This window comes from Glycine soja, chromosome 17 (genome assembly GCF_004193775.1).
Source record: "Glycine soja cultivar W05 chromosome 17, ASM419377v2, whole genome shotgun sequence".
Classification (NCBI taxonomy): Eukaryota; Viridiplantae; Streptophyta; class Magnoliopsida; order Fabales; family Fabaceae; genus Glycine; species Glycine soja.
Genome location: NC_041018.1, coordinates 7090307 through 7151254, shown reverse-complemented (window position 1 = coordinate 7151254; position 60948 = coordinate 7090307). Strand labels below are relative to the sequence as shown.

At 32.9% G+C, this 60948-nt stretch overlaps 9 protein-coding genes and 1 pseudogene across 12 annotated transcripts in view; 5 read left to right on the top strand and 5 right to left on the bottom strand.

Annotated features, from left to right (window-relative positions):
* The first annotated feature begins 2513 nt into the window (after positions 1-2513).
* On the top strand, positions 2514-4482 carry LOC114392695 (RING-H2 finger protein ATL47-like). The gene has a single exon (XM_028353909.1). It carries the CDS (start codon positions 3009-3011, stop codon positions 3966-3968), a length of 960 nt encoding a protein of 319 aa, XP_028209710.1. The 5' UTR covers positions 2514-3008; the 3' UTR covers positions 3969-4482.
* Positions 4483-5298: 816 nt separating this feature from the next.
* LOC114392165 (RNA-dependent RNA polymerase 2-like) lies at positions 5299-10408 on the top strand. Its single transcript, XM_028353206.1, has 4 exons — positions 5299-5892; positions 6436-8342; positions 9223-9373; positions 9464-10408. The coding sequence occupies exons 1-4, from the start codon at positions 5356-5358 to the stop codon at positions 10229-10231; spliced, it is 3363 nt and encodes a 1120-aa protein (XP_028209007.1). The 5' UTR covers positions 5299-5355; the 3' UTR covers positions 10232-10408.
* On the bottom strand, positions 10383-12650 carry LOC114392166. Of its 3 annotated transcripts, XM_028353208.1 has the most exons (3): positions 11993-12650; positions 11078-11168; positions 10383-10490 (listed from the first exon to the last, which is right to left on the bottom strand). In XM_028353208.1, the coding sequence occupies exons 1-2, from the start codon at positions 12466-12468 to the stop codon at positions 11123-11125; spliced, it is 522 nt and encodes a 173-aa protein (XP_028209009.1). In that variant the 5' UTR covers positions 12469-12650; the 3' UTR covers positions 10383-10490; positions 11078-11122. The 3 variants fall into 3 exon arrangements, 2 of the variants coding, with proteins under 2 accessions (XP_028209009.1, XP_028209008.1); XR_003662254.1 differs by lacking the exon at positions 10383-10490 and having other exon boundaries at positions 10935-11168; positions 11457-12648; XM_028353207.1 differs by lacking the exon at positions 10383-10490 and having other exon boundaries at positions 10950-11168.
* Positions 12651-15494: 2844 nt separating this feature from the next.
* LOC114391894 (protein NUCLEAR FUSION DEFECTIVE 2) lies at positions 15495-16681 on the bottom strand. Its single transcript, XM_028352895.1, has 3 exons — positions 16520-16681; positions 16345-16436; positions 15495-16264 (listed from the first exon to the last, which is right to left on the bottom strand). Exons 1-3 carry the CDS (start codon positions 16583-16585, stop codon positions 15856-15858), a joined length of 567 nt encoding a protein of 188 aa, XP_028208696.1. The 5' UTR covers positions 16586-16681; the 3' UTR covers positions 15495-15855.
* Positions 16682-19242: 2561 nt separating this feature from the next.
* LOC114393523 lies at positions 19243-21881 on the bottom strand (annotated as a pseudogene).
* A 1194-nt stretch (positions 21882-23075) lies between these two features.
* LOC114391994 lies at positions 23076-25715 on the top strand. 2 transcript variants are annotated; one of them, XM_028353026.1, is made up of 6 exons: positions 23076-23572; positions 23652-23732; positions 24190-24308; positions 24429-24459; positions 24999-25138; positions 25231-25715. In XM_028353026.1, the coding sequence occupies exons 1-6, from the start codon at positions 23255-23257 to the stop codon at positions 25478-25480; spliced, it is 939 nt and encodes a 312-aa protein (XP_028208827.1). In that variant the 5' UTR covers positions 23076-23254; the 3' UTR covers positions 25481-25715. The 2 variants fall into 2 exon arrangements, with proteins under 2 accessions (XP_028208827.1, XP_028208828.1); XM_028353027.1 differs by lacking the exons at positions 24190-24308; positions 24429-24459 and having other exon boundaries at positions 23081-23572.
* A 428-nt stretch (positions 25716-26143) lies between these two features.
* LOC114391993 (spermidine synthase 2-like) lies at positions 26144-29516 on the bottom strand. The gene is made up of 9 exons (XM_028353024.1): positions 29133-29516; positions 28479-28555; positions 27812-27934; positions 27561-27665; positions 27340-27412; positions 27032-27103; positions 26744-26942; positions 26524-26650; positions 26144-26416 (listed from the first exon to the last, which is right to left on the bottom strand). Exons 1-9 carry the CDS (start codon positions 29311-29313, stop codon positions 26351-26353), a joined length of 1023 nt encoding a protein of 340 aa, XP_028208825.1. The 5' UTR covers positions 29314-29516; the 3' UTR covers positions 26144-26350.
* A 9112-nt stretch (positions 29517-38628) lies between these two features.
* LOC114393880 (aldehyde dehydrogenase family 2 member B4, mitochondrial-like) lies at positions 38629-43421 on the top strand. The gene is made up of 11 exons (XM_028355357.1): positions 38629-38820; positions 39157-39291; positions 39679-39821; positions 39903-40056; positions 40160-40389; positions 41076-41165; positions 41824-41997; positions 42086-42223; positions 42407-42544; positions 42635-42696; positions 42974-43421. The coding sequence occupies exons 1-11, from the start codon at positions 38730-38732 to the stop codon at positions 43245-43247; spliced, it is 1629 nt and encodes a 542-aa protein (XP_028211158.1). The 5' UTR covers positions 38629-38729; the 3' UTR covers positions 43248-43421.
* A 7968-nt stretch (positions 43422-51389) lies between these two features.
* Positions 51390-53804, top strand: LOC114394164 (U-box domain-containing protein 19-like). The gene has a single exon (XM_028355782.1). It carries the CDS (start codon positions 51450-51452, stop codon positions 53478-53480), a length of 2031 nt encoding a protein of 676 aa, XP_028211583.1. The 5' UTR covers positions 51390-51449; the 3' UTR covers positions 53481-53804.
* Positions 53805-60807: 7003 nt separating this feature from the next.
* Positions 60808-60948, bottom strand: part of LOC114393214 (serine/threonine-protein kinase STY13-like) — a 5082-nt gene continuing 4941 nt past the window's right edge. The window contains exon 6 of the mRNA XM_028354476.1: positions 60808-60948. This exon is cut by the window's right edge and continues 467 nt beyond it. The gene's annotated coding sequence lies outside the window, so the exon portion shown is untranslated.

Below are 60948 nucleotides of genomic sequence, written 5' to 3'. Positions count from 1 at the left end.
AAATCAGAAGAAAGAACCATAACTGCTGAGAACTGAAGGTGCCTCTTTGCACTATAAGCCATTTTAGTGACTGTTAGCAATTTAATCCCAATTACAAACTGATGGTTGTAGGCTAATACTACCCTGGCAAATATGGAATTTGCTGATGAATTTAAATAAATAAAAAATGGTTGTACCGTAAGCTTTTGACTTGATAGTAAGCACTAGATCCAACATAATTCACTTTTAACATCTGGAATAAGAACGAGAAGAAAATCCATTACAGAAACAAAAAAAAAAAGACACGTGCCAACCTTAAATTTACTACATTGTTAGACACGATGCATCTGAGATGATGTTGCTTTGATCATCGTATGGATCCTTACATATTTGTCCTTAAAAGGCACTTTAGTGAGTTAAGAAAAAAAGATGGTATTTATAAACTACTCTTAGCCTTAGAAGTAATGTGAGACTTTTTGATGGGATGAAACAAGACATACACTAAACAACACCGAAAGAAACCAAAGAAGTAATGCTTTTAAAATTCTACAAGCTGTATCTTTTCATAGGAAATATGTTATCTTCAACTTCTAACTTCTGTCCTGGTAGTCTTCAAAACAAGAGAGGCAAAGTCTTAAAAAAAAAAAAAAAAAGAGAAAATGCGCCAAAGATAAGGAGGCCAAACTAGTAGTCTAGCACTTTAGCATCTCTGTTGGTCAAAAATCTACAAATGAGCATTACCTTAATGTTTTTTTTCTAAAGGGTGCCAGAAATGAGAAAATTAAAATACTTATAAGCTAATACGTTCTCTTACCCTGACGAAGTGATGATGCATTTTTAATAAATAGATATATTTAAAGAATATAAGGTAGTTTTCGTTTTATTTTCTGTCTTTTATTTCTTTTTCTATATGATGCTTTGGTTTGTCATAGATGATTATTGCTTTAGAGAACGGGAAGCCACCCCACTTTTGTTGAGGTAATATAACAGCAGAATGCCTGAGACTGAGAGCAGATTCCATCTTTTTGACTTGTTGCTGGTTAGTACGGGGGCTGAACACCATTTTATTTGCATTTCACTCCTACTTTGGAACGACAAAATCATAGGTTAAATTAGTTGCCATGCGTGCAAGAATTCGAGACCCTACCCATTTACTTTTGTCTTTTTAGGATATCTATAGTGTCCATCACCTCTAAACATGTCAAAGTTGAATACAGGAAGGCTCGTGAATTTCTCAATCTTTAGCTATTATGATTTAATAGCAACATTAATCATTTCAACTTTTTAAAGGTGGCTCAAATGCTTGTATATATGATGCATCAAAACATGCCTATAATAGTATAATCTTGAAAAGAATCAATAGCAAAGCCTTTAAATGAAGGTGAGCTGAAGTCAATTTTTTTCCACCATGAAATAAGTGTGGAGTATTTACCTGTCTTGTTATCATTAATTTTTGAGGGAGAATTGACTCATCTTCTTTAATGAGATTTTTCCTTTTAGTTATATTTTTTTCATTCAGAATATTTAAATCTGAAATTTTATTTAAGTACTGTTTGGGCTAATGGTAAACTAAACTCAATTAACTATCAAACTTGAAAAGAAAATAAGAAAATAAAAAGACAGATTTATTTACACTTTAATTTCGGAGATTGCAACTTCAACCTTCGAGCCTAAAAGCTTAGTACACCAAAACTGCACAACATTTGCAAGAGAAAACTCACGGGTCCATTCAAACTATAAAATCATAGATAACATCCATGTATTCTTCTTTTACTATTTTTTCTTTGCTGCTATCATGCCAAGATTGGCGTGGAAGGGTCATTATTATCTGCAATGATTCTATACTCGAAAAAAGAAGCCACACTCTACAAATAGACAGCTTTGGAATTTAGACTTATCAATTTGTGTTGTAAATATAGGTCAACATCTTAATCATTTGGCTATTTTCTTCTTCTTTTTTTGCTTTTTTTTTTTCACCTTATAGCCATCTTGTATTCATGTCATTCATACAAGTCAAAATGATTTATTTTTTTGCAAGAAAAATATCAATACACTATGCGGACATTGGAAATAGGTCTCCTGCAGTTGTAAGAGAAAACTGTATTTGATGCAGTTGATAATCCAAGGGCCAAAAACTTGAAAACACGTCTATTAATTTCAATAATTCAAGAAAATATGGTTATTGTTTGAAGCCGCCATAAACTAATTGTAGGACCTAATTACAAAAATTATAGAAGATAAATGATCCAATTATAATTTTTTAAGGTTAGAAACCTAATTAAAAATTTTCAAAAAGTTCAAGACCACTTAATATATTAAACCTAAAAATTTTATTGTTAAGAAATGACAGTTTGTGGTTATTTTAAATTTTTTAGAGAGTCAATTAAAAAAATTGCAACATAAAAAATCCAATTACATTTATTTAAAGTTGAAGATCTAATAAAAAATACTCTTAATGAAAACCCCCCCTTAATTTAACCTCAAAACAAATTAGACATTCTTTTGGAAGGACTTCGATCTGGTGCAAAAGTAAAGTGCTACAACTTTCCATGGCCACCAACCACTGCACAGGCAATTTACGTTTGTTGACTTTATCAAAAGGTAACATAGACTCTTCCATCTATCACGTCTTCCTTAACCTTTATTTCCCTTATAATTCCCCCATATCCCCTTCATCAATCATCTTGAGCTATTAGTGAGTGACTCTTAGCAATTAGAAAGAAAAAAGGAAACAAGTTTTCCTTACTACAATTTCCACATAAACAACCACTACATTTTTTTATGCTTCTTTTCTCACAACAGTGTTCCATTGCACTGGAATGAATCTTCCTCACAGCACTTGATAATCACAATCTTTGTTCCCATCTCCAATCTCAATGCCACCTAGAAAATCCAATCAAGAGCATCACTTAATTTTCAGAATATCCATATGCTAAAATCCACTAGGATCAGCATGAGATCTTAGGTTCAAACTCGTTCTTCTACAACAACAACAACAAAAAAAAAAACAAGAATACCCATCTGCTAAAATGCGCAGCATTAATGGAAACTTGAAGTACTCATCATATTATCCTCAATCTCCCAACGACGTTAACATGAGCAGCAGCAACAATAAAGAAGCAACAACGGCATCATCTCTCAGCAGAATCAGTCCACTCATTCTACTAGTCATAATAGTTCTAGCAGTTATCTTCTTCGTCTACGGGCTCGTCCATTTGATTCTATGGTTTTTCATGAAAAGACCATTATCACCTTCATCTCTCTACAACTCCAACAGGTTCCACGAATACTCCACGCGCTCCCGTGTTCTTCTCCAAAGGCAGCTTCAGCAACTCTTCCGCTTGCACGATTCGGGTCTCGACCAAGCCGTCATAGACGCTTTACCCGTTTTCTGTTACCAGGACTTGTTGGGGTCGAAGGAACCGTTCGATTGTGCCGTGTGTTTGTGCGAGTTCTCCGAGGACGACAAGCTGAGGTTGCTTCCTATGTGCACGCACGCCTTCCACATGAACTGTCTTGACACGTGGCTTCTCTCCAATTCCACGTGTCCTCTTTGCAGGGCGTCTCTTTCCGAGTACATGGAGAATCAGAATCCAATGTTTAATGTTGGCAATTCCAGTTCTTTGGTTTTGCCAAATAGATTCAGGGTTGAAGAAGAGAATAATGGGTGTTCAGATAGTCAAAGGGTGTTTTCTGTGAGGCTTGGAAAATTCAGAAATGGAGAGGTGGGAGGGGACGGTGGTTGTAGTTTGAGTGAGAGGAGATGCTACTCTATGGGTTCGTATCGGTATGTGGTTCGTGATTTGAATTTGCAAGTCGTGTTATCTCATTCTCAATCTCAAGATGATGATGATGATGTTTTGGAAAATGGGAATGTGGAGGGGAAGAGGATAGGGGACTCAACCAAAGGTGAGAGCTTCTCTGTTTCCAAGATATGGCTTTGGTCCAAGAAGACCAGATTTCATGGTTCTAATGCACCTTTCCCTTGATTAATTCAATTCTTGCTGTAAGAATTGCTTAACAATCAAGTGTGTGTTTGGTTAAGCGGTGCGATTGTTTCTCATTGTTCAATTATTCACCGTGAATTTGAGAGCTAAAATTCACTGTGATTGGTATCCAAACATACTGAGAAGGTGGAAACATGTGAGGAAGCTAGATTTTCCATCAAGAATTGCATGGCAATAATAGTGTGCTTTTTTAAAAAAAATTCATATACCATTAATATATACAGGTTTATGTTAGATGTCTAGATGATACTAGGGCTCCTTTTTGTCTCTCACCACTTAGCACTCGAATTACATTGATCTAGGTTGAAAAGAATGGTTCCAGCGTTTTAAACTGGATCATTGATATGAGAAAGAAGTATTGTTACAAATTCCATGAGTAAAATTGTCCAATATTACATTTTGCCAATAAAAAAAGTCCTATAATGATGTTCTAAAATTTGCATGCTGGAGGTGTAGTGTTACTCTTCAACAAGTTGTGGCCAAATGCTAAAACATTAAGGCTGTGTTTGTATAACCGTTGAGTTGCGTTGAATGGAGAAGTAACAGTTTTTTACTCTCTGACGTTTACTTTCTAGAAAAGTGAGAAATTTCATTGGAATCACACAATGGAATTTTTAACGAGTTTCCGAACATACAGTAACTGTTAAATTTAGAACTAGTCTTAAAGTAAACTTGAATCAAGATCACATGCTACAATTATATTCTTTTCAACATATAGAGATATTAACACTAATAATGTTCCAGTACGCAAAATGAACAAATAAGAAGAGAGAGAATCTTCTTGACGAAACTCTATCTAAGACTTAAATTCTCATTCACCAAAACAAAAAATGTGTTCGTAGTTGCACGTTTCATTATCAAGAACTGAAGTGAATTTAATATTATTGAGTTTTCTTTTGGTTGAATAATATTATTGAGTTTGTAATACTAAAATTGAACCGAATTAAGGATTCCAACTAATCCAAATATTTTCTACTTAAAAAAATTAATCCCAATATTTTTTTATGCTTATCCCAATATTTTATTTTAGTAGTGTGTTTGGTTTAAAGAAGAAAAAATATGAGATAAAAATGGAAGAGAAATAATTTAAAGAGGATAAAATAAAATGATATATTATGTTATTTAATTTAAGAGAAATAAGTGAGAAATAGTATTTTGTGTGTGAAAGAAAATAAATTTTTACTTAAAAGTCAATTTTTTTTTTTGTAAATCCAAAGAAAATCAATTTTTTCCCTAAAAAATCAATTTTACTGCAATTGAGAGAAAAAATTGTAAGTTTACAGTTTACTCCTTCCAAAATTCAACAAAATTGAACACGAGAGTCTTTTCTACCAACGGAGACACAGTCACTCCAGTAGAGAGTAGCATCATGGGGACGACAACGACACCCCTTTCCCACACGGTTCGCGTGTCCAACATCCCCCAATCCGCGACCGCGAAGGACCTCCTCGACTTCCTCGAATCGACGTTGGGTTCCTCCACGGTGTTCGCCCTCGAAATCTTCTCCGACAACCCCAACTGGAAGTCCCGCGGCTTCGGGCGCGTCCAGTTTGAGACCCTCGACGCCAGGTCCCGCGCCCTCTCGCTCTCCCAACTCAACCAGCTCCTCTTCAACCGCCACTTCCTCCGCCTCTCCGAAACCGACTCCGACATCATCTTCCGCCCCCAACACCGCCTCCAAAACGGCGTCCTCTACGCCGGCTTCATGCTATCCGACCACCGCATGAGCGTCCTCGAATCGTGGGAGGGCATTGCGGGGTGGGTCCTGCCCCAAAGGAAGAGACTTGACTTCTGGGTGTGGCATAATGGTGACTGTTACAGACTCGAGTTTTTGTTTGAGGATATTTTGGAGTCTCATGGCTATTGTTTGGGAGAAGATGCCAGACTCAATGCCCTTCTCTTGAAGGTACTATCTATTATTGTTATGGACAAATACTTATTCTCTATCAGTATTGGAGTTTTACCTAAATAATCTGCTTAATAGTAGAAGTTTTACCTAGGTAATCACTAATTAAAGAACAATATAAAAGAAATTCTGTGTATAAATCATCTTGTTTAATGTCAAGAAGTAAGAACGTGGGGAAGGGAGGGGCAAGAGGCTTTTTTTTTTTTTATATATATATATATGTCGGTAAATGTTGGTTTGTTAGTTTTGTTAGAAATCTGAGTGGAGATTGCAACCCACAAACTTTCTCCTCTCCCTTCTTCCTTCACCTTTTCTCTACCACTCAGTCAACCTTATATCTCTAGGGACAAAGAGGCTTTTAAGTTTGACTAAGCTCTAAATTAAGGATTTGTTCCGTAGTGTAAAAAAAATCGAAGCTTGTGGGGGATATCTAGGGTCCCGTTAGTCTATCAACAGCCTTAAATACGGTGGTTAAAAAAAAAACAAGTACGAATGTGAATTAGGACTTTAGTTTATATGATTGATGGGTTTTTTTTTTGTCAGATGAAATTTGGGCCAAGGATTTATAAGAAAAAGACAGGGACAGATGTGGCAGCCAATTTTAGGGGTGATAGATACCGTTTTCTGAAGGAGGATTTTGAATTTCTTTGGGTGCGGACTACTGACTTCTCGCCTCTCAAGTCAATTGGGCACTCTACTTCGTTTTGTTGGGAAATTGTGGAGGAACATTTAGCTTCGGATGTTTTTACAAGTTTCCCACTCTACAAGGAAAATTTGAGAGATCTGGCTCTGGAAGACAGAGAAGAACTCTGTTCTTTGACAGAAGCAGTTCCGCTTGTAAAACATGCTACGCAATCCAAGTTACCTTATGAGGCTGTTTTCCAGCTGAATTCTCTTGTTCATACCCAGAAAATAAGTCTTGCTTCGGTGGATGATGAATTGATTGACTTGTTAGCAGACTTAGATGAAGAAACTAGAGCTGTGGTTTTTCAGAAATTGCACAAGATGAGCTTCACTTGTTATGAGCCTCTCAAATTTGTCAAGACTCAATTGCATGTGCTGAGTAACAAGAAAAAAGGTCTGCTGCAATCGCCGCAGAATAGGCTGACAGATAGTAATATTATGAGCTGTCATAGAGCCTTGATTACCCCGACAAAGATTTATTGCCTTGGTCCCGAGCTTGAAACCTCAAATCATGTGGTAAAGCACTTTGCTTCACTTGCATCAGACTTCATGAGGATTACCTTTGTTGAAGAGAATTGGAATAAGCTTCCAACTAATGCAGTATCAACTGGTGTGCAAAAGGGAATCTTTTCAAAGCCTTTGAAAACTGAAATATATAAGCGGATATTGACTATTCTTCGAGATGGGATCGTAATTGGCTCAAAGAGATTTGAGTTCCTGGCCTTCTCTGCTAGTCAGCTGCGATCAAATTCTGTTTGGTTATTTGCTTCTAATGACAATCTGAAAGCAGCAGATATCAGAGAATGGATGGGATGCTTCAACAATATTCGCAGTGTTTCTAAATGTGCAGCGAGGATGGGTCAGTTGTTCAGTTCTTCCATGCAAACTTTTGAAGTGGCCTCTGAAGATGTGGAGATGATTCCAGATATTGAAGTTACTTCTGATGGTGTAAGCTACTGTTTCTCAGATGGTATTGGAAAAATTTCCCAATGTTTTGCTAGGCAAGTTGCTCAAAAGCTAAACTTGGATCATACTCCATCAGCATTTCAAATTCGGTATGGAGGATTTAAAGGTGTCATTGCCATTGATCGCCATTCCTTTAGGAAGTTATCATTGCGTAGCAGCATGCTTAAGTTTGAATCCAATAATAGGATGCTTTGTGTCACTAAATGGAGTGAGTCAATGCCTTGCTTTCTCAATCGAGAGATTATATCCCTGTTGACTACGTTAGGAGTAAAAGATGAGGTACTTTTGGCAATGCAACAGGACCAATTGGATTTGTTAGGAAGGATGTTGACTGATAGTAAAGCAGCTTTGGATGTTTTGGAAAGTTTAAACGGAGCTGATTCAAAGAGCATTCTAGTGAAGATGTTGCATGAATTTAATGAGCCAAACAGTGAGCCTTACCTATCGATGATGCTTAAGGCTTATTATGCATACCAATTATCTGACTTGAAAAGTAGATGCCGAATATTTGTTCCCAAGGGTCGGGTCTTGGTAGGTTGCTTGGATGAAACTGGTCTTTTGAATTATGGCCAAGTATTTGTCCGCATAACCGTGGCAAAAACTAGGGAAAATTTTGGAGATGAAAACCTAAGGAAAGTGGATGGGGATGATAGCACACGTATAATAGTGGGAAAGGTGGTGGTCACAAAAAATCCTTGTCTTCACCCAGGAGACATCAGAGTCCTTGATGCTATCTACAGTAAAGAATTAGAGGAAAACGGTTTGAGGGATTGCCTTGTATTTCCACAAAAAGGACATAGGTATGTATATAATGAACTACATTTACAATCCCATTTCATTGCAAGTTGCAACCATTTTTCTTTTCAACGTAGAATTATTACATCTTTTACATTTATCTTTGGTCCTGTGTGGTATCATTGACTACCATGAGTCATTTAATCACATGCTAACAAAAGAAGGAGATGCAAACTGCAGGATGAGAGATGTTGTTGTTAGGTAGGCTATCGCAGTATCATTTGTCATGTAGATTCCAGAACTTGCAGCATCTACTTGTGTGATGTTTTTCATTTACTTTTCTTACTGTTTCAACTATTTGGTGTCCTTAATCATCATCAGTTTATTATTGTCTAACGGGGCCTATGGGTTCTAGTTCAATAGGTCTATTAGGTTACTTTAAGCTTCCTTAAATGTTTGGAAAAAAAATTACACTGAGATTCGTTTATTTATACACATATCTGAAGATTTAGATGCACATAGTTTCTAGTAGTACCTTTTGCAATTAGCTTGGTTGTTATTAATTTTATTATGAAGCCTGCAGTCCTAGTGTAGTTGGGTTATCTTTGACCTGACTAAGGAGGCCCGGATACTCATCATCTAACTCCAATATCATGGAAAGATAAAAAAGTTTATATGATTATGCATATTATATTTTATGTAATTTAAGAATATCCTTAATGTTTAGCCTCTTTTTTATTCTAAAAAGTTCAAGTCCAAGCCCTACCCAGATTTTAAACCAGCTCTGAATTTGTCCTTACTGGCCTGTGGGCTTAACTTTGAAGTTCTATATTTTCTAAGACTGGTTAAGCTCAGGCCCACCTGGGTTCTGCATCAAGAAGCCGCATTATTATCATTGATGTATATTGTTGCTAATACTTGTTGGTTGACCAACTTGGCCTGCAGGCCTCATCCAAATGAATGCTCTGGAGGTGATCTTGATGGAGATTTGTTTTTCTTAAGTTGGGACAAAGATCTAATCCCATGTCAAACTGAGGCTCCAATGGACTATACAGGAAGGAGGCCTCGTATAATGGACCATAAGGTGACCCTAGAGGTAATTTTAAACAAAGTTACGATTTTTTTTTTAAGGAAACATTGATAAATGAAAAACTTCTTCCTCATTTGTTCTTTCTTGAGTGTGCAGGAAATCCAACAATTCTTTGTTGATTACATGATCAATGATACTTTGGGTGCTATCTCTACTGCACATCTCGTTCATGCTGACCGTGAACAAGATAAGGCCAAGAGTAGAAAATGTCTGGAATTGGCAGAGCTTCATTCCATGGCTGTTGACTTTGCAAAGACTGGAGCACCTGCTGCAATGCCTAGAGTTCTGAAACCAAGAGAGTTTCCAGATTTCATGGAGAGAGTTGACAAGCCTATGTACATCTCCAAGGGGGTACTGGGAAAACTTTATCATGCCATAATTGAGTCACAAATGCAAATAAGATATAGCTTTGTGTGGTCAGAGAAGCATGCTGAAGAAGCATATGATCGTAGCCTTGAAGTGAATGGTTTTGAGGCCTTCCTTGAGACAGCATCAACTCACAAAGAAATGTATGCAGAGAAGATGAGCAGTTTAATGGACTTTTATGGTGCAGAGACCGAGGATGAAATGCTACTTGGTAACGTGCAAAACCGTGCTTCATATTTGCAGCGCGATAACAGGAGATATGGTGATATGAAGGATCGGATTCTGCTCTCAGTGAAGAATCTTCAGCGTGAAGCTAAAGAATGGTTTGAAACTAGTTGCCAACCGCGTGAATATAAGCCTATGGCATCTGCATGGTATCATGTGACCTATCACCGCAGCCATTATTGCCAGGAAAGCCCATGTTTTCTAAGCTTTCCATGGATAGTTGGCGACATTTTGCTGCAAATAAGGTCTGTGAACTCCTTTGTTAACAGATGAATTCTTTCTCTAATGATGTGCATTTATTTTTGAAAAATAAAATAAAATCTGAAGCCGTTTGTGGTGGATAAATGTCAATGTAGACGTTGATTGAAGGTACCACCATGTCTACCAGATTTTCCTTTTGCAAAATATTATTGTTATTATTATTGGCATTATAAATATTTACTAGCTGTACATGCGATGTTGATACTAGTGGGTTGAGTTACTCCAAAACCAACTCACCAAAATTCCGGGTTTGTGGGACCTGGCTTACACCCTGTCAATTACTAGTATTAGTTCGAGTTTAGTAAAGTCAAATGAAAACAAGTATTGAAAGAGTGTCTCACTTTCGTATCTCAAGTCATCATATAAATTTCAAATCCTACACATTATACCACCTATGAGGAGACAAAGTTTCTTGGGAAGTAAATTCAGATTATTCTGAGATTGTACAAATAGAACATATTTGTTTTTAAAAATATTTCTTCAGCTTTTGATTTTACAAAAAGTAATTCGCCTAGTTATTTTTTATTTATTTTTAACTGTCATTTTGTAAAAAAATAACTAAAATTATGTTTTGTAAAGTTAGACTGACGGAAGACTGTTATAATTAATGCTTTTTTTATTAGTTTTCTTCATTAATATTCATATAATACTACAACATTCATGTTTTATTAATTTATTGAACAGATAGGTAATGCGAGATTGTATTCACCATATATAGATGCATTATGTAGATAAGTGATCCAAGTATAAACAAAAATAACTTGTAAGTGTTAAAGTTGTCATCCACATGAATATGGATTTAAATACATGATTTTTATGCGAAAATGGGAACAACCATTTTAAATTTTAATATCTTACCTCATCTCTACTAGTATCATTCCAACCACCAAATAGTGACAAAGTCTAACTCTTTTGGCAGGGAGGCTCCTCGTTTTCATTTCTTATCAATCTGAAAGTAGAACATAAAAATATCACAATTTTAGAAACTAAAAAAAAGATATTTAAATTTAAAAATAACTATACTAAATATTTTATGTTCAATAATAACATAAATAATGATAAAACTTTATACGAAAAATATATAGAAATTAAATAATCAAACCTTGGGGAAAAAATGCAATTAACTGGTGATATGATAATAGGTATAGGAGAATCATTTAAAAGATATCGGTAGAAACATTCAACAGAAATGTCTCGATCTAATTATTGATTGAATAAGAGGAATATCGATGGTTACCCAAGGATAAGAGCGCTTTCTCCTACTTGTCTATATCGGTAACTCGTACACTACACAGTTGTGAGTTGTGACGCAAATAGATCGAAGAAGCAAGCCACTACTAGATGTTCTACTTTGATCCCACGGCACTATCATTCATGAAATGAAAATGACAATTTTTAAGGGTGAAGAAGACGACACATCAAACAAAGAAAAATCCCAAGTCGATTCATTTCGTGGAAGCCTCATTTATTGATTGCAAAGCCCCACCAGGCCCGGGCCCAGGCCCAGGCCCATCCTTACACATTATAATAATTACTACTACTAACAATTATGATATGAAAGAGGAAATCGGGAATTGGAAGCCATAAAAAACAATGAGTTCATTATCATACAATAATGCTAGTAGTAAAAAAAGGTGTGTATATACACAATAACAACCGTTCCCATCGGGATTGATATGGATTTGTATATACTATAATTATGAAAAGAAATAATAAAAATTGACGCCAAGGGGCACCCACTCCTGCCCCTTTCGGAACCAGAGAAACACTCACACCAAAACAGCGTCGTCGGTGTCACGTGCCTTGGGGGAAAGCGATTTCACGTTGTTCGCGGCAGCGTAGCGCGTGGAGAAATTACGAAGCGCTGCATCGTCGTCGTCGTTGAAATCCCCATTAGGCCCCTCGTCAAAGTTGAGGGCGTAACTGAAGGGGTCATACTGGTATGTGGGTATGCGTTTGTTGGGGCGGTTGCGGTTGAACCTACGGATGAAGGTCTTCCACTTGGGCCCCGCTACGATCTCCGACCACTCGCGAAGCTTCTTCAGCGCCCTGAGCCCACGCGACCACCACCGGTCACCGGTTGAGGCTGGAGTGGAGTGGGAGTGGGAGCGGACACGCTCCCACCATGAGGAACGACGCCGTGGGCCGAGGCAGCTGTAGGAAAATAGCAGTGCGCAGCGGGAGTTGGATCGGTCTTGGGCTTGGGCCGTGGGTGTGGGAATGGATTCAGAATCTAGCTCGATGGACATGTCAGGAACTCAGATCAGAGATTATTGGTTTTTGACACAAGAGGAAGAGGGATCTCCACTCTCCGCTTCAGCTATAAATAGGTAAGTAACACTTGCTGCCATTGCCACCCTGCCATCTTCTATTTAATTCCAAATGTAACCCTATCTATTCTCACTAGGAGGCATCCACTCAACTCACTTTTTTTTTTTTTTTATTATTATGGACGTGCTTGTAAAATAAAACAATATTATTTCTTTTTATTGTTATTAATATTATCCCTATCACTTTTTTTTATAATAATAATAATCTCAAAACTGAAAGATGCAAAGTTGACCGGTTGAAATGTGAAAAATTAACTTATTAAATTAAAAATATTTAATAAAATTAATCAACTGAAAAATATAAAATAATCGTAAAAATAATATCATTTTTAAAAAGATAATAAAAAAAATATATTGAAGATAAAAATAAAATAAAATATTAAAAATTAAAAATTAATATTTTAAAAATGTTACTTCAAATTATGTTTAAAAAACATTAAAAATTATTATAAAAAACTAAAAAAAATTATTTAACAAACAGTCAAATTAATTTTTTGTTTAACTTTTTAACAAATAAAAAAGTTAAAAATTAACTTAAATATCTCCTTCAACATAATTTGAAATCTCTGACATCACAAAAATTATTTTTGAAATAGCAATACTGTATTTAGTACTTACTACTGTATAATAGTAACAAGCCCACAGAAAATATCCGCGCACGCACGGGTATCTCATTCTCATTATCAAGTGGTAGTGACTCGCAACTCAGTCTCCATTGGGCTGACTGCTTGGTCAGAAAACACTGAGCTTTTCAAAACAATGTATATCCATATCCATTCACACGCATACACATGTTTCCGATATATTTCTTACGACTGTTCAATAATTCTACTTGACTCTACCTAAAATTGTCAACACTTGTAACCTTCAAAAAAAGTATGCACTTCTCCTTTAAGGTCACGAGTTCAGCGCTGTTCAGATCGTCTCATTTGATTTAGGCAAGCCTCTAATTTTTTTGTTCATTCATTCTTTTCTTCGATATAGAATCAAGAAAAATTATACCTTAATTTAAGTCAAACTTCGAAGGTCACTTATATAGTTTAAATTTATTCAGTACAAAAAAAAAATACAGGTAATAAAAATGCTAAAATATTTTACGGAAAAATATGCAACAAAGATGGTCAAAGAGGTCACCCACCCATCATGTATGACTAGACATACATATGCGAGTAAGTCGTTCAATAACAAATGGTTTAAGAGGCTTAACAACTAATATCATCTTAGAATTTAAACTTAAGTCAAAGATAAATTAAGACACAACCTTAAAACTGCAATGCAGAACTAAACATGCCTTAAAACTGCAATGAACACAACCTCCAAACAAGTTGCAATTAAGACAGCCCCAAATAAATTGTAACTAAAACAAGTAAGAAATTGCAATTAGAAAAGTTTTCCAATAGACACGGATGGAAAGTTTTAACCTTAGTTAAAATTGTCATGCACTTTAAATTAAATCAAAGATAACTATTACTTGCTTTCAATTTTAGGGAAGAAGAAAACTTTTAGCATAACCTTATCCAATATGAAAAATACCAACAAAGCAACAACTACAGCAATGCCTAGATTATAACATTTTCTCCCACAACAAAATTTAACTCGTTTAAATTTCCCATTTCAATCATGGGGCTCACAGATCTAAAAACTATGTAATGGCAAATGAGTCGTGGCATTCCCACGAGATGGTGTTGCTCTATTGACTATTTTGTTTCATCACTACTGCAAAAGATGAGATGATTCAAAGCCAGAATCTGACAATGGGGAAAACATGGACAATAGACTGAACAAACTACGATTATGACACAACTCAAACGCATCTAACACACGACAGCATTTTCTTCTTTAGAATTACACTCTAGTTCGTATGGATAAACGACAGAATAATTTTATACAACTACACACAAATTTTACGATTCAAAAATTGCCAACTACTGGTGCAATTGTTTCAGTATAAACTTTGTCTTTCCTTTTTAGATTTTAAATATCCTTCACGTCAATTTATTTTTTCGTACACCCTTTTTACGTGATACTTTCACAGCATTATCATACCATTCTAATGACACAGTCATATCCAATGGATCGCTTATAACAATCTCAGGCTTCTTCTCCGGGTTCCACATTTTACCATTATTACTAGTGAACACAAAATTTACGAAGAGATGAACCATATAAGTACCAATGTAATCCGTGGTAACAATTTCGTGCAACAATTAGAATCTGAAGGCACCGTCATCATATAATGGCATTTGATAACCACATCATTCCTAAAGCCATAAGGATCATCACACTCTCTTACTTCCCCCTCCAACATTTAGGAGGTGTTTAAGAGAGCTTTAAAAAAGCTTATTTGAACTTGTATAAACATTTAAGATGAAAATAAGAAGTTATCAAGCAAAGGTAAAAGGATGAGTAAAAGTGTAAAACCAATGGTTCTGCTCTATCTGCAGTTAGATATCAGCTCCAATGAAAAATTTCACTCATTTCTACTCTCCCCGTTTCATGACAATGTACCTCGTATAAAACCAAGGAAGATTTACCCAAAAGGAACCACCAATGAAAAGATTAGAAAAAGGGACAAAAACCAAATATGAGTAAATACTTAATTAGTAACTCCAAAAATACATCAAAGTAGGTCCAGGTCCTCCAACGATTTTGAACAACAATTTTGTCCAAATAAATACCCCAAGGTATATTGAGGGAAAGAGTAGACGTCCATTTTAAACATGGAGGGACCAAATTCATGTCTAAAACCCTTAGAAGACCAATTTAAAAACCCACGTATCTTTAGAGGACCAATTGTAATTTAGAGTGTTCGGTCTAAAAACAACCATTGCAAAACAAAACAAAGGATAGTGGTCAACAACTCGAGTAGGACCGACTCAATGTCCTCTGTGTATTTAGCAAACCAATTTAAGCATTAAGTCTTACAATAACAGCACAACAAACAATTGACAGTAGATAAACCACATCACAAGTTCATACCATGAAAACAATACATTAGCTAGATAGGTTCCTTCAACTAACAAACCAGTAGTTAATATGAATATATAAGATTGGTCTGGTGGTGAATGACGAAGGGAAGCAAGCCGGAGAGAGATTGCAGGTTCGAATCCCTTCACTAACAATACTAACAACTATTTGCCGATAAAAAGATAAAACAGTAGTTAATATAGTTATAGCATCACACACTACACTGTCATTCGCTACTTCACAATTAGTGGTCCATTACTAACAAGGATAATTAAGAAGTATCTTGAGCAACAAACACAAACAGAAGAAAATTGATAACTGAACTCACAGAGTCAGAGTTCAAAGAGCCACGGCAACTCCTAGGTCACCACCGCCATGAAGGTTCCAGAAAACGTTGCCTGCGTCATCGGACTTGCCGGTGTCAATAGCAACAGCGCCAAAGATTGCTCGGAAGGCGCCGCAAACGACGGCGGGGGCGGAGGAATTTGTCTTGGGCGAGACGCGAACCACCTTGTGCAACCCTAATCGCGTTCCGTCGACGGCGCAGGAGGAATCGACGTTGGTGATTTGGGACAATCGACGGTTCAGCTCTTTGGAAGAAAGATCAACGTCTCTGGAGAGCAGATGGAAAGAGACGGAGGTTTCGATGACGCTGGCGCCGAGAATGGCGAAAGCTTTGTTGTTTTCTTCGGAGAAGGAAGCGTGTGTCATGGCGCGACGAAGAAGATCGATGCTCTTGAAGGTGTACCTAACGGAAGAAGACAAATTAAACAAACACAACATATGAAATAAACTAAAAAAAAGTGAAGAAAAGGGAAAGGGCGGTACCCGAGTTGTTTCTGGAGGGTTTCGAGGGCAGTTGAAAAGGGAGAAGAGAGTGGTTTGAGGCGAAGTTTGGAGGTTGGAGTTGTTGCGTGTCCCTGCAAAACGGGAAGAGAGAAAACATGTGAGAAAATGAAGGAAGGGAAAGGGGTTGGTGGAGAAGAAGGTAACGAAGCCGAACGTGGGGGAGGATCGCAATGAGAAAGAGGGTGAAGATGGTGAAGCTGCGAATGCTTGAGGATCGCATTTTGGAATCAAACTTTGGACTTGTGTCGTGGTTTCTTCTTCTTCTTCGCTCTCACTTCCAATGTAACTTTACTTAGCTAAGAAGGAGTTCATTTTATTTTATTTAATAAAAGAAAGTCTTAAATAAATTTACAATAGTGGTATTATTTTGTGATGAGACTATAATGCACTATTAAACACGTTTTAATATTTATTAAAAAAATTATAGTAAATAAGAAATGACATTCATCAAATTTTATATATTTTAATTAATAATATAAATGCATTTTAAAAAAATGTGATTTGTCAATTTGATTGAATAAGAAAAAATAAAAGATAAATAATCACTTCAATGCTTAAATTTATAATATGTCGATATTTTAATCTTTTAAAAGATGAAAAAATGCTGTGGCATGTGTGGGATGGATTTGTCAAAAAAATTTGAATGAGTTTGTCATGAAAAATTTGATTATCTTGAACTCCATCACCAAAAAGCTCTGCGACACTGTTTTTCTGCTGTCGCCTGGCCCAACCTCCTCCTCTTCCAATGGGTCACCTCCCCCAACCCATGCTTCCAAGAAATCTTGCTCCTTATTTTCACGTCAAGGTCCAAACCCAAAACGCTCAAATCTGAGCTTCGTGCCACCTTCTGCTCTATCATCACCCACCTCCGACACTACCACCACCGTCTAGATTTGACGACATCGTCATCCTCACGGGCTAGAGCTGTTGATCTGCGAAAAGAAGCCTTCTTCCTCTTAGTTGTCTTTAAATTTAAATATCATAAATTTTAATTAATAGTTTCTTCAATTTAAATTTAATTCTAGAAATATCATAAATTTAAATAGTTTAAGGGTAGTTATATTTAATGATATTATTTATAATTTAAGAAAATAATGTGTGTATTGTTAATCGTCCAATAAATACATTCACTTTTATAAATAAGTGAATATATTATATCAATAATAAATTTCACATTAAATTAAAAATATAAAAAATTGACAATTAATACATTTAAAAATAATATATGCTTCTTATATATAAACAACAAAAAATAATATAAAATTATAAAAAAATCATTAAATAAATTATAAAACTTCCTAATGTATTAAGTCACTTTTGGAATTATTTTTAATTTTGAGTTTTAAAATTTTTAAAAATAACAACTCATTTTTAATTTGTTTTAAAAAAAATTAAACTTAAAATGTAATTAGTTTTTTCCTCTAATTTTTAGTTTCAAAATAATCTCATTATAAAAAGTTGATATCCTATAAAAATTAAATTAATAGTATTTTTGTGTGGTAAGAATGATAACATTGGCGACAACAATGATAATATTGATGACAATGATTGTGATAATCACAAACTCAATGTTAGTAGTAACTTTGTTGATGGTGATAATAATAGTGATGGAGATAAGATGGGTGATAGTGGCGATTACAATGCCAATGGTGGTGGTCAGTGGCGGCGCCATTTGCTGCTTTGTTCATGTGCACATCCTCTCCACCGAGTTTTGCTTTGCTTTTCTTCTCAAAACAATAACCGGCAGGAAAAACATAATTTGTTCAATCCTGAAATTTGATTTTCAAACCCACCCCTCAATGTAACTAAAAAAAATCAGCATAATTCAAAGAAAGACAAATGTAAAAGGCCCTGATCATGGTGCACCAAATCAGGTTTATCAATCCTAAAAAAACCCTTGCAATGTAATTCATGTCTCCATGCCATGAATTCAATTTTTTTTTTTGCAAAATAGAAAATGAATATCTTCATCCTTGAATTGAATTAAAAGCAAGCTTTCCTTGACATGATTCATATCTCCAGCACACCCGTTAAAAAAATCATCTCTAGCAAGCATGGTTTAACGTGAAACTGTAAAAGGAGGAAACAAGGCACGGGAGCGGGATTTAATCTCAACCTTCAATTCTTTTTAATTTTGATCCAATGGTCATTTCTTCTCATTTAAAATCTATTCTATTCTCATTTGAAACATCCCTATGTGACACTCCTTTATACATTACACCAACTCCCTTCATTGTTTAAAAAACATTACACCATACTCCCTATAAGAAAGTTCACTAAAAAAGCATGGTGGAGTTTATATAATTTTACAAAACCTCAGAAGTAGTTAGTGTGTAATTTACTCAGAAAAAATGCGTTAAGTATCCTCCTATTCTTACAATATGGCTTTCTATAGTGTACAGCTGCTGTATTATTTTTTTTCAAAAAAAAAAAAACGAAGTGAATCCAACAAACATGTTACAATGATCTCCATTTCCTCTCAGATGAAAAATGTTGTACCCGAACAACTATGGAAACTGATTTATATGATTTTAAATTCTAAATGGTCCTGCAATGTAAAATTGTAACCAGTTCAGCTATACAAACAATGTATTATCAGAGCTCATCCAGCCAGGACTCTAGATTCAGAACCTAAGAATATTTTTGAACTTCAAAGGTATTGCTAAAAGACAGCATGTACATCCATTTGCTGCCACCTAACAATCAAAAGCAGAAACTCTTTTAACAGTCTAACCCCTGGCGTTCACTGTCTAAAACTTATTTTTGCAGTTTCCTATATAGTCAAATCTTGAAAATCAGATTGTAAACTGCTTCTTTTAAGCATGGCTTTTTATGAAGAAAAACAAAATATCAAAATAGACAGGTAAAGTTTGCATTTCAAACGTCAAAACAGGCTTCTTCTGTTTTTCCAGAAGAGTCTTCCTCAGGAGATGTTGATTTAGGCACTGAAATGGTACCAAGAGCTTGAAGTAACATCATCACATCCTCAGTATCCTCTAAATAGTACCTAGCCTTACTTGATTTTTTATCAACAGTGCATGCAAAGATTTCTGGTGCAGGAGAAGAGGTTCCACTGTAAACTTTCTTCATAGTTACCGGTTCGTTTGCAAATAAGCATTCAAGGTGATCCAACAGCTGCTTGGCTTGCCAAGATCCAAAATCAGGATCAGCATCATAGTAGTGCCATACCAAGGCACTCTCTTTGGTCTCTATATAGGAGCCATTTGTTGCCTCAGTATACAATCTCATCACTGGTTCAACAATCTCTTTCCAAGAAGAACCAGTACTTATATGGTTCATTTCCCAAGCTGACTGTTGACTCCATCTGTGCCAAAAAGAACATACAAGACATCATCAGTTTACAGAACTTACCAATAAAATGAATAAATAAATAAATCACTACATATGATGCAAATATATGCATCGTCAATGTATGAAAAACCACTATCTATTCCTTCTCCCTCATTTGGTTCCCTTCCTTCTCATTCTTGTAAAAATTAAATAGAGGATTTGCATTATAATTATCAGCAGAATTGAGGAGAGGAAAAACTCACTTTAGATAATAACCATGCTCAGCTGCTATACCAAGATTCTCACACTGATCAAACCATTCACTCAGCGTGGTTTTCCCCTGCCAGTTACTATAAACACAGTGTTCTTAGGGTCACTGCAAAGGATATTTAGAACATTAATGATTTCAGGACTCGGAGTTTTAACAACGGAAGGCAAAACTGTTCCATCATAATCCAAAAAGAATGCCCTGCAATTTGTCCTTTCATATGCAGAAACAGCATGGTCTTTGTTAAGCTTCCTGAAAGTAGGAGAAAGGGACAAAACTCTGAAATTAAGGCCAAAGCCAATCAATCCCCCAGCGATTTTTACTATAGTGATCCTTGCATGAATACTCAAGATCTTGCACAAAACTTTTGGCCCAGTAAGCTAAGTCATGAGAGCTAACATATCGATAGTGCTTCTCATGCCGCAACTGTTTCTCTCCACTGGGCATTGTGATGGCCAAATTCAGTGCATCAGCTACAGCATTAATGTCCCATGGGTTTACCCTGATTGCCCCACTAAGAGAAGGTGAGCAAGCTATAAACTCAGAAATAACAAGTGCATTTGTACGAGGTGATTCAGAACCAATGTCTAAAGCTTCATCCATTGTAGGACTCCCCTGCCTGCAGACAATGTACTCGTAAGGAACCAAATTCATGCCATCCCGCACCGCATTGATAATGCAACATTCTGCTAAAGCATAGTAGGATGCCTTCTCATATAACGGAACATGGCGATTGATGATGATGACAGGTTCATAACTTGTTTGGTGATAACTACGAAATTTGAGTTTAATTGATAATTAATTTTGACTAAAAATGATTATAATTCCTTCACTTTTTATTGTTGTTTTTAATAAAATAATGAGAAATTTAATATCATTGTAATTTTTGACCTCCAGGTCTCAAAAGAATAAAATTTCAAGTGTTTTGAAAAAAAATTGATGAAAAATTAAAGTTAGAGATTGAGACCGCTCGCTTAGCGCACAAGATACACCCAAAAACGTTTTCTCGCTTAGCGGTCCACTCACGCACATGAAGAAGGTCTACGAAGAAGCCCAAAAGTGCGCTTAGCGCGAATACTGCGTGATCATCGTCATACTCCCTAAGCCCAGACGATCGTGTGAATTTTATGTTACCTTTAAGGAAGTAGGAAACAAAGGAAAAAACATACCGAGACTCATAATTCTCTAATGAATACAAGTAGTTTTGGTATGCTAGGCTCAAACACATTTGCATTGTGAATATCTTTGAGTATTTAAATGTATTATCATTATCTTTATCTTCTATTTTTCTTATTTTTTACCTTAACATCTATTGTCTATTTTATTTACTACTTTTTTATTTTTAAATTTCTTATCTCTTTAAATTTTTATTTTATCTTCTACCTCTCTTTTATTTTAAATTTCTTATCCTTCTTATCCTTTACCTTCTTTACATTTTATTTCTACAATTTTTTTACCTCTTTTACTCTTCTCTTTCTTAAAAATTGGGATCTATACCCATCTAAGTACAAATAAAGTTCATGTGGACTTGACACTCGGATTTCCGTTTTACTTTATTACTTGTGACAATTTGGTGTATTTGTCAATGAATTAACATTTGGAATGGGTATATGCATTAGAAACGAATGAGGACATTTGAAATCGCTAAAACAGCTTGAATAGTTGGCTCTCGAGAGCCAATTGAAGCGAAGGCTTAGAGTTTATCGTGACTAAAGGACTAGAACTTTCAAAATGTGAATGTAGAGATGGATGCAAAAGCAGTTGTGGATGCTATCTACAACAATTCCAATGGTGTTTTAGAATTTCAAATTCTTAAAAATAAATGCAGGTACCTCTTTTTTTTCAAATTTGATGGTGAGTTTTATAAGACGACAAACAAATTAATTATGTTGTCCACAACTTAGCTAGAATGTTAAGATTATAAATCAATAGTTATGTTTTTCATGAAGTACCTCATTGTATTTCCTCTTTCAGGTGAATGAAATTCCGTTGATGTAATTTCTCACAACCATTCCAAGACTAGCATATTTTGTATCATGCAAATATTGAGTCAATTGTGAGCATTTTTTTTTTATAAAATTTTAACTTTCTACACAACCAAAAAAATTATGAGAGACTTGTGAAATAATACCTTAGTTGAATTATCGTGCGGAGGTTGAAACTTTATAAAAATATCTTAAAAGTGATGTTTTTGAAATTTATGTTTGTTTAATTGAGTGATAGTGTAATTTTTTTTACATTCAGTAGATAAAAATTAAACTTTTTAAAAAACCATATAATAATATACTTTATGATAGTGACATATAATATATTTTTTTAATATTTTATTTATCATGACAATGAAAATTAAAAATCATTACATATTATCTATCTCATTCGGTCCTTTTAATTTTATTGCGGTTAATAAAAATAACAACAAAATATTAAGGGTATCCAATTCTCCATGGTGGAAACCTCTTTTGACATTCTAGCTTTATTCATGACTAATATATGCTATTGAAAACCTGATTTTTTTCTCATTGCAATTTTTTTTCCTTGACATTTTCTTTGTGTTTTTTTAGTCTTGGTCATTAACCATAGTTAGTTTAGCATTGAAAAAATATTAATTAAAATAATCGAGGAAATAAAAATATGTTAAAAATATTTTAAATTTAAAACTCGTACATATCATGAGTTATTATAGCAGTAAGTAATAATTATATATAGGGTTTGGGTAACCAATGTTTGAAGGGTTATCGATAAGAAATGAAAAGAAGTTTTTTTTTTTTTTTTTTATTGTACATAGTGTAGAATCCATTTTAAAAGTATAGGAAAATGTAATTTTCTCGCATTTCAACAAAAGTCTTTTCTCTAATGTATTTATTTTATCGCAAGGTTGATTAACTTAATTTTTTTGTCTTGAATTAAAAACTATTATATTAGAGATGAATTTAGTTCGTGATAATAAATATCAGTGATCCAAGAAAGTTTTACATGGGAAAAAACAATGGTTTAACTTCTGTCGTATATTTAAACGATTTTAAAACATAATTCGCCTGAAAAACATGAGTAACTAACCGACTAGTTTCCATTAACAGAATGTTTCGATATTTTATAAAGGCGGCGGCGGGTGTTTGAAGCAGGGTTAAGTTGGTAAATAACCGAAAACAGTAAGTAACACAGTATCCAACATAACAAACAAGTTGGATTAGATTGACAAACTACCTATTCAGACGGCAAATTTTGTGGAACAGCCGAAACCTGTGGTGTGTGCTGTGCTTGACTTGAGTATTGAACATCGATTGTTAATTGGAAGTGAAAGAAAGTAGATTGAATTGAAGAACAAAGGCAATGCCAGGTCCTGGTCCTCACCTCATGTATGCCATGGGTTCTGGTTTGTGTCTCACAAGCATCAGCAATGGAAGGTTCGGTCCCCACCACACACTCTTCTACACCATCAACGCCTTCTTTGGCCCTGATGTTGGTTCCTTCACGGAGTGGCTTGGTTCACTCTTTGGTGGTTCTGCTCATGCTTTGGGATCTTCCCTTGAAGATCTCATTCACCATCCCTTCTTCTACATCCTTCTTTTAGGACTTCCTCTCTCTTTTCTCTATTCTCGGATATCCTCCTATCTTCTCCACACGCAGCTTCTTGATTCTGTCTCCAGAGTTGGTCTATCTCTCTTTTTTGTTTCCTCTGTTGTGGAAAATTCAGGTTTCACCGGTTTGTTAATTAACTGTGTTGCAGGTGCCCCTTACGAGGATGCAATGCTTTTTATTGATTTCAGCTGGCTCTTTTACCCACTTCTTTCTTGATCATCTGTTTGAGGTAATATGTGCCATTTTTTTTAGTGTTTTTGCTTCTATAAATTTATGGAAAATGTTAATCAATGCCCTAAAAGTATTCGCTAATGAACTAAAAAGAGAAATATTTTTTGGAATGCACAAAATTACACGGTATAACTTTTTTTTTTGCACTCACTATGATTTCTACAATAAATATTTATCCTTTTTAATTTCTTAATCAATGACCTAAATATTCGAGAGCAAGACCAATAATTAATTTACTGCTTTATCTTTAAAATGTTAAAATGAAGCAAAATGTGATCATATAAATTAGTAAAATCAACCCAAGGTTTTAGTTCTAGCAGTAGTCTTTATAAATAACCTAATTTATAGAAACTCTTATTTTAGCTTCTCTAAAAGATAATTTTGAGCTTATGCATAAGTTAAAATTAACTTATGAAGAAGCTTATTCATTTTTCTTTCATATTTTCTTCTAGTAGAAGTGGTTACAGAGAAGTTTATCCAAAGCCCTGTTAATCATGTCCTACATTATGCCAAGCAACAAAGCATATCCTACACCCATGTCGCTGCAACCTTGCTGGGGAGCCAGTTTTATTAGGTCGACTAGGAGATATTGGATTGTTTACAGTTTTATTTTACTCTTAAATGCTGTGTTACATGTATTATCACCCTGAAAATTTTAAATTAGCTTCATTAACTTTGGTTTTTTCTTTCACAGATTCAGCAACATTCTATTATTCATTAATCAGGTCAAGTTTCAATCAAGTCTTAAACACTTAGTTGTTTTAATATGTCAAATTAAATGATGAAGAAATGTTTGGATTTCAATTATTTTCGTATTAAATTATTAGTATGGACATTTAAAGTGAACAGCCCTGGTTGATATGAATTGATGAGAATGGTGGGAGAACCATACCACAAAAAACTAGCTGTGTTGTAGTTGGAGAGGTTAGCAAAGAGTTTTTAAAATCTTGGGGATAAAAATGGCCGATCTATATAATCTCAATTCTCAAAGACTAATTTAAGGGCTTATTCCCAGCAAAAACATTTTACTGAAAACACTGAACTACTACTCGCCTATTTATGATAGCATTTAAAAGTATTGTTCCGTTGGCTATTATTTTGATGGAATCTAAGGCAGAAACTTGGAATTCAGCTGAATTTTAATCGGATTGCAAATTATCTAATGGTGTCCAAAGAAAAGCCAAATGCTTCAGTCACTTTGTCATAATTTCCTATTTACTCTTGTACTACTGACTGATTATATATTATCTCCCAAATCACTCAGGAGAATGGGAAAACAACCACGTACACATGGATTTTGAGCACTGGCTGGTGGCAAAGTAGAGCACCAGTTAACCCAGATGCTGTTGTTGTAGTTGTCTTTTTATGTGCTTGCTTAATTGGTGGCTTTTTTTACCTCAACAGGTTTTTGTTTTTTTACAACTTCATAACCATCAAGTTATATTATAGACACAGCACGGTTTTGACTTATTTTCCTCTCCTTAATTGGCTTGCAGAGCAAATGCCTCAAACTCCATGATGAAAAAGTCATATCAATCAATGCTTCTTGTGATGTCCATAGCTTGTTTATACTGCTTATGGTGTGCGATTCAGATATACTGGATCAGTCCTCCTCGTCCAGCCGTTGGTGAAGAGGCCGATCTTGGTGTTCTCGTATTCTTAGCTATATACTTTTTCCTACCTTATGGTTTGTGTATAATGTCCATGTCCCCAAAAGATCATGATCCTAATCAGATTCCTCTTTAGCAGTGTTTAACCTATTAGAGATGTGTTCTGCTTTTTCCACTTGAGGGTAGCTAGAATCTTTCGCCAATAAGTAAATTGTATAATCACTCAGCAAAACTATGTGAAGCTAAGCATCTCCTTGTTGGAACTGGATTCTTTTGATCTTACAGGTTATATTACACTGACTCATAATACATTGTTACCTGTATCTTGTTGCAAAGTGATCGAATATAGAAGTTTGATATTTGATTTGACTCCTGTTATAATGTACCTTTCAGCTGTTCAAATAAAGCTTCTGGTAGGTCTTAATAACATTATTATTTTTTGGATAAATCTGATGTTCTGAAGTATATGTATATTTAACCATAACAAACATTTCTTTAGGGATCTACCTTAACTAACATTAACTAACTTACAATGGGTGAATCTTAGTTGTTCTGGCTGTAGATTTACTACCATGGACATGGACATTAATCTCTTAGCCTTGATTGTAATGTGAATCTTCTGCGTTCTGGCACTGCTTTAGGATAATACTAGCTACACTTTGGCAGACTCACATCTCTTCTCATTAGAGTGAGGTGGTTGTGTCTAAGTACACGAGGAGCAGAAGTTTTAGTGGTGATTATAGTGGAAACTATGAGAAACAAATCTAAGTTTGAGTAGGTATGTTTAGTCAATTATATATTTATATGTGAGTTGCATTAGTCAAACTATTATATACTGGAATCAGGAGTAATAATTAAGAAATAATTTGGCAGGTTATCAACTTGTCTTTTTTATCAACTTCTAATAGTTTTGCATGTGCAACCTTTCACCGATAAAAACATACAAAACGACACAATACAGAGGGTTACTAACAACAATTCCTTATTACTACTACTGAGTTCTTTATCAATATCTTATTGGATCAACAACCTTGTCCACAAAAGAAGGCAGACAGAATGCAGCAGCATGGATCTGTAGTAACAAAAATAAAAGTCAAGATAGGAATAAAATATTAAGTTAGTTGGAAAGAGAATAAAGCAAAACAAGCAAGTAGGTTAATCCTTGATCTGAAAGATTACCTCTGGGTTATAAAACTTAGGAGGTCCCTTTGCCACCCCATTTTTCTCTGGATTCAATTTATTTATTGGATGTTTGAAGTTCACTGGGGGACCCTCCGTAGAGCAGAGCATGAATCCAATCACCCCACTGGTAAACAAAAACAAAGAAACACTTGTTACCAAAAGCTTCTCTTAATATATAAAATTTAGAAAAGTAAACATATAGTTAGATAAGAAATGCCTTGCATATGTAGGAACTGTGGTCCAAGCATAGTTAACGGAGCCTTTGAATATCTTCTTGCAATTTGCTATGGTGTCTGCAACCACAAAGTTCTTATGCCACAAGCTGTCTGCTGGAGCAGACAACACTCCACCGGGTCGAAGAGCCTTTGCTACTGATTCTAAGAAGCAGTTATCTGCAAGAACTTCCGCAATAGGTCCTGCATCACATTGAAGTTCCGCAATAGGTTCTTTTCTCACTTCAGTTCCAACTTTAAATTGACATTTGACAGAAAGAAGGTTTTTTTACCCATTGGTTGAAAAGCATCCACTATAATGACATCATAAGTGCCCTCAGGAACAGAATTGGTGAACGCAATTCCTGCACATGTTTGTCAGAAATTTGGTTAAAATATATTGAGTAATGTAACTCATACAACAATCTCTACACAATCATTTTTTTGTGTTTCTCCCCAACATACCTATCTCATTACACATTTCTCTTCCTGTTTTTCTTTCATGTGCAGAAATTATTATAAAATTTTGTAGTACAAACTCGTTATTCATTAATATATCATGTTTGTTCTGTAAGTTAAAAAGAGTGGTTTAACTTTTTACCATCTCTGATATGAACATGCACTCGGGGATCCTCGTAACCAACAGCTATATCTGGGAAAAACTTCTTATAAGCCTGTGTACTCAAACGCATAAGAAACTCGCATGGTTCTAAGAGTTTATCATTGGAAACAATACATACGCAAGCAAAAAAATGAGAGGGGTTCTTTTTTATTTGTAATTCATTTCAAATTTCATTAAGGAATGTTAAGTTAGAGACTTACATCAATGACCATTTTGTCTATTTCGCATATATCAATATGCTCAACAGAAGAATGGCGTGATATTTCCCTAAGAATTCCACCATCTCCCCCTCCAACAAGCAGCACCTGTAATGTTCACCAACCCCATGTAAAACAAATTTGGGAGTCACACTAGTCTTTCTTTCTGTGTTATTATTTCAGGAAAGCTTCTTTTTCCATTAGATAGGATAAGCTATCAATTAGTTCATGTGAGAAAAGAATCAACAGAAAACCTTCTTTGGATTTGGAATTGAACAGAGTGCAAGGTGAGTGAGCATCTCTTGGTAAGCAAATTCATCATTCTCTGTCAGCTGGATACACCCATCAAGAATTGCAACCTTGCCATGTCTAGATGACTGCACAATTCACATCACCGAGGGATGTCATCAATATTTTAACGGTATAAATGAAACGGGGAAAAGTATAATAAGATAAGTTAGAAAATTGATGTATAAGCTTAGTTTTTTTTTTCTTTTATTTTTTTTATTTATTCCTTATAAAATATGTTTGTTTTTTATTTTCATTCTTAAAATATTTTAAAACTTTCTTTATTATTCAAAATAATGTATATTTTTTTAGTATTTAAAATCCTATTTAAAGTTCTTTAAAAATAAAAAATAAAATAAACACATTTTATAACGAATAAAACAAAAAAATTATAGAGATAAAAATAAAAAAAATACTAAATTATATTAAAAAAATTACGAACTTTATTTGTAGTAATTTGATATGATGTGACAATATATATCATCATATACAAGAGATTATGCCTATATATTAACCCTATACACTGTAGATACTAAATGAGGAAAAAAAAGGATTAGGGAAAGTTACAATAAAATATAGGAACAAATCAAATGATTATAAAAGTATGGAATATGCTAACAAAGAACAAGGTACCTCAAATACAAGAAGCTCTTGGAATTCTGATTTCCCTTGGAATATGATCTTTTCCATTTTATATATGTGTGCTTCTCCTGTACAGTGTTGGTGTGATAATTAATAGTACAAAATGTTACTACTATTACTATAAATAATAGTACATTATTGTTGTTACACTTTTTACAACCATTCCTTCTTTTTATAATAAAACAAAAAATCTATGCATTCCAACATTTTTTATTTTTATATCATTGTAAAAAATAAAAAAATGACCTGTCAAAATGCATGGTATACAATAACAAAAATTACCAATACTTTATTTTTACAACCAATTAAAAAAGTATTTTTTTCAATACCTTATTTTTATTGTTATTTTTCAAAAATAAAAATAACAAGAAAAGATATTGAAAAACAAAGCAATACCTTATTTTTATTGTTATTTTTCTTTTTGAAAAAAGAAAAAAAAAACCGTAGTCACCCCGGAATAACAACCAATTGGTAGGTGCGACAAAGGCCCACTCAAAACTCAAAAGTTAAACACCAAATTTTAATCGTTGACAAGAAAAAAGCACCAAATTAAAATCTAAAATAAAGTAGATATCAAATCATATAGTAATATAAATCAGTCAAGTAATTGATCCCTCCTTATAGAGACCTGGAAAGAAATAGTACCCGGCCAGGATACATCAGCGTACCACCCAGGAAGTGCAAGAGATGTGTCTTTAGATGCTCCATTACTCTCCTTCCTTCCATTATCAGCTGCTGATATTACAAGGTTTTGATGATCAAAATTTTCACCCTGCACTTGTAATTTGCTGGGATATTGAGAAACAACACTAGTCTCTTTGGCCATTGGACTTTACTTTCTAAACTTGTAAGCTTCTCCTTTGGCTTTGGTATTTAATTCTAAATATTTTTTTTCCTTGCCTTATGAATATGGCAATAGCTATATGGCCAATTGCCAATTATGAAATTATGTAGTGCAATCGATTTCCAAGTAGCCAGAGTTGTTCATGCAATATTTGGTAGGGAAAACTAAGAAGGGAAAGAGGGTAAATAATGTGCACCAATGCATTGCCACGCCTTCACCCCGGTATATATATATATATATATAGGTGGTGGAGCTGGGAATTGAAAGGTGGGACAAGTCATAAAAGGTAAAGTATAAAATTCACTTTTTTGTAGTTTTAGACTATTTATTATGGTCAATGTAAGATTTTAATCTTTTGCTAATTTATATTTAAATTTAATATTTTTAATTGTTATAATTATGGCTTCTAATTCTAAGATGCAAATTGTCTTTTTTATTAAAAAAATCCCCAAATTAAATTAATTATAAACATTTTACATATTTTTTATTCACAATTCATTAATCAAACATTAATGATCAAACTACCAATATTTTTACTTAAAATGGAATTGGGCTTTGATCCTTTAAAGCAATTAAGATTTGTTCCTCAAATACAATTGAAGATCAATATGGAAGACCATTTTACTAGCATAGCAATTATCTATAAGACTATTGCAGGACTTCATAGATATCGTTGTAAACATTAGTGGGTTTAGCTAGGACCAAGTGGACAAATTTAGTGAGAGTAATTATTTTGTATTGGATTATAAATGTTAATTGTACCACTTTTTTTCAGCATGTGATTGTATTATCTTGGTTTGTTAACAAGATTTTTAATCTCATTATTTGAAGAATTTGTTGACACTTATTGCTTTGTTGTTTCTTCTCAACAACAACTTCTTCATATACAAATAAAGAATAACTCTTAATCACATGCTTAAGAAATTTGCATTGAGACCAATCATTTGTTTTGTGTTGTATAATAGATCGAACATATAATAAACCTAAATACATCAATCAAATGCAAGTCTTTACATTTTTTTTTCAATCCTTTGCTTATTTAACTCTTTACAATTTTATTTATCATTCTTCTTCCTTTACTTATATTTACCTTCAATACAAACTTAGTAATTGATGTTCACTATAGAGTATATAATTTTTTTAAAATTTCCTAAAAAAATATAGCTGAGAAATAGAGTCTTCACAAATCAAGGTTTAGAGCGCATATCCTTCAAATTTCTTTATAGATTATAATTTCTAAATACCTTTCAGAGAAACTTTTTTTTGGTCTTAATTTCATTTTTCAGACCCAATATTTTTGAAAAAATAAATCAATTTCCGTTAAATAAATAATATAGACAAATGAAAGGTTAATACATCATGCAAAATCGCAAATTATATGCTAAAAGTTTTTCTCATAGCTACTAAATAATGGAATAATTTGTTTGGCAGTTTCAAAGCAAATAAAAAAGAAACAAATATTACACTAAAAAATATAACCTTTTTTAAGTGAATACTAAAAAGTAAGATTAAGTAATAATACAAAGAATTTAATATCGATGTACTAGTATAAAACCACAATTACTTTAAAATAATTATTTTAAAATTAATAAATTAATCACACATAATGAGTTATGATTAAATGACTATATAATTTTTTTTTACTAATTCTTTTTCTCATATACAAATTTAACAGTTGTAGTTAAAGGGGTGTCTGCAATATTAAAGTTTCACTCTACATGAATACGAGGAGGAATAAATTTACTTATTGAATATAATTTGTTAATATAACGAAGGCTAATATACATTTTTTTATGATTTAAAATTTATTGAATCTGATGAAATGAAAGAAAAATTTGCACCTTGTTTTTTTAATAAAGCTTATTTATAAATTTGAATTATCACCCTAATAACAAATACTCTGCTAAAAAGATGCGTTGGAAATTTTTTTTAAGCATCAAGTTAAATCAGCTAGCTTATACTGTAAGTCAATATTATCAAACATAAGATTTGTTTGAAAAAAATGCAAAAAAGAAATACAGAGAACAATAGAGACGCCTCCACTTTCCAGTCTTAAACTTTTAACCTTTTTGTTGTCGGAGAATGTAAACAGGGAAAGGGGATGATGTATTTGGTGTTTAAAAAGGTTCACATGTCTCTTCATCTTCGGAACATGAAGATCAATAAATGTTTTCTTAATATTTTTCCGACATTCTCGCACAACTTGACTTTAATATATATGATGTCAGGATTTGCAAGATTATTTTTTCACCCTGCTAATACGAAGGTAGTTGGTTTAGTACTATAGTGACTCATGAAAATTTTGAGGGGTCTTTATAGGATTGGAAATCAAACCTACAAATCTAATCATTGATCATTATTAAAACCGATAGTAGTACATAAATTAACCAGTACTAGTACATACACCGATACTATATGGTAGTAGCTACTGAAATAGGTTATGAACTTTTTTTTTTGGGGTGAATGGAGTAGTTATGAACTTTTTTTTAAAATGGGATTTTTAACAGTATAGTTAGGGTTCAAGTTAAGAAAACAATAAATTATTAAATGTAAAAATTAAACACAGTCATTTATTTTGTAAATAATTATTACGATTCAAAGAGTAACAATAAACATTGTTCTTATTTCTTAACATGCAACTCAAGAAAACGTGTTAGCAAAAATGAAAAACCTAAATTAAAAAACCAAAATTTATGAGTAAAGAATTAAAATAAAGTCGGAGAATGTCAGTTGTTATGGCAAATCTGATTCTGATATGCCTAGCATCTGATTAAAAAAATTAAATGGCCATTGTATCAGCCGCACTCATTTTCTCTTTGTTCTTTTTGTACTAATTTTTTTTTCCTAAGCATTAGTGTAGTGGGTTCATGAGCCAGCATGGCCCGAGAGAGAAATTATTATGCACTTTGACAGTATTATTATAATATACTATTATGTGTAAGGAACAAGGCTATTGTTTCATACGAAATGGTACCCTTTTTTTCTTTTTGAGAGGACGAAATATTACCAATTATAACGAATAAAAGTTAACCAATTAAGGGGAAGTGCTTGAAATTAATGGAAAGAGGAAGAATTCAAAACCAACTAGGTTGATGATATATTGATTTGAATTTTGTGTTCATACATTAACTATCAAGGCAACTTCCTTTAAGATTTTTTTTTTCCAATTCGAATTGTGAAAGACTATTGAAGGTTAGTGTACCAACCATATATATCCATCCCAATAAAAAGTGTACCAACCATATACATATTTTTTTCTTCTTTAAATGTGATCTGGCATGTGATTTGTATTAACAAAAATTGATACACATTAACATCCCAATAACATATATATTTATGTATGTTTGAATGAAATTGTAAAAAAAATTTTAATCCGGGATTAAACCCGGGGGTATCTTCACGATCTGAATGAGACTAATTTTATGAAAAAATAAAGTACATCCTCTATCATTTTTTATAAAATACTATTGACTAATTTATGCTTATTAAAATATGATTAATTTAAAATATTACTATTAAATTTGTCTATAATTATAATATTTTTTAAATTTACCCTTAAATAATTTATCCGTGGAGAGAGAATAATAACGATGGAGTTTTAAATGTTAAAATTAAACTCTTCTATTCTCCAAGCATAAGAGATCAGAAAGAGACAATTCATAGTAATAATTATTTATGAACTAGAATATTAAGATATTTTAATAAAAAACATAATTAATGAAAGTGATAATTAAAAAAAAGTCTTATAGAAAAAGAAAAAAAATCTTATAAAAAGAAACAAAATGATTATTAATTAAAGAACAATTTCTCTGTCCATAGGTATTACTCTATTCGCATAAACAGGAAACTTGTATGGATTTTAAAAACCCTAGCGGGTGTAGCAATAGAAGCTCCTGAAAAAAAGTGATGCCCCATCAAGGTTTCTCCCTCCATAGGAGGACTTCTCTCCCATCCTAGGGGGTTTTCTCTCCCCCATAATGTGATATTTTTCTTCTTTTCAATTCTCTCTTTTTTCCCTCGTCACTACCCCGCCTCACCTCCTCCTTAAGACACCAACTCTATCCTTATCTTTCTCTTCTCCTTTTACAACCATCATTTACATCTCCTCCTCTTCTTTATCTATATAATTATCAATTTGCCTTTTCACCATTCTGGTTGTCTCTACCCTACCTCCACATTTCTTCTATTCAATGGAGTTTGATAGAAACCCTTAATTATTGCACCTGAACCTAACAAATTTAGGTTGTCTTCATCCATGTTGCAATTAAGCACGTGTCAATCTAAAAGGACTGATAAAGGAAAGAAAAAGTGAATAAAAGTTCATGCTTCTATCTAGGTTTCTTTGTAATAGGAGGATGTGAATTATATGTTTTTCAGTTTTTTTAGTACGTAATTTCAAGATTGCTATCTTGATAGTTTTGAATGCGCGTGCTAAATTTGTCATTGTTTATTTGTTCTGCGTTGTTATAACATTTTTGTTTAGCTTCCTGTGTGGTTGTGTAAGTGTTGTTGGTCATTTTCATTGAAAATCTGTCGATCTTTTGAAAAAAAAAAAGAAAAAAAGAAGAAGACAGGAAGTAACCCCTTATCATATGCTTAAAGAGCCTAAACTAATAATCACTTGTATCTCACCTTGTTAATGAGACTACTGGGTTTTTGTTATCTCTGTTTTATACATTTCATAGTTTGTCTATTAACTTTATTGTTTAAGGAAATAAATTATAAAATTTTATTTTGATAAATTTTACTTGATCTATTTTAAAAAAATATTGAAGGGAAAATTTTAAATGAACAGAAACATATAAGTTATCCATGACAACCAATCAATCTTTTTTTTATTCCGTGTTGAAAGAGTATTGATGGATGAAATATTCTTTCATCCGTGCATTTGTGTTTTGTGCAAAAATCTGTATGATGCTTTTTTGTGCATATAGCGATGCACAAAAAAGTGCATGGTGTGCATGATATCATTGATATGACATCCTTCTTCTTTCTATCATTTTTTATTCTACTTAATTATTGGCTAAAAAAATTGAAAATTTAAAAACGTACGTGTTTTTTTTTATTCTAATTGGACTTAGTTGCTAATGAGATCTCACTAGGTTCGTTGTTTCTTTTTTGGAACAGCCAACAAAATATTTAGATCATAACTGATAATAAGCTCTTCTAATAGTATAATTAATTGAAATACTTAATTTTTAATTGAACTTAATTTTTTTAATTGACAAATATTAATAATTAATACGAGATTCAAACTCATCATCTTCTTATCAAATCAGTCTTATATATATATATATATATATATATATATATATATATATATATATATATATTTCTCTTTCAATCATCAAATCACCTTACAACTCTTTAATTAATGTCATAAGACTTTAGTAGAATAAAATTAATTAATATGAGATTCTAACTCATGATTTTCTTATAATTTCAATTTTATATTTCTCTTCCGATCACTAAATCATCTTATGACTCTTTAATTAATGTCATATATGTAATAAGACTTTAGTGAAATAAGATTAGTAGAGATTTTCACTAAAAAAAAATTACTATGAGATTTGAACTCATAATCTTTTTATCATTTTAATCTTATATTTCTCTTCCAATCATTAAATCATCTTATCTTATGACTCTTAATTAATGTCATATATGTAATAAGACTTGAGTGGAATAAGATTTTAACTGTTATTATTATTGTTGCATGTCAATTGCAGCTTGGAAAATAACTAGTTTTCAACTTTCTTTAATAAAAGATGTCAAAGTCAGCGGTCAAAAAATGCCACGGCACGCAGTTTGTTTTCTTGCTTTCACTAAAAGAGGCTTGAATAGGGGGAAAAAAAACATTGCCTTGAACTTGAAGGTTTCATACGTCCTTAGAAGATGAAGACTGAAAACTAAAAGCAAAGGATTAGATTAATTAATTGGATGTGGGGCATATCTGTCCATGCAACGTGATACTTGATTTGTCTTATAACAGTTTCATTAAAATAATTCTTAACAATTAAACGTGAAATGTTTTTATTTTATTATATTTTTATAATTTTTTAACAAAAATTTTTTACTTTTAATTATTTAAGATCAGTTTTAAGAACTTATGTTAACAAAACTAGTTAATTATATATGTTCAATGAGTTTACTAGCACATTTCAAACAAAGGGGAAAAGCCGGAGAGAAATTAAAAGAAGGCAGACTCAAGCAAAGATTAGGCGAATCAATAAACCCAAAAGTTCAGATACTATCAACGCTAAAGTCCACATTTTAATATGCAAAGAAGCTTTATATTGACGAGTCGTTTTCATTCAATTCTAGTTTTTCAACTTTTCATACTGCATTTTAAGTTTTTTATTATTAGTGATTTCCAACTTTTCATAGTTGTCAACATCAGTCTAAAAAAAAAATATGCACACAAAATTTCTTCTAGTTTACACGAGTTAAATTTCAGTAGTGTATATATAAGAAGGACTTTCCCGTTTAAGTTGGTATTTATAAGAGAAGGTTAAGAGTGTAGAAGTTAGAGAGTGAATCGAAGACTTGATGACCTATTTATATTATTCTATTATAAGATGATGATTCTCACATGAAAAAGGCAAAAATGTTGTGATTTTTGTTATTCCTTCTCTGGTGTTAAGATATTGTTTTTTTAAATATGTATTTTTTCCTGTAATTTTTTTTGGTTTTAATCTTGAATGTTTGTTTTTTTTTTTCCGTCCTGCGATATAAAGGCTTTAAACAGTAAAAAAAAATTTGAATAATAAAAAAGATATTATTTAAAGATCTTTAAAGATGTAAAAAAAACATATAATACTAGAACTAAAATGAAAAAAAAAAATATAGGAACAAAAATGAAAAAGACACTAAATTACAAAAACAAAAAAATATCTAAATCTTTTTTATCAATGTTAATTGTTAGTGAAAACAATTGAACTCATGAGGTCATGCCCTTCTCTCCTCCCGTCTTTCTTAATCATCCAACTAACCTCATATACTTTGGTGTTAGATATGAAAGTAACACCAAGAAGTTCTCGATATGAGCTTGTGGATTAATTATCTGTTAAGTTTAACGAAGTTAGGTAATGGACTTACTTTAATTTTAATTACGAGTCTAAATAATTTGGATCCAAAACAATTATCTCCCAACCTAATGGACTGACATTGCTTTTGTTAATCATTTCGAATTGAAGTTGCTATTGGCACCACAACATTTTTAATGGCACTACCCACGTGGTGCCTTTTAGTCACATTCCAAAATTGCCCCTTTAACAGAAAAATGACGGAAATGTGTTTCCATTGCCTAAATAGGAGTGAAGAAAATAAAACATAACCTAAACACAATCCCATTGTACAAGTATGCAACAAAATTATATTTTTATTATAATTTTTTTCACCCCCATATTGACAATGAAATTGTATTTCCATTGCATACATGGGGTGCAAAAAAATAATAATGGAAATACTATTAAAAAACATTTAAAAATTAATATACAGATTCACCTATGTATGTTCAGGTTTTGCTTGAAGATTTACGTTGAACCTGCTGCATATGAACATACACTAACGACTCAGTGCATAGAAGCAATATACACCAGATCATGAACTTCAAGCTCATATATATGTAATAGTTTATTTTTGTATCTTGGCGTACAAATTTGTAAGCGAGTTCATAGTGATCATACTTCAGATTTTTCTTTTTAGGAAGATCGTATCCTAGAATTTGGTGGTACCATAGGTTGTTAAAGCCATTAATCCTAGCCAGATCCATTAATCAAATTAAACCTTTGACATGGTAAGCAGTGTAGACACGTTTGGTAATTTGCACATGACTTGATGGATTACATGTAGGGAAGGTGATCGTGATGGGTTGCTGGATGGTGCTACAAGTAAAAGACAGAAGCATCACATGATCGGAAGTAAGTTTATGGGTGGGTCTTATCAGTTGCAACTTGCAAATCAGTGTGAGTATGTATGCTTGTTGTGCAAATGTCAATGTGCCAAAAAATGGAACATCAACATTTACTGTTAGAATCCAAACTCAGAGTTAACAGAGTCAAAGGAGCAAATCCAACTGTCATGCTATAACTGGATAATATTAGTAAAAAAAGTACAGATATTTTTGTTACATAAAATTTAAAAGGAGAGGATGAAATTCCAATTTAAGGCAGAAAAAACCTTTACACTCACAGAACACTTATATACAAAAACTGATATTTATCTCATCCTAAAAAATAATTGAGAGCTCAAATTTGTGACCTATATATCAATATGATACCTTGTTTTTTTTTTTCTGCTGGATCAATCTCTTGAAATTAAAATGTATATATGTCACCGTTTGCAATTTTTGTCTTTCTTTTTATTTAATATTTAAATTCAGCCTATATATTAGATACCTAACACATGGGTATTTATGTTTTTGGTAAAACCCAACACATGGGTATTACCATGGACACTTGCGTAAGAGGAGTAGAAGGTTGCTACAGCAAGATAGTTACCATCCGGTTCCAACTTGTTCACTGTTTGATTGGATTCATAACACATAAGCTAGAGCAGTTAATCATACTGTATATTTTATTAACTTACTTTTAAAAATAATAATTTTTTTTTTTATTAATTTTAAGACTTTTTTGAAAGAAAACAAAGGATCACTTTCAATTTTTTTATTTTTTTTTGCAATCATCGACTAAATAGTTATCTTAAAATATCAATTTAGGCCTAAATGGATTAAACAGATTAGCAATATGTTTAATAATTTTGGCTTACCAAATTTGCCGCCTTAATCTACCTGCACAAATTGGGATAAAAAGGACTTATGCGGTCCCCTACTCCCCTTTACCTAGCGCTGCGTATATCCAAACAAAAAACTACGAAATTTCCCAAGTCCCCACCCACTTGTATATGCTTTCTTCTGCTTCACTTGTCTTATTCCCACTTCTGCTTCACCTTCACAAAATTTTTATTGCCCAACTGAAATATAAGCAATTCTTGTATGAGTTATCTTTAGACACAGTTTATTAAAAACTATGCTATCTGTAAACACCATGGCAACATGAAAAATTAACCGTGCAAATATAGTATCCCAACTCGACTCGGAAAGGCTAATGTATAGTCAAGCATTGCAAATTTCTATATCATGTCTTAAATCTTAATAATATTATCTCCAAATCAGCACTTTAATATCCTTTTCAGACCCCACAAGTATGGACAAAATGTCATCCATAAAATGACACTTTCTTGCATTGCTTTCTTTTTTACTACATAATATTGATTGATGGTGATAACGTTTAATGACACAAGGTACAACCATTTTTTATTTTGAAAAGACTCTTTTATCATTCATAAGAATAAGAACAAGGAGGAGAAGAAAAAGAAGCAGGGAAAAATATTTGACTTTGATGATGGCAGCTCGCAGTCTTTGCAGGCTACTCTCTCGCTCTCTCTCTTCTTCCAATTCTTCTGGAGCTGCTTCTCTGCTTCACTCACTAGGTGATCAACTTAGTTTCATTCTCATCTTTTATTTGTTAATGCTTAATTTGTTTCCTAACCCTTTATGAATGTTGATGATGGCCATGAGTTTCCCAGATTGCAAAGCATATGAATAATTTGACTAGCACTATTCACTTTTGTTTAGCACACCAAAACTATTGTGATATAATGAATCTTTTTCATTACTTTCAAGACCAAATTTTAAAGTATCTTCTGATAGCGGTTATTATCCACCACTTGTATTTCTTTATATATTCATTTTGGCAACTATATTATCAGAATACAATCTTCAATTTGTTGAATAAAACTGCCACATGATTTCTTTGTTTATCCCAGGAAGAAACCCTGGAGGGTGGAGAAACATTAACAGATTTAGCACGGCTGCAGCAGTTGAGGAACTAATCACTCCACAAGTTTCAATACGTTACACACAGAACCTGATAAATGGGCAATTTGTGGATGCTGCATCAGGTGTGTCTAGCTTGAACAAGCTTTGTTATAACATGTTTGACTTCTAGTTCGAACACCCCAAACCTCACTTTGTTATTACATGTTTGGATTAAAATTGGGAAAGTATTTTTGTGAATGCTAATGCACATTTGCAAATTTCAATACACAAAATGAAGAGGACTAATTTGTTGCTTTGGGAGTAAAAAATACTTTTGAACTCTCTGAACTGTAATGCAAACATGCACTAACTTGTTTAACAAAATCATGGTTAGGTTGTGTACTTGTGTTTGAATTTGAACATGAATGTTGCGTCTCAATTCATGGATTGAGTGGAACTGAAAAGAAGTTAGCTTTTCCCATTTGTAAAATCAATTGGTGGACTTTATCTGCAATTTCTTTTGGTCTCAGGGAAAACATTTCCAACATATGATCCGCGCTCAGGAGAAGTGATTGCTAAAGTTGCTGAAGGGGATGTTGAAGATATCAACCGTGCAGTATCAGCAGCTCGCAAGGCCTTTGATGAGGGACCTTGGCCTAAAATGACTGCATATGTAGGCATTTCCTGAGTGTCCTCCCTTTCTTGCACATCCTTCAATTAATATTTGGTAATAATTTATCAATAACTACTTCAGGAAAGAAGTCGTATATTGCTGCGCTTTGCTGATTTGGTTGAGAAACACAGCGATGAGCTTGCTGCTCTCGAGACATGGAATAACGGAAAGACTTATGAACAGGCTGCCAAGACTGAATTACCAATGTTCGTGCGTTTATTTCACTATTATGCTGGTAAGATCAGTAACAACAGTTAGTTGTTAATTATGTTAATCCTTCATTTTTTTAAAAGAAATTTTATCTTGACACCCTCATCACAACAATTATTGTTTTACAGGTTGGGCAGACAAAATTCATGGGTTGACAGTGCCAGCTGATGGAGATTATCATGTGCAGACATTGCATGAACCAATTGGTGTAGCAGGACAAATTATACCTTGGAACTTTCCTCTAGTTATGTTTGCTTGGAAAGTTGGACCAGCTCTAGCATGTGGTAATACCATTGTTCTGAAGACTGCTGAGCAAACTCCACTGACAGCTCTCTTTGTAGCAAAACTATTTCATGAGGTCAGCTCATATCTCATAATCTATGCTTTCTCTCTCTCTCTCTCCCTATCTCTTAAGCATGGATACAGTCAAATTTAGTCATCAAAACATCACCTGAACACTTGTTAGTTGAGCCTGTCATTGCTTATTCCCCTGAAACAGTGCTCTAGTGCTACTTCATTCTACTTCTACATACCTAAAAAATGGAAAAATAATGATGCAAACATCACGTTTTCTAGTGGTGGAAACAGCCTCTTCACCTACATGGGCAGAATGGAGGGAGCCTCATGCACCGGTTTACCCTTATTAAATTAAAAAAATTGTACCTAATTTGATACATCTTATGAACTTAAAAATCTACCTTTAAGCCACAGTTTGCCTTGTCAAAGTCTACTGCATATATGAAGTTTGCACAATGTTCATCGATGTCACCAAAAAGTGTACATGGGATATTTGTTCTATAATTTGTCATGTGGTGTCATTATCTCAGTAGTTTTGGAATAATGTTGCAGAAGTTATAAAGAAATACAGACTGTTTTGATATGTGATGTCAATTGTCAAATAATAACTCTAGCCTTTTGTTTTTTACTTCTTTAGTTAACCCCAATTTGTGCTGACTTGCAGATTTTCTTATTTAGATTTCGATGACTATTTCAATTGCATTTGTGTTTCCCTAGATAATTTGTAACCTTCACCCTTTTGTGCAGGCTGGTCTTCCTGATGGTGTTCTGAATGTAGTTTCTGGGTACGGTCCAACTGCTGGCGCAGCTCTTGCAAGTCATATGGATGTGGACAAGGTATTTTGGGAACCAAGAATGTTAGACTCTTATATATAGTTTTGTATGAGAGTCAAGAACGAATCTGGTTTGATGTTAGACATTATTTTGTTCTAACTAATCTTGAGGGTGTAGATTGCTAAACATGTTAAGGATACTGTCGTATCATAGTGCATTATATTTGCCAGCATGATTGGTCCAGATCCCATGTAAGTCCATGTCAGGTTTTATCAGATGACAATAGTTCTTATTTATACCCTATTGTATGAGACTTAGCCTTTAGAGTATAAAAATTGGTTAGTGGAAAAGTAATGAAAAATACATTATCTTGAAGGTGGTTAGCCTGTTTCTGTATCAAAGAACAGGTTGGTTGGCAGTCTGTCAAGGTATTTTGGAGCCAATAACATTTTTTTCTGCAATATTTATTTGTTTATTGCCTGATACACATGACAAATGACTTTATTATCTTTGAGGGACATTAAATCAAAACTGCTCCTACATATTAGGGAAAATTGGTTCTTTGATACTGTCTAGTGTTAATGTAAGAACAATGGCATTCATTTGTTTATTGTCTGTATCCTTAAGCTTTGAATTTTCCCTTTGCATAGTAATTGTCGGGTAAAACCAAACCATTTTTTATCAACATATAAAGTTCTTTTTTTCTATTCTATTTTTGCAGCTAGCATTTACTGGCTCAACAGATACCGGAAAAGTTGTACTCGAACTGGCTGCAAGAAGCAATCTTAAGCCAGTGACATTGGAGCTTGGAGGGAAATCGCCTTTCATAATATGTGAGGATGCTGATGTTGACAAGGCTGTTGAACTTGCACACTTTGCTCTGTTCTTTAATCAGGTTTATTCAATCAGATTCAATCACTTCATTGAACCTCAATATGCATGTGTCAAGAAGAAGCTTATGCCTAATGTTGGATCCTTTACAGGGGCAATGTTGCTGTGCCGGCTCACGTACCTTTGTACATGAGCGTGTCTATGATGAGTTCTTGGAGAAATCAAAGAAACGGGCTTTGAGACGTGTTGTTGGTGATCCATTCAAGAAAGGTGTTGAACAAGGTCCTCAGGTAATTTTCTTTTCAAAGTAACCACTGTGTTATTGTACTTTACAAGTTGTTCTTTTCTTTTTGTTTCATCCTTAACAATCATGAGTTCATGGGAAAAGTTAAAGTTTTACAGAAGACCACATTCTTGATCATACTCTTATGTAACTAAATAACACTATTTCATGTCTCTTGCAAAAACCCTAGATTGACGTGGAACAATTTGAGAAAGTCCTTAGGTACATAAGGTCTGGAATTGAAAGCCATGCCACCCTTGAATGTGGGGGTGATAGATTGGGCTCAAAAGGCTTCTTTGTCCAGCCAACTGTCTTCTCAAATGTTCAGGTATTGAAATTATTTACCACAAGTAATTTGCATAAATGCAGCAAGATTCTAAAATATTGAAGCTTTTTTCTAACACGTGCTAATGATTAGGATGACATGTTGATAGCACAAGACGAAATCTTTGGCCCAGTTCAGTCCATCTTGAAATTCAAGTGAGTGAAATTTGATTCCTCACTTGCTTATGCAATTCTATTACAAAATAAAAATTTTAGTCAAATAAATCCTACAAATGTGTGGTGATATATCATCCTATTGTCGGTGGATCCTTCCAACTCAACTTATTTCATCATCAGTAATTAATATAGCAAATGGCCCACGTAGAAAAAAGACCACCATTTTTGTAAAATCATAATGAATACAACAAAAAGCATTCATATTGATTTTAATGTGGCATTATGAGATTTTTCTAATAGCTTTTGGTTTATATAGGGACATTGATGAAGTAATACGACGGGCAAATAAAACACGCTATGGTCTAGCAGCAGGTGTGTTTACTAAGAACGTGAGCACAGCCAACACATTGATGCGGGCACTGAGAGCTGGAACTGTGTGGATTAATTGCTTTGATGTTTTTGATGCTGCAATTCCTTTTGGTGGATACAAGATGAGTGGTATTGGCAGGGAGAAAGGAATCTACAGTCTTCACAACTACCTGCAGGTGAAAGCTGTTGTCTCACCAGTGAAGAATCCTGCGTGGCTATAAAATGTCCACACTTGTGTCCCTTGTGTCTTCAACAATAAAAATCGATTGCACACAAGAGCTGAATTTTAATCATGAATTAATCACCTCGAATTTGATGTGATCTTAGCTAACAAACGTGCTTCGTATATTTATTTATCCAAAATAAAAAGTTCCATGCATCTACTACTAGTTTACTACTTGGCAAAAATATACATAACTACACAATTACCACTACATATATGATACCTTAATGGATTAGTTGAGTGGAGCACGACAAGGTTTCACATGTGACAAATCAAAGCTTCGAATTTCTACTTGTCTTTTTGAGACAAGGTAAATGCAAACTAAATTCCTCTGAAAGTATTTTTTGAGCTCGGAGGCTTGGCTTTGTGTGTCTTGAACTTTAGCACCATCCCCTCTGAAATTAGCATGATAAATAGTTATATTGGGATCGTGAAATTGTGATTGAAATTGTGTATAAGTGATAAATTGAATATGTGATGAATTGTGGGATAATATGTTGCTTTGAGATTATAACATTGTTATTGAGATTGAGCATAAGTGCAAAGTTGAACATGTGTTAATTTGCGAGATACACATAAACTTGTGATGATGGATTATGACATTGTGAGATGTTAAAATTGTGGACATGAATTTTGGTTGTGAATAAGTGAGTGGTTAACACTTGATGTGACAATACTTATGTTGTAAACTGTGAATTATACAATAATCCAATTGGTGTTTATCTTGAGAAAAATGTTTATGTGCATTGTTAAAGGAAAAATGTAGAATTTCTAGTTAGGAACCTAAAGTATTAAATTGTAGGGTAATGTGTTAAACGTGTTTGAAACATAAGTATGAGATCGTGCGTATTGTATAATTCACAGTGTCTGCGTGCAAAAATCGTTGTAGGGTTGGACCTGAATCAGGAAGGTGAGACCCTAACTGATTCTTCGAAGTCTAGGCCTTGGAGGTAAAGACACTCGGTTTGAGTGTTCCAAGTCTATGTTGACCCCATATGGTTGGAGCATTCTCGCAAAACAGAGTGACCATGACTGGTCACCTTATGATTTTACTTAATGAGAGTGACCTGACATACTCATTGTATGGTGTGTCTTGTTGTGTACTCCTAAGCGCCTCAGTGTGGTTTTTCACTGACATGGTACCACATTGCATATAGGCTTGAGTCTTAGTATAATTGTTGCATAACGTCTGCTAATTGTTTATTATGAAATTGATGAGTGTTATTACATCTTGACCCAAGCGTGTGATTCATGTGTAATGTGATTGATGATTGAAAAATAAATTTTAAATGATAAAGTGATGAAGTGACGTGGATTGTATTAAGTTGAGTTATGTTATAAATACTTTTATAATTTATTTTAATCATATCTTTGGTTATTTGTATTATTTTTTTAGAAATGTGATAACTCACTCCTTGTGTGCTATTTGTGTTTGGATCTTGTGATGATTTCGAACCTTGTGTTCGTGAGAGCATATAACTAGGTGGATGATTTTAAAGAATCTCGTGTTAAAGAATGTTGAGACACAATGCTCTCATAGGATGTGACATTAGGGATAAATTTTATTTTATTTTATCTCACTAATTTAACAACTTTTGTAAACTTTGACGGCCTTGTTATGAGTTGGGTATGTTTTTAATAAGTTTTATTTGATAATAGGGAAGTGAATGTAAATATTTTACCCACATAAATTTGTTTATCTATATTTTTATATATTTTATTTATTTATATGTATGATGGGGGTAGAGAGTTAAGAAAGATAAAAAGAAATAATGGATGTTGATTTGGTGTTTAAAAATGATGAGTGCCCATTTATTATTGTTGAACTTTTTATAAGAGGCACTGCATGCTTGTACACTAAGAACGCCCAGTTTTGAGTATTTTTTTATTAAAATAAATAGTAACCAAGGAGATCTCTTTATGAGCTTATATATTCCTACTGGATCCCTAAAAAAATGTATTCCAACTGGAATTGATTTCTTAGTTATGTTTTAAACAACATTTAACTTGTCTTCTTGTAGAAAATTACATAATTAACCCTAAACAAGTTTGAAAGTAAATCCAAAATTTAGAATGATTTAATTTGGAATGATTTTAAATTTGAATAGGAAACATCAATTCACGTTTGAATTGGTACATGCCCGATTTCATCATGGGCCACATTGACCCTTCATAAAATTAAGGCACGTAGGCAATCTTAAAACAATTATAAACAATTTTGGAAGCATTTAACTAGTTATGGACGTAATTGTTTTCCTTTTGTTAGTATGAATCATAAGTATTTTTTATAAGATAAAATATTGTTACTCAAACCAAATAAATAAACGTAATTACATTTAACAATCATTTTAGTATAAATAAATGTAATTAGCGATACGACGCGTGGAATTATACGAGTTCACGTACTAGTTTACCAACAAAAAGATAGTAACCCAAACCCGAAGGATACGCAATACACTGCCTTGAAGGCTTCAACATTGAGAATTTGAGAGAGAGAGAGAGAGAATTTATGTTTGTTTTTATCCAAATAAATATCTGGCAGGTGGACACCGACCAAACTCCTACGACCTCTCTGTCCCTTGCTTTCACCCTCAGCAACAACCATGACTATCTACGTCAATTATATTATTCAGATAATCTTTTTTTAAGAGAAAGTAAGATAATTATTCATTCAAATTTAATTATATTATCTTAAAATTGATAGTATTCAGTAATTTTTTAATAATTGTTTAAAATTTTTACCATTTTTCTTAAATAAATATTGAAGTATCATTTGTTAAAATGTTTTAGACAGTGCTTGGCAGACAAATCCAAAGAATGCTTTGAGGATAGCTAATACAATCACTTTTTTTAAATGAAATATGTTAGTAATTTACAGTAAAAATTTAAGAAAAATATCAATAATTTTTTTATTTTAATATTATAGTAATTTAATTTTGAAAAATAAAACCTTTTCCGATTATTCTCTCTTCCCCATTCCCCCTCGCTCCCTCTACCAGTTCTCAATCTTCTTTCCCAGCATTCATATTTTTCAATCTGTTAACTCTTTTTCTATTTACGAGAACATGTATTCAAGTAACGGTATAGGCTGAGATGGACAAAAAAAAATGAAGAAATGGTGCATTCTTATTTTAAAGTTTTTTTTAGAATTATACATAGGTGGCGATTTTAGTGATATTCTCATTATCGCACAAATCAACTTATGTTAGTCATTAGTCACAATCTGGATCAACTCATAAGTAAAATAACTAAAGATTAACTTTTTTAATTATTAATAAAAAAAATGTTATTAATTCTTAAAGAAAAAATCTCACACACACACACATATATATATATATAATGGTTTGACATATAAATTTTTTTACTTAAAATAAAAAATCTTAAAATTTATTTTAAATCTCAACTGTAATTGGGTCAGTCTAGTCGCAACTCAGTTATTTCTTTTGGCGGAGTAATTCGTGATCTCCTGGCTAAGTCCTAATCTCTCCGTCATTATATATATTGTAGTTAGTGGGAACTCAATATCAGTGTTTGAGAGAAAATAACAATAAAATAAAATTGGAGGAAGCCATGAATTTTTTAGTAGGACAATGGGTGATAGATAAGGAGAGTAGAGACACATTACTTTTTTCTTTGTTATTAAATCTTAAAATTGCTACAATATCTCTAAAATAAAATAATTAAAAAAAATAAGATAGTGGATCTTTTGGTTTTAAACTGTTTAAAATAAATAAGATAGTGGTTCTTTTGGTCTTAAACTGATGGTATAAGTGGTTAATACACACTAACAAAGCATGTATTGAATTAAGATTTTAAAATATTTTTTTATATAAAAATAATCTTATAGTATTTAATTAAGATTTTTAAATAGTATAAATAAGTTTTGTGGTATTAAATCAGAAATTTTAAATGATATAAATAAGTCTTGTGAAATCTTTTAAGATTTTTTAAATGAGGACAACAAAATCGATGGTATTTAATTAGAATTTTTTATAACTTATAAATAGTCTTTTTGTATTAAAAATATACAAATTTAGATGAATTATTTTTTAAGAACGATTTTAATGGATTTCATCAATCTTTTTAGTATAAAACATTCATCAAATAATCTCATACAAACCTTTGAGATTTTGCTAAGCTCTTTTCTTTCTTTTTTATTGGATACTAGACTTTCTTTTTTCTCCTCACAATATTTTCTTCTCTCTTTGATATTTTTAAGATGTGTAATGTCATATATGTTTTTCCTATTCCTTATATAATAAATTATTGTTTCATTGATTTATCATGAAATAATTATAGTAATTAAAGAAATAACGTATCATTTTAAATCAATTATTTAAATCCAAAAATAACAATGAGAAAATGTTATTATAAGAAGGATTAGTATAAGAGAACATAAATTATAATATTTTTAAAGTGTTTTCAAATCCTTTAAGTTCTTATGAAATAAATTCATAAAATCTAAATTATCATAAAAGTATTGTAAAAAAAATCTAATAAATCATAATATTTTTACATAATTTTCAAAATTCACGAGATTTTTTTATGCCAAAAGTAATATTTTAAAAATCTAATCCAATATATCCCTTAAAAATGACACTTTAGATATATTTTAAGATAATTATAATAATAATTTACTAATTTATTCTTTCTAAAAATATAAATTTCAATAACTTTAAAATAATTATTATCATTCTTATCATTTATTTTCTTAAAATTTAATAATTAAAATTAATTATATAATATAATTATTAGATTTAAAAAAAATAAGTAAGTAATTTCTTAAAAATTTCTCTCCGAAAAATATGATTTTCATGTGTATACATATATATGTCTGAACGTACGGTAGCTATCGTGATCAATCTACAAATTTAAAAGTTCTGCAAAGTGTCCAACTGTGAAATACTAGTACGTAGTATATTACTTGTTTCTTCTAAATAATAATCCAATTTCGTGTCGTCGTGGCAACCCAAGAACAAAGCATGGAGAAACGTCTTATAATAATTATTATCAACGCGTATATTGTGCATGACACGACAATGACACTGCTTAATAATCGTTAGTTATTTTCCAATTTCCAATTAAGCATAATGCAATTGCATGTATTCGTTATATGACAGCTCTCCCAGTGGACCAGTGCAACTAATTTGAAAAGAGCAAGAAAGATTTCTAACCAAACTGCATATATGGGGAAATTTCCATTTGTGTATCCACATAAACTAATAAAGTCTTTTAACAAATTAAGAGAAGCTGCTTTTTTGACGAACCAATCTATTTTAATTTGGTTTTGAGAAGATGCATCAAAAGGAAAATCAATTATTTTATTAATTTTGGTTGAAAGCGTTGTCATTTTCATGGTGCAAACGTCCCAACCAAAGAGACGATGACTTTCTAGTTTTCTTTATTGTTTTAATTCAGATTTGCGATGGCCAACAGTTTTCCACTTTTCCTTGTCATATAGTACTTAGATCTTTATTATTTTTTCTGCTAAATAATTGTGATCTAGAAAGGAAACGCGTTATATTGGGCATAATGCGATTGGTCCACGCCAAACCTCAGATTTTTTTTCGTCAATATCATAATATGATTAGCGACTAATTCAAGAAGCAATTGCATGAAGTTGTGACCACAAATAAGATTAGCTGTAGCCTGTAGGAAAGTACAGGCTTTGTCATGGATAATCAGATATAAATATGTCATGCACGTGATTAGGACCCATATGCATTAATTCATGTTTGACCATGTCGTAGAGTTGAAGAAAACTAGACATTAAAACGATTTTGTTAACCTTACACAGGCCAATATTAAAAAAATAAAAAGAAAAAAAAATATTTACATAGTATTTTTATTTATTTTTTATCTAGACCACTAATATTTTCTCTGAAAAAAAAAACTACATTCTTAATATTCAAATTCAAAAGTTTGAATAATTCCTATGGTAGAATAATATTTATCATACAAAAAATATATGAATTATTTATTTTCTTTACTTTTATTTCCTTGACATAAATTCCTAAGACTGACATTAGAAAATATTTAAATAAAAGTACTATATACTGCATAATATACCACTCGATAAAGAATTTAGGTGATCTATATTATGTTATTGGTAAAATTATATTTCAGGTTCTTTTAGTTGTCTTTAATTTTGAGTTTAGTTTTTCTTTAAATTTATTCAAGAATTTAATTTTCAATTATGTCAAATTCTATAAATGTGATTTCAAACCCAAATATAAATATTGACTGTCATAAAACGTTGATTGTCACATATCACATTTTGATTAAGCATAAAAGGATGTGTCCTATAATCAATTCTAACGTTTCTATGTTCATTGACAGTAAAATTTGGATTTAGGGAATCACATTTACTTTGACATACTTAAAAAATTAAATTTGTGAATAAATTTAAAAGAAAACTAAAATCAAAATTAAATACAACTAAAAACCTAAAATATAATATTGTCTATGCTATTAATATCTCTATAAAAGATACTGACTTTCCTAGAGTCCTGCAAAGTCCAAACAAGTTCAAACATAAGTCCCCCCATTTTCGTCGTCTTTTACTTCTGAATGTGGTCGTTTTTGTCTTCTGCTGTATTGCTTAACCTCGTTTTTGTAAAATCTTTTTAAAATTTATAACTGATCATGAAATTATCAAATTAACTTAAATAACTGATATATATCACACATGCAATCATAGACACGGATTAAAAAAAATCATACGCGTTAAATAATGAATAAAAAAAATAGTCTTACAGAAACCTAAAACTATATATGTTCAGCATTAGTCAAGGGGGATATTTGAATGGAATCTCTATAAACTCTCGCAAGTCAAATTTTGGTATTTTATCTACAAGGATTTGTTCAAATGAACGAGTATTGCAGAATATAAATAATATATAAGTCATTTTTTACTTATTTATATCATTCTTTATTTATGTATTATTCATGGTGTTTTCCTTGTGTGAGGTGATGCAACAAATTCTGTAAGATCGAATAACTAAGCCTTTAACGATATTTAGGCTGTGATCTGGTGCTTCACTGTTGTAAATGAGATTCAGCTGGAAAGTTTTTTATACAAGTTTTTGTGGCCTAGTTGTCAGGTTTTAATTATTGAACCAACACATGTATTAACTTAATGTGTGTTTGAAGTATTGATAAACATGATTTTAAATAAATTAATTTTAAAATAATATAATTTATATTTAAATATTTTTTATATAAAATTAAATTAGGAATAAATTTTGTATAAAATTTTTTATTAGAAATGATTTAAAATTATTTTAATTTATAATAAGTTTTAAACTTAGAATGAATTTTGAATTCTTTCTTAATTAACTTAAAATCAAACATGTAAGATTTGTCTAAAATCATTTTTGAACTCATAAGTAATCATGTAATGTGAAAGCAAGCCCATTTTTAATTTGTCAAACTGGATCTAGATCTACATTCAGAACACTATATAAAATAATACATTATTTTTTATAGATTAACATTTACCAAAAATTATAATAAGACTTATTAAATAAAAATAAAACCTATAAAATTATATATGTTTTTAAAGAAATTTCAGTTCTAACATTTAAGAAAATATATTTTGTTAATGTTTTCATCACTATTATTATATTATCATTGTTATTATAATGATGGTCATTATAATTATCTTTATTTTTTCTTCACCATTGCTATTTTAGTCCTCCACAACTTGGTGTATGTTATCTCCATAATAGTACATGCAATTAGCATCATCACACCACCATTTCATAATTGTTATTATGGTTACCGTTACTATAATTCCATCATTATCACTCCAGCCATCCATTATGGTTAATCCTCCAAAATATTTGACGCCATTTTAATTATTCAAGTTGGGAAGCTAGAGATGTAGCGGGAGCACACGTCGGCAGATGGTTTCGCCACCTGTCAGTCATGAGAGGGCGGTTGATGGGACCCAGCAGCCATCACTGTCAAGCCAAATCTAAATCCACATACTCATTTCTTACCTTACCTTCCCCATAGAAAAATTGGAACCTCTTACGTTACCACGTGTCCCATTTCCTATTATTCACTGGCACGTGTCTAGAAGATTCTCCAGTCAGCACAGAACATCTTCTCTCTGGCTATAATAATAATTGCGCCACCAAGCTATCAAATTCCAAACCAACACAAACGCTGCTAATTAATTATTAGTTTCACTTCAATGACTCAAAGGGATCGTCGCACCCTATCATTCCCGGCGGTTCACCCATGCGAAGCCATTTCTCCGCCGACACTTGTCACCTCTCTAATCACTCTCTCCCAATCCATATGCAATTTCCAACCCCAATCATTCCCCACCCAACGAAGGAACGCCAGGGAAACAATACGCCAAATAAGCATTGTCTTAATGTTCCTTCAAGAAATTCGACTAATCCCCAACTCCACTATCCTCTCTTTGGCGGAACTCCACTTCACCTTACAAAAAATCCACTTTTTATTGCAAGATTGCACCCTCCAAGGCTCGCGCCTCCTCCTGCTCGCCAAATCGCAACACGTAGCGTCCCTGTTCCCCGCCCTCCTTCGCTCCGTGGCCACCTCTCTGGACGTCTTGCCTCTTCACCAGCTCCACTTGTGCCCCGAAGTCAGGGAGCTGGCCGACCTTGTTACCAAGCAAGCCAGCAAGGCCAAGTTCCAGCTGGACCCCAGCGACGCACGTGCCACCAAAACCCTCCACACGCTTCTGCGCCAGTTCTCCATGGGCACCGAACCTGACCTCACTTCCATGCAGGGAATCCTCCACTACCTCCAAATTAGAACCTGGACAGATTGCAATACGGAGATTAAATTCTTAGAAGAAGAAATCACCTTAGAGTGCCGCGACCGTGAAGAAAAAGAGGTTCCCTTACTTAGTAGCTTGGTAGGGTTCTTATGTTACTGCAGAGGAGTTATTTTCGAAACTAATCAATCCCAAGGAAGATGCAGCACGGAGATGACATCGTTAAACTTAACCCTGTTGACGTCCGTTAATCCAGATGATTTCCGTTGCCCTATTTCTCTCGAGTTGATGACGGATCCGGTCACTGTGTCAACAGGTCAAACCTACGACCGAGCCTCTATTCAGAAATGGCTCAAAGCCGGGAACACAAAATGTCCCAAAACAGGGGAAAAACTAACAAACACGGACTTAGTTCCCAACACAACGCTCAAGAGACTCATCCAACAGTTCTGCGCCGACAACGGCATTTCCGTCGCTAACTCCTGTAACCGTAAAACCAACACCGTCTCAGCAGGTAGTCCCGCGGCGGCACACGCGATTCAGTTCCTCGCGTGGTTCCTCACGCGCAGGCTAGCATTCGGAACCCAAGACCAGAAGCACAAAGCCGCGCAGGAGATTCGCTTTCTCGCCAGAACCAGCATTTTCAATAGGGCGTGTTTGATTGAAATGGGAACAGTGCCTCCTCTGATTGAACTTTTAGCCTCTGCATCGAACGATAATAAATCCACGCAAGAGACTACAATCTCTGCTCTACTGAAGCTCTCTAAACACCCGAATGGACCCAAAAACATCATCAACAGCGGGGGCCTAACCGTAATTCTCTCGGTGTTAAAAAATGGACTTAGCCTTGAAGCTCGTCAAGTCGCGGCTGCTACAATATTTTATCTTTCTTCGGTGAAAGAATTTCGCAAGTTAATAGGGGAAAACCCTGATGTCATTCCGGCTTTGGTGGAGTTAGTTAAAGAAGGAACAACCTGTGGGAGAAAGAATGCTGTGGTTGCTATTTTCGGATTACTTTTGCTTCCTAGGAATCATCAAAGGGTTATCGCTGCTGGTGCTGTTCCGGCGCTTCTTGACATTATAGCTTCTTCGAATAAGGACGAGCTTGTGACTGAATCTTTGGCGGTTCTTGCCGCGCTGGCGGAGAACGTTGATGGGGCGCGTGAGATACTGCAAGGTTCGGCGTTGCGGTTGATTGTAGGGATGCTGCGATCTGCCACGTCACGCGAGGGGAAAGAGCACTCTGCTTCGATTTTGTTGTCGCTTTGCGTCAATGTTGGAGCGGAGGTTGTGGCGGTTCTCGCTAAGGAGCCTTCGTTGATGCCTTTGCTTTATTCGCTTCTCACGGATGGAACTTGTCATGCTGCAAAGAAAGCGCGGTTTCTCATCAAGGTCATACAGGATTTTCACGAGACTAGAAGTGCTGGACTCAAGGGTTCCTCGCTTCCGCAGGAACGCTCGCTTCACGTTTGGTGATTGTTGATCAATCATGACTAAGAATTTGGAATCTCTTCCCTTTCTGTGAATATGCCAAACCTTATTTATTTTTGTGTAAATACTAAATACTAAATACTGTAACACATGACATTAGTTTTTTTTTTTTTTGTCACGTTTTAGATTTGTGAAATTAGCTCTGTGCTTGTTTTTATCGCCGGCTAGCTAATTTCAATAAGTGAGGCTTTTATTTAGCTCACACTCCGAAGTGGAATTTTTCGTTTATCTCTGTCTGGCTATGAATTGAATTGTTGTGTGAAATTTAGACGATGGAATTATATGTTTGGATTTCTTCATTTTTTTTTATATTCTCTATTCTCTATGATGAAATTCCAAATCTTGATTATGGATTATTCCTATATTCCTATAAATTAGTTTTCGAGAGAAGAAGTATCGTTTTTACAAAATAGGTTATTTTGTATTTCACTTTTTTTTTTATTTGTCATTTTAAGTTCGTATTTCATTTAGTCTGGTATTTTAGTGAGAGGATATATATCCTTCTTTGGTAGGGTAATTACATGTTCGAAGATTCATAGATGGTTTGAATAGAGCTATTTGTTTAGCACGATTGTCAAACATGGTGATATGGCCTATGTGCATATACATATATATATATATATAGCCTTATAACTGTTGAGCAACGAAATATAGATATAAGTAGGGCTCCCAGATGCTTGCATATGATGCAAAAGCTTCATATACGTACCTTTTATTATATAATAACCAAAAGTTCAATTTTGTTTTCGCATCAGATTTTCTAAAAAAGATAATTATATGAAGTGAGAGAGTTTCTTATCAGTGTGCATTTCTTTAACCTTTGAAGAAGACATGACATGTTTTCGTAACAGCAATGCAAAGTATATCAACAAAAATACGAATAGCAAAAAACAATGAATACCAGAGATCACAAGAGGGACCAAAGAGAAGCTCATCACATGAGAAAGAGAGAAAAAATATAGGATCGAACTAGAGATGGAGGTCAAAAACCAAGGAGATCATAGGCATAGGAACTTCAAAACAACAAAGGAGAATTGTACCAAAGGAGCTTCAAACCATAGTCAAATGCTTCATATATATGAGTTTTATTAATTGTAGCTTCAAACCATGGTCATCAAATGCTTCAAACCTGAACTTTGATCTTGAGGGTCGTGTTTTTTCCTTTATTCCCGCTTCATGATGCCGTCGTGGCCTGATGTATTGTCTACCCCTTTTCCACGTGGGTATTAATATTTTTCTTCAATTCTGGGGCTTTAGCCCCTACTTGCCACACCATTATTGATTATACAAAATTACATTGACAAAAAGAAAAGGAAAAGGAATTACAAGGAAAACTGATTAATATACTTAATTTTGGTTTGTGATAATTATTCACGTGCAAATACTATAATAGGTTAAATATATAATAAATTTGATATACTCTTAAAATCAGGACTGAATCTTCTTCCCTCTTTTCTCCCTCCCCCCACTGCCTAAGAAGGACGTTGTCAACATGTGTGATCCAGATTGGATAGAATAAGCTCCGTATTTTGATGAACTGTGTTCTTTGATAATTTATGGGTATTTAAAACTTTAGAGGTAATAAATGTTAAGGTCATTTGTTTAGGCTTATACCTATCTTGACAAAACCAGACTGGACCACATCAACTGGTTCGATCAGTTTGATAGAGAATAGGAAACTATGTCTAATTTGGAAAAAATCATGTATTGGATAAGTGGAAAACTAAATCAATCCGGTTTGAACTATTTCAATGAAAAATGACTTTCTTAATTAAAAATTTAATATTACGATAGTTAATCAATATGATTATAAATTTAATATTTATATCAATTATATTTATTTAGTTTATAATTACAATATAATTAATAGTAAATTATATATTGTTGAATTTAATGTTATATTATGACATTTAATTTTTTTCATATTTAATTTTTGAATATTATTATATGTTATGAGTTATGAAAAGTTCAATTTAATAGTTACATAAAAAATTACAAAAATTGTGTTATTTTTTTAATACAACTTAATAGTTACATGAAAAATTACAATAATATTACTTTGATCATATGACAAGATCAATTTTTAATATTATAAAAGTTACAATTTTTTTTTAATAAAACGGTTAAACCATTAGGTTTTAATTAAGCCATTATTTTCGGATCAATTCAGTTATCGGTCCAATTTTAAAAATCTTTGGCTTATATATACTACTTGACCTATAACGTAAATATATATGTGCATTTATATATTTGAGCACATCTCACTTTTAGTTTTTTTTAGAAGAGCATCTCACTTTTAGTTAATCTCATAATACATTGTAAAAAAAAAACAAAAAAAACAAGTCATTTATCATTTTTTTCTTGTATAAATCCTACGATCCATTTAAATAATAATGCAAAATCAATCCTTCAAAATTCTCAAACCTCGTGATTTTATGTTTGTGGCTAGCTAGGCATACGCCCCAATTTTGTCTTATAGTTGTTTAGGCATTGAATTGCGTAGAAAGAGATCTTGCTTGTGGCTAAAACGCAAGTTGATAAGTCAGCACTTCAAACCTAGTTTATTGCGGTCAAGATTCACAACCCAAAATTAGTTGAGTGTTGGGATAACTATAGATGCCCTACTTTTAAGTACAAATGTAAACAAACTTATTTCCAAAACAATCTTACTTTTACTTTCTCAATTGGTTTTCACCCTCTTTTGTTTGATCAGTTTTTTCTTTTGATGTTGCAGTCATGGTTGACCCTGGAACAATAAGAACTGTCGTTGGAGTAATTGGTTTGTCCAAAAAAACCTCATACGTTTCATGATTTTTTTTTATTTATATTTTCTATTGCGATGAAATAGCATGTATATATATAGTGTCTGAGCATTTTTAAAAGCAGTCATTTTCAGAATCGAAAAAGAAAAAGGAGAAGGAACAATTTAATTAGTACAAGATCTAAACTAATCATTTTCTTTTAAGAATGAAGAGTTTCTAATATATGCACTTTTATTTTATTTGCAGGAAATGTCATCTCTTTTTGTTTATTCATGTCTCCAATGTAAATCTCTCTCTCTCTCTCCATTCTTAATGGATGGACTAATTAATTAGCAGTAAAAATGACAAAGATTTCTAATTTGCATGCAGACCTACATTTATATCAATATGGAAGTCAAAATCAGTGCAAAATTTCAAGCCAGATCCTTATATTGCAACTATACTCAATTGTGCAATGTGGTCATTCTATGGAATGCCCTTCGTAACTGAAGATAACACTCTTGTCGTCACAATTAATGGTTTTGGCTTCTTCCTTGAGATGTTCTACACTCTCATCTTCTTTATATACTCAACCTGGAGCAAGCGGGTGAGAAACAAAGCCTCTTTCTTTATCCTTTAACTCAATAATTAATCTAATTGTTCTTTCCTAATATCTGATGGGATTGGATGAATTTGATCAATTTCAGAGGAAGATCCTCCTAATCTTCCTGGGTGAGATCGTCTTCCTTGCGTTAGTGGTAATTCTACTCATGACCTTTCTTCACTCTGCCAAGCAAAGAAAGGTGATTGTTGGGCCTATATGCATAGTCTTCAACATCCTTATGTACTTTGCACCCTTAACTGTCATGGTACGTGTAAGGCCTTTAGTTTCTATAATATATATTAATAATTAGCTTAATTGCAATTTTGATCATAAAATATCATAATTTTATGGGTTTTGTCATAGGCTTCTAAATTGTGCAAATTTGGGTTATCTAAATATTATAATTTGCAATTTTGATTTCTTTCTTCATCTTTCATTAAATATATAAATGTTTTTCTAATGATTAGGTGACTACTTACATATTACCTTAAATGTATGATGACATTATTTAATTACACTTTGGTCATTCATGATTAAAATATTATGAATATAATTAAATCATGATAACATATGAGTCAAGCAACACATCAATTATTATTTTATCAAGATATTATCATCCATTATCACATTAGTAAAATCTGATAAATATATGTAACAAATGACTAATAGAGAGATCAAAATTGCAATGTCTAAAGGAAATTACAATGCCTAATGAATAAAAATGAAATTAAAGCTAACCAAAATTGTGTAATTACAATGCCTAGCTAATGAATAAAAATGAAATTAAGCCTATATATTTAGTAGTGATTTTTTGTTTATGGTTTTATTTTCAGTTTATATAATAATAGTTACTACTTTTCCTCCCTGTTTGTTTTTTCTTCTTCTTATTTTTAACTTTAATTTTAAACCCCACAAAAAAGAGCAGCGACGAGTAATTCAAACGAAGAGTGTGAAGTACATGCCTTTCTTACTTTCGTTCGCCAACTTTGCCAATGGAATTATCTGGACGACCTATGCCTTACTTAAGTGGGATCCATTCATCGTGGTAATTATTATTATTGTTCTTGTATTTTTTTTTTACAGAGTCATTATTGTTCTTGTTATCAGTTATTACTTATTACTAAATTTATTATAAAAGTGTCCCCCCACCCCAAAAAAAAGAAACTTAAATATTTTTTTAAGAAATGATTTCTATCCCAAATATGTAACAAATAATAATAATAATTTTTTTAGATTAATAATTATATGCATATTAATTAGAAAAATAATTTATGTAAAATAATTGATTATATCAACTTTAGTAAAGTTAATTTAGGGTTTGTGGATTAATTGTTATATTCGGGATAAAATGGGTTTGAACTCCTCCATCCAATCTCTAATTCCCAAATTCTTCTTGAGTCTTGACTCCACTCCAATATTTGAGCCATTAAAATGGGATTACCAATGTTGCAAGCATGCAGATAGGATAATAAATCCAAACATGTATTTTCTTATATAGTATTATATCATGATTGTTAACTAACTAATATTTGAAATGGTAGATTCCCAATAGCATTGGAGCAGTATCCGGGTTGACGCAGCTGGTCCTCTATGCCATGTACTACAAAACAACCAACTGGGATGAAGAAATCGAGCAAGTATGAATATGATTTCTTCTTAATTAATTGGAATATTGAGAGAATTGAAAGACGGAAAGTTAAAAGGAAAAAAAAGCTATCAACAACACTGCTCCCCTTTAAAGAATTAGTTATTTTTTACTTTTGAAATCATAGCATTGATGAAATCGTTACAGTCGTTAATTGTTGTTGACCTTAATGATCGATGTATATGCTCATTTTAGCTCGTCTACATTTTTTCAAGTATGATACGATACGCATCGGGTCATGACAGCAAAGGAAAAGGACATATATACTTAGTTGCTAGTTACTCAACATTTTAAATATACTTATTGTTAATGTTACCAAAATCAAGTTTTATTTTATTTATGAAATATCATTCGGCAGGATAATACTTGTGAAATCCTATACTTAATGAGAAAATTAAAAGTTCATCAAGTTAGTAAGATAAATCCTTCAAAATAATTATCGACTGGGTGATTCGAGTGTTGTATATCTGTTTTTTCTTAAGTAAATTAAGCATCGAGTTCCAGTTATGAGAAAAAAAAATCCTTTTAAAACTTTAATTCTATCGTATAGCCCGAATAAATAAAACCCAAAATCATTCCACCAATGCTAGGAAGGTAAACAACCTTTAGGATGATAACTGTCTTGAGTACTTTTCTCCGATACAAGTCATTTAAAATTGTTCAATCTCCAATCCTCAACATTAACATGTTCTAGGGTGAGTGATTCCACTTTCTAATCCACATTCAATTTCAATCCTTCTCATAAAGTAAATTGGCATTAAATATAATGTGACTCAACGGCATTCCAAACAAAAGCAAATGTTTAAATTCATCCTATGAATTTAATTTCTTAACCTTATATCCATCTACAGTAGTGCTTAAGGCACACAAGATTTGTATGGTTTTGTAATATTTTGTACTTGATATCGTTTTCCGTCCATACAACACAAGAAATCAAACCAACATGAGAAAATTAGCACGCTGCACAGTCCGAACAAACTAAGGGGCATTTGTTTGTGTTTTTATTTCCTATTTTCGTTTTTTGTTTTCACTTTTTAATTACAAGACTTTCATCTCAGTTTCCTGTTTTCAAATATTTGTACAAGAAACACCGAAACCTACTAGTGTATAGTAAGTCTGTTGATGGAAGTTGACCAACAAAGGTTTTTGTTGATTCTGACTTTGTAGGGGACTTAGACAAGAGTTCATTGACATTATTATTTTTTACACTATTTGAGAATGCGGTCAGTTGAAAAAGACTCTACAAGACTACAACACATTGTTGCACTTTCAATCATAGAGGTGGAGTATTTTATTTTTTTTGTCGGCAAATATTAATTTGTTAGTTTTGTTCAAAAATATCAGTTGAGAGAATTTGAACTGCGACTTCTCTCCCCTCCGTTCACTCTTCCTCAATCACTGAGTCAACTTTATATCTCCATCACAGAGGTGGAGTACAAAACTGTCATAGAGGTGCTCAAGGAAGCTTTGTGGATTAAAAGGTTTATCAATGAAATAGGAGTCGAGTAAGACGGCATTGAAGTGCATTATGATAATCAAAGTACAATCCACCTATGCAAGAACCCTATGTATCTTGAGCATACAAAGCATATTTACATTAGATTGGATTGCATTAGAGATGTGGTTGAGTATGGCTCTATGAAGGTGGTAAAGATTCACACATCTGATAATCCAACTGACATGATTAACAAACTAATTCCATTGGTGAAGTTCAAGTTCTGTCTTGACATACTGAATGTAAAGTCAGTAGGTGTTGATGAAGGAGCAGAACAAGTTGGTGGAAACTAGAAATCTGTGGTCTTGAAAACTATAGAGTTCAAGTGGCACACCAACTTTGTTTGGACGACTAGTTGAACAATAATAATAGTTTTTTAATTTGTGCAAAAACTCATTTTATTCATGCTGAAACTGATGGGTGTTTTTTTTTCGGTACTTCTAGAATTGTTTCTTGCACTTTCCGAAAGCAATATGGAAGATGCAGGAAGCAATTGTCGAAACTGATTTGCTTGTGCCAAAATTTTTTTTGTATATTTTTAGCTGATAAGTATATAAGGCCTAAAAAGTGTCATTGATGTGTGAGAAAATAGAGAAGTGCAAAAGTTCTTCAAGAGTTATGAAAGTTTTATATATATATATATATATATATATATATATATATATATATATATATATAAAGTTAGAGCAGCAGCAGCTGGAGAAAAAGAACATCTTAATTTTGTTGACACCCTCAAATGGGAGAAGCATCCCAACTGTGTTGACACCCTTCTAAGAAATCAAAACAGACCATCACAACTATGAAGTTTGTGACGAGAGAATTTGTAATAAAGTGACCAAAGAGGTTTTATTTCCCATTCAATAAAACGCTTGTATATTATTGTTTACAAAGCAAACGGATCCAACTTAATCACATCAATTATGATTGCGAGCGAGTATGCAATAGTATAATGAAGATCCTGCATGTTA

Coding starts and splice junctions, on each gene's coding strand:
- LOC114392165 (XM_028353206.1), top strand. CDS start 5,356: ATGGGGACGACAACGACACCCCTTTCCCACACGGTTCGCGTGTCCAAC. Junction 5,893..6,435: donor TCAATGCCCTTCTCTTGAAG/GTACTATCTATT, acceptor TTTTTTTGTCAG/ATGAAATTTGGGCCAAGGAT. Junction 9,374..9,463: donor ACCATAAGGTGACCCTAGAG/GTAATTTTAAAC, acceptor TTGAGTGTGCAG/GAAATCCAACAATTCTTTGT.
- LOC114391993 (XM_028353024.1), bottom strand. CDS start 29,313: ATGGCCAAAGAGACTAGTGTTGTTTCTCAATATCCCAGCAAATTACAA. Junction 27,413..27,560: donor TAGACAAAATGGTCATTGAT/GTAAGTCTCTAA, acceptor TTGAGTACACAG/GCTTATAAGAAGTTTTTCCC. Junction 26,651..26,743: donor ACAGTTCCTACATATGCAAG/GCATTTCTTATC, acceptor TTTGTTTACCAG/TGGGGTGATTGGATTCATGC.
- LOC114391994 (XM_028353026.1), top strand. CDS start 23,255: ATGCCAGGTCCTGGTCCTCACCTCATGTATGCCATGGGTTCTGGTTTG. Junction 24,309..24,428: donor TGGGGAGCCAGTTTTATTAG/GTCGACTAGGAG, acceptor TTTCTTTCACAG/ATTCAGCAACATTCTATTAT. Junction 25,139..25,230: donor GGCTTTTTTTACCTCAACAG/GTTTTTGTTTTT, acceptor ATTGGCTTGCAG/AGCAAATGCCTCAAACTCCA.
- LOC114392695 (XM_028353909.1), top strand. CDS start 3,009: ATGCGCAGCATTAATGGAAACTTGAAGTACTCATCATATTATCCTCAA.
- LOC114394164 (XM_028355782.1), top strand. CDS start 51,450: ATGACTCAAAGGGATCGTCGCACCCTATCATTCCCGGCGGTTCACCCA.
- LOC114393880 (XM_028355357.1), top strand. CDS start 38,730: ATGATGGCAGCTCGCAGTCTTTGCAGGCTACTCTCTCGCTCTCTCTCT. Junction 41,166..41,823: donor GTCATATGGATGTGGACAAG/GTATTTTGGGAA, acceptor CTATTTTTGCAG/CTAGCATTTACTGGCTCAAC. Junction 41,998..42,085: donor TTGCTCTGTTCTTTAATCAG/GTTTATTCAATC, acceptor GATCCTTTACAG/GGGCAATGTTGCTGTGCCGG.
- LOC114392166 (XM_028353208.1), bottom strand. CDS start 12,468: ATGTCCATCGAGCTAGATTCTGAATCCATTCCCACACCCACGGCCCAA. Junction 11,169..11,992: donor ACCGACGACGCTGTTTTGGT/GTGAGTGTTTCT, acceptor TTCTACTTTCAG/ATTGATAAGAAATGAAAACG.
- LOC114391894 (XM_028352895.1), bottom strand. CDS start 16,585: ATGCGATCCTCAAGCATTCGCAGCTTCACCATCTTCACCCTCTTTCTC. Junction 16,437..16,519: donor TCATTGCGATCCTCCCCCAC/GTTCGGCTTCGT, acceptor CCCGTTTTGCAG/GGACACGCAACAACTCCAAC. Junction 16,265..16,344: donor ACCCTCCAGAAACAACTCGG/GTACCGCCCTTT, acceptor TTCTTCCGTTAG/GTACACCTTCAAGAGCATCG.